At 37.1% G+C, this 72,089-nt stretch overlaps 1 protein-coding gene across 1 annotated transcript; it reads left to right on the forward strand.

Moving 5' to 3' along the window:
- Window positions 1–11,949: 11,949 nt before the first annotated feature.
- On the forward strand, window positions 11,950–49,576 carry st6galnac3 (ST6 (alpha-N-acetyl-neuraminyl-2,3-beta-galactosyl-1,3)-N-acetylgalactosaminide alpha-2,6-sialyltransferase 3). Its single transcript, XM_073849801.1, has 3 exons — window positions 11,950–12,362; window positions 44,578–44,685; window positions 49,387–49,576. The coding sequence occupies exons 1-3, from the start codon at window positions 12,004–12,006 to the stop codon at window positions 49,574–49,576; spliced, it is 657 nt and encodes a 218-aa protein (XP_073705902.1). The 5' UTR covers window positions 11,950–12,003.
- The last annotated feature ends 22,513 nt before the right edge of the window (window positions 49,577–72,089 follow it).

Consider the following 72,089-nt stretch of genomic DNA (forward strand, 5'->3'; position numbering starts at 1 on the left):
ATTCAAACAGCTGATAAATACAGTACATCACAATTCTGCCCTACAAAGCAAAAAGGCAGTAACTACGCCGAGTGCAGAACTGAGAAAAATGACTTTAAAGTTATCCTGTCATTCAGCCTGTTATCCAATGTTAAAACCGTCCCATGAGGATGCCGTGAAATCACACACATTTGAGATAAGATATTTTGTCACATAACAAAGGATGCCTTGAATGTCATGAAAATGGTAATAACTCATTTTTGACCAAAAATGCAGTTACTGCCTTTTTGCTTTGTAGGGCAGAATAATCCAGTCGATCAATTAATGTCTTGTGAAGGAAAAAGCTATGTGTTTGTAAAACAAATCTCTTAAGGCATTTTGAAAACCTATTGCTTCTGGCCAAAATCATCATCATGTACAGTTAAAGTCAAAAGGTTACATCCCCCTTTTAAGAATCTACAAAATGTTAATAATTTTACCAAAATAATCATAGGATCATACAAAATGCTTGTTATTTTTTATTTAGTACTGACCTGAATAAGATATTGCACATAAAAGACGTTTACATATAGTCCACAACAGAAAATAATAGTTGAATTTATAAAAATGACCTTGTTCAAAAGTTTACATACACTTGATTTTAACTACTGTCTTTTTACCTGATTGAACCACAGTTTTTTAGTGATAGTTGTTCATGAGTCCCCAGTTTGTCCTGAACATTTAAATTGCCTGCTGTTCTTCAGAGAAATCCTTCAGGTTCCACAAGTTCTTCGGTTTTTCAGCATTTTGGGCATTTGAACCCTTTCCAACAATGACTGTATGATTGTGAGATCCATCTTTTCACACTGAGGACAACTAAGGGAATCACTTTTGCTTCAGAAGGAAACATGATGCTTTGAAGATCAGGGTAAATTTAACTTATTTTGTCTTCTGGGAAACATGTAGGTAGCTTCTGTAGCTTCTGAAGGGCAGTACTAAATGAAAAAAATATATTTTTCAGCTGTATTCAACTATATGATATAGCTGTCTTCAGTGTGAAGTGATGGATCTCAAAATCATACAGTCATTGTTGGAAAGGGTTCAAATACATAAAAATGCTGAAAAATCGAAGAAGGATTTTTCTTAAGAAAAGTGGGCAGTTTAACTGTTAAGGACAAAAACAAGGGACTCATGAACAACTATTACCACAAAAACACAGCTGTGCATTTTTCAGGTAACAACACAGTATTAAGAATCAGTTGTACAGTGGGTACGGAAAGTATTCAGACCCCCTTAAATGTTTCACTCTTTGTTATATTGCAGCCATTTGCTGAAATCTTTTAATTAATTTTTTTCCTCATTAATGTACACACAGCAACCCATATTGACAGAAAAACACAGAATTGTTGACATTTTTGCAGATTTATTAAAAAAGAAAAACTGAAATATCACATGGTCCTAAGTATGAGCTGTGACACTCATTTATTTATCTCAGGTGCTGTCCATTTAAAAAAATATATTTTTAAATGGTTGTTTTGTAATATTTTTTTTTTTTTTTTTGAAGCAAGACAAAACTATAAAAAGCACATTTTGGCTTTAATTTATGCAGTGGTGAAAAAATTGGCCAAATACATTGGGGAAAAAACACGAAAAATCGTGTTTGGTAACTGGCCTTCGGCCCAGTGCTTAATTTTTTTCGGCCAAGAATTTTCATTTCCGTGCATCCCTAATTCCTAATAACACTCATCTACATTTTGGGTGGCCTGTGGGTGCATACATTTTCAGCAAATTTTCATTTTGGGTAAACTATTCCTGCATTAAACAACATCAAGACAAAGAGTCTTGCATTAAGTTTCTTCCATATGTTGATGACAGTGCATTAATTACCACTCATTACATGTTAAATAAACTGCAACGTACATGTAGTTCATTACTACTTAACACTGTCTCTAAAGTAGAACTGAAAAATCTAGGACAAACATGCTTGTGTCTTTAATCAGTCGTACTATTTTTATAATAAAAGCTCTGCTCTGCTTTGTAACACACTTACTTAGTCATTGCAATTTGCATTTAGTGTCTCTCTCTCTCTCTCTTTATGACCTTGTTTTCAGATGATTTAACATTTCTAGAGGTGCTGAACTCTGCATGGGGCTTTAGATCAAAAGTGTTAATGCATGAAGCCCAGTCATAAAACAGACCCGTGAACCAATAGCATAAACATTATGCATAAACTCTGGTATTCACTTATCAATGTATTTTATTGTAACTGTCAAAAAGCTCCTGTAACAGGCATAATTTCTTTCTGCATTCTTAGGGGAGGCTTTACTGTTGATATTTTATTAGGTGCACATATAATAACCTTATTTTACATGGTAAACCATTGATTAATATATTAGTGTTGCTGTACTCTACTTCCTATTGTAAATGCAAATATATTTTTTAGCAGTGAATTTGAATTCATCCGTTATACATAAAATCACTTTATTTATTTCTCCTGTGTGTTTTTCCATCTGTGCATATATTCTTTGTTATTATGCCTGGATTGGCATATAAAACCCAGGCCCAGTACAGATGCTTTAGAATGGTTTAATGACTACCAACTCAATGACAGTGTGTTCCTGGTCCAACCAACCGATCAATATGTGTAGAACAGTGTGAGTCCAGCAGCAAGTTGATACAGACTGGTTCTTAATAGAAGGACAAGCTAGAGTCTACGGCTTCTCTGAAATGTCTCTCAGTCTCCCCTAAATGATTTCATGCTGGTAGGAGGGATTGGATCCAGGCGTGGTACTGAATGAAAGCGTCAAACCCTTGAATTTTAAGCAGGTAGCTTCTGGTAACTAGTAGAGATAAAATCAAAAGGGGTTTGATGTGGGAACAAGGATTGTGCATCAATCAGGTTTTACACTGTTTATTTAAGCAGTTGATCACTCGATCAATTTAAGGTTTTAAACAGAGGTAGCAAACAGGATGAAGATTTGTAATTCACACTGTAATGAAAGAAATAGGATTAAAATGGAAATAACTGACTTTTGCCTCAGTAAACATCTAATTGCTGGTTATTAACACACTGTAAAAAAATTCTGTAAAATTTACGGCAGAGATTGGCAGCTGTGGTAAATAATATGGTAGCGACATTACAGCTTTAACGGATTTAACTTAAATTTACATTTAAATACCGTAATTTCATTAACTGATATAATATTAATATACTAACCTACTGAAGTACTAAAATCTGTTACCTGATAACCACCAAAAGGAGGGGATGAGAAAGTTTAATGATGAACCAAAGCTCATCACAAGCAGCTTTTAAATACTAATATATATAGAAGGTGTCATTCGCACAAACACAAAACACAATCATGGGTAACAAACATGAAACTGAAATAATGCAATAAATATTAGTTTAACAACATTAAATGTACTATACAACCCTAATGTACATAACTGGTAAGAACCACTTCACGGTAATTCACTGTATATTTTACATTCTTTTTCCATTTAAAAAAAAAACTGTGTATACTGTAAAATTACGTGTAGTGTCCAATACAGTATTTAGTAGGGGAACTTCTCGTTAACCAATTAATAGGTTTTTACTATAGCATTTTTAAGTTTAGGTATGAGGTTGGGTTAAGGTATCTAAAATATGCTCATGCAGAATAAGGCATTAATATGCGCTTTATAAAAACTAGTTAGAACTGGGCTGTAAACTTACCATTTATTTATACCATTTATTTATTTATTACTTACTTAGGGGTTCAAGCGTGAGGCACTGAAACTCTATTGTATTTGTAAGGATTTGTACCATTAGGGGCCAAGCACTGAAGGTGCGGTGGCACCTATTGTATCCGTTGGCGTTCTTATTCTTCTTCTTCCGTTTCTTCCGCCATTCATCTATGGCAGCCCATAGAACCGCTTGCGGAAAAGTTGTATAATTTGGTAGAGGACAGTCTGAAATGTCACCATAGCCAATTTGGAGTCTCTAACTCAAACTTTCTAGCGCCACCACTTGTCCAAAGTTTCACTTTCTTTTTGCTAATAACTTTTGAACCAAATTCTTCAAAAAAATGAATCAAAATTCTTTTTTTCTCTGAATCTTTGGGTCATGCCCATGGAGTCGAATGAACACCTAAATTCAAAAATCGTAAGGTTTAGTTTTTTTTCTATAATTAATTGTTTGTAAAACCTACTTTTTTGAACTCGTCCTAGACGGTTTGTCTGATTTTAACCAAAATTGGCTCAGATCATCTTCAGACCATGTTGGCAAAAAGTTATGGAATTCGAGTTGATTGGACAAACCGTTCTCGAATAACGCGCAAATTAATTCTACAAAAAGCGTGCAAAAATGGATGTGAGGCCATATCTCCGCAATGCTTTGGAGTTTTGAGACCAAACTTGGTGTGTGTTATAACCAGCAAGACCTGAGGCTACCTGCAGTGTTTCATCACAGTGCCACTTAGTGGTCAGGAGATATGAAAATTGGCTATTTTTATAACTTCTCAGTGGTTTTGCCAAAAACTGGTCTCGTTAGATTCGGAGGAGCATGCCGAGTCGAACCATATCCAATTTTCCATTGTCAGCCATTTTGAATTTTGTTAAAAATGCTATATTTTACGAACGCATTAACGTATCATTACGAAGCTTGGTATGTATCTTCGTCACCATGCCCTGACAGCACTCAAAAAGTTTGGTGGCAGCACCACCTTGTGGTCAAAAGTTATAAGGAAATTTAGAAAAATGCTAATAACTTCTAAGAAAAATCTCAAATCTCAAAATATTCCTTGGGTCAGGCCGAGAACATTGATACCAATTATGCCAAAATTGGCCGAACTTCCTGTTCGCCATTTTGATTATTGTAGAAAACCTACTTTTTCGAACTCTTCCTAGACCGTTGGTCTGATTTTCCCCAAATTTGACTCAGATCATCTGCAGACCATGCTGACAAAAAGTTATGGATTTCATGTTGATATTTGAAACTGTTTTCATTTAACGCATCAACGAATTTGCTGAAAAGATGCCAAAGCGCATCTGAAGCTGTTTCTCTGCAAAGCTTTGAGATATTTGCACCAAATTTTGTATGTGGCATTGTCACCTCACAGTGATTACATCACATCAATTTGGTAACAGCGCCACCTATTGGTCAAGAGTAATAAACCATTCATTAACCATTAATTATGAAATTTTCAAAAATGCTAATAACTTTAGATTGCATTAGCCTATTGTAATGAATCTGGTCTTCCTTGTGTCATGCCGACAACATAGGCTGTGTCTCATTTAGAAGGCTGCGCCCTCCGGAGGTCGAATCCTCTGGAGGTTGCATCCTCTGTAGGATGTGTAAACGAAGTGTCCTCAACTTAGAAACAAACGAGATGGCCTTTGTAGGACGGGCGGAAAAGGAAACAGGATTTATCACGTTGCTATGCCAACACATTTAGAGCATTGTTACGCTCTCACATTACTTAAATTAAGGAACAAAGTTCATCTGTTAAGATAAATTAAGAACAAAGTTTATCCGTTTTTACTGATTTAAATTCTAAACACCACATCTTTGCTTGTGTGTATACATCTGCCAGTGACGGCATTTTTCAAAAATAACGACAGTTGTTTGCAACGCAAAGAATTGTGGGTTATCTGTAGTGGCAAAGGATACACCTCATGCATCCTTCGAATTTCTGTGAAAGAAGGGCGCATTCGAAGGCCGCATTTGAAGTGTCCTACTTGCTTTTCTGAAATGAGACAGCCTCGATGACGTATGCAGCCTTCGAATGCGACCTCCGGAGGGCGCAGCCTTCTAAATGAGACACAGCTATAGATACCAATTATGCCACAGTTGGCCAAACTTCCTGTCCGCCATTTTGATTTATGTTGAAAACCTACTTTTTTGATAGGAGAGCTCGACAAAATCCGCCACATACCGCTCCAAACTCCGACCGCCCTGCCGCAGCCTCCACAGGTCTGCCTCAGTCCGATTAATTTTTTTGGGTCCGTCGTTCTGTCACAGTCAGGCGGGTTGAGGAGTGGAGATGGATGAGGAGAACCGGAGTAAATTAATATATATATAAGTTTATTAAATGAAAACACTGAAAATGATAACAAACAAACAAAAACCGGGAGCAAGAAATGAGCACATGTAACATTAACGACGGACACTGGGGTGTGATCAAACAGACACTAATATACAAAGAAAACAAGGCGTGGCTACAAACGAGATAACAGGATAACGAGGGGGAAATACAAATATGGGCATGGATGGAACCAAAAACACTAAACCAAAAGGGGGAGCAAATGGGACAAACCAAAAGTACTGGAAACAGAGGTGGAAAAAACACTAGGAAAACAGAACAGGACAGGACAAAATACTGACAGAAACTGTTTTCGTACAGCGCCTCTACAAATATTTGGCTTGATGCCAATAAGATTCTGAGGCTTTATCTCTGCAAAGCTTTGACATAATGACACCAAACTTTGAGTGTGCCTTTGTCACCTCACACTAAACACACCACACTGATTTGATAACAGCGCCACCTGTTGATCAAAAGTGATAAGCCATTAAATCATATTACTAGGCGTTCTACATAATTTTTCTGTCATTTTGACTAAAAGCATCTTAAAATGGCTTCCTTTTACTCATTGTTGCAGTTGGTCTGCTGTTCCTGCCATCCTTAGCTCCTCATTTTCAGTTTTGAGTGCTTGGCCCTGTAATTGCTGCTTGCAGTTATATTTATTATTATTATTCTGCCCTAAAATCAACCCGGACAGACCAAACTGTAAGGCTTAAAGACTTTACATTTGGCCAGATGGTACAGCTCAATTTGGGGAGACACTTGCAAAGACTTGCTACAATGTTCAAAATGTAAAATCGCTCATAACTCTCAGACTCTCAGGTATTTTCCATTTCCACCATTTAGAATTTTTCTGCAAAAACTTTGGTGAACTAGTCCTAGGTTTTCCACCCAGTTGGAACCGAAAAGTTCTTTGAAGTCTAAATAGCAAGAACTATCCACTATCAAAACAAAGTTTAAGTTCCATAGTTGGTCGCAACAGGAAGCCAAAATCTTCAAAGTAAGTGGGGCCACTTTTACTAAAACTCTTGAATGGAATTGTCAGAAACTCAAAACACATATGAATGATCTCAATCCGAGGTTACAGAAAAATAAATAGAAGGTCTGACCATTTGGTGGCACTGTAACAGGAAAAAAATCATGAAAATGGCTGTAATAATGCAACCGTTAGTCCAATTGACTTGAAATTTGGCATGCAGTGTCTTTATCCAAGGTGCTACCCATATCTGTGAGGGTATTGGTGTATCTCAAAAAACATATCTGTCATTGGCCAATTAATTTTGATCTTCCAATAGACAAGGTTAATGGAGGCCAAACAGAATGAGGTCTGTGAGAAATTTTAAAGAAATCGGTCACCGGGTGGTGATATCGTGTTTTGCACCTTGTATGTTATATGATTCTTCACACATACAGACAACATTCTTCTCATTTTCTTCTCAGATTTCCTCAGTCTGTACAAATTTTGCTACTAGAACAACTGCTGTCAATCAAATCGTTCATCAAATATTTGACATGTAAAAAAAGCTGTTTTTTTTTTAACTCGTTCTAGACCGTTCTTACGATTTTCACCAAAATTAATACTGACAATCTTCAGATGGTCTTAACAAAATGCGATCAAGAGCTTTTTGATACATCCAAATGTGTGAATAACGCACAAATTAATTTGACAAAGAGCTCGCCAAAGTGGACATGAGGCCCATGATAGCACACATACATCTCGGAGACATCTATTTGACGTCTGCATTTACATCTGCAAGACGTAGTTTGCTCATCTGCAATATGTCTATTGGACGTTTCCTATCATATGTCAAATAGACGTCTATTAGATGTCTTTAAGATGTTTATGAATTGCACAGCAGATGCTTTCCAGATCAAGAGATCTTTAACAGACATCTTGCAGACGTACGTGTGATGTGTGATGTACGTTTTTGACAACCATGTCCTGAGAGTACCTGCACAGTACCACCAGTTGTTCAGGAAATATGGAAAATGCCAAATGGATTTAAGGCTCTATTTCTGCAATTTTTTGGCATATTGGCACCAAACTATGTGTGTGTCATCATCACCCCTAGTTATTTACAGACCAAGTTAAGAGAAAGACTGATCTTAAAATTTAAACAGCAACAACAGAGACAATAACTAATTTAAAACACATGAGGCGAGAAACAAAACAAAATAAGAAAATATGGTTTGGATATAGTGAGGTATGTGTATACCAAAAAGAGGAGGGGACCGCACACTGAACCCTGAGGCACCCTGGTGGTTAGTTGATGTGATTTAGACACTCTTACAAGAAACCTTGGCTATACTCATGAGACAGACTTCAAGGTAGCTCTTGTCTTCCTTTTACCCTACAGACCTGAAGTTGAAGTGGTTTCTGATCATGACTGGCTTTTCTAAGTAGGGGTCATGCTTTTAAATCTATATACATTTGGTTTGAAAAAAAATGGTAAGAAAACACGTTGAATACTAAATTTATTGGAAAGTAGTTTGCTAAATTTTACTTTAATTTGCTTAATTAAATTAGTCAGAGTAGTATTTAGCCAAGCTTTTGCCTTTCTTTAAATAGCTTCTTTAAAATGCATCTTTTTTAGTTTCCATAAATTTATTTCGTCTGCTGATACACATAATCTCATTTCCACTTTTGGAAGCCAAATATCTATCATTTGCCAAGCCGTAAGTGTGTCTGAAGCTTACTGCTGTTGTTTTTCCACCATGTCACAGTCACAGTGATTCAGTGGTTGTCTTATCACTTCTTTGTTCCCAAGAGAATAATGCGACTAATGTAACATTTAAAGAGGCGTAACTCAAATTACTTCCTAATTGTAACTGATCTGTTGGTCAGTCATAAGCTATTGATCGGCCCCTGCCACCATTATCCTGTCTTGAGCAATAGTAATTTGTGCTCAGATTTGCAGATCAGCCAAGCAGGGCAAACATGCTCTAATTTGTTAGGCCAATCTCATGGCACTCAGCATCCCTTTGGTATTCTAGGCAGATAAATAGAAAGACCAGGGTGATAGATTTAATGCCATGGTGTTGATGATTAGTCATTACACTGCTGGTTAGAAGGGGTAAGTATTTAAGGGTCCTGTCAAAGCAGCATTTCACACTCTGCATGCTCACATTTTTAGTATATTTGTCAAGCAGACTAAGCAGACTACTAAAGTGTTTTTCAAACTTTTCAGGCCAAGTGCCACCTTTAATCAAATCAGAGCAAATCAAAACTAAAATTTAATTTGTAGCTGTCCCATCATATCACTTGCTATGATTTTCCAATAAGAGTTTTGTTCACAAAATTTAGGAGTATACACAGGACCACCTGACTATTTGAAATTGAGCTCAGTTTAAGAAGTGCTTTGATAAAGCTTCATATTTCTTTCCACCATAAAAGTGAATTCTCATCTGGTGGGTGAGAATATAACAGTAACACACTTGGCTGCACCTGAAAGCACACAGCATCACCTCTCATCACCTCAGTGTCACATATCCACAAAGACACTCAATGGATGTAGTTGTAAGACCACGGTTTAGATGAACGATGCAGTGGGAAAGTATGTTTTATTGTTGCCTATGCCAGAAACAGTCACAAAGCAACATAAAAGTGCAACTGGGAAGTAAACTCACAAATACGGTATACTTGACTTTTTTATGCATTATTGATATAGATGTGTTTTGATATTTTAATATGTGTGTGTATATACGATATGTATCCATTACATTTTTCAAAAATTAAAGAAAGTTTTTGCAGCCTTTCTATATATAATAATATATAATAATTAAAATATTAAAATTAAACATTGTTCCGAAGGCTGATTACCGAACACGGTTTTTCGTGTTTTTTCCCCCATGTATTTTGCCAATTTTTTTCACTATTGCATAATTATATATATATATATATACTGTATATATTACAAAACAACAATTTAAAACTATGTACTTAACACTAAACATTTTTAACATTCTAGTAGACATTATAGCCTACCAACAAAGCACAATTTAACTTAAAATTAATAAGTTAGTAAAATAATATTCTTTGGCCATTTTTAAGAGCCCCTTCTTGAATCAGGCATGTGTTGTATAATGTACAAATAAATGCAGCCTTGCTGAGCAAAGGATAATAATACATAAAGCAGCAAGTAGCAATTACGGGGCCAAGCACCAAGCACAAGGGAAGCATCAGAACAAGCGCAGGAATGAGTAATTGAAGCCATTTTCAGGTGATTTTAGTCAAAATTGGTGAAAAAACAAACAACCACAGGGAATACAATATACTCAGTTATCACTTTTGACCACAAGGTGGCATTGTCTCAAAACTCTTTTGAATGCTTTCAGGTAATAGTCTCGATGGTTTTTCGTAATGGTACACCAATGGTGTCTAAGATATTGGCAAATGTTTTTTAAGCGCTAAAATGCAACATTGCACAAACCATAAGGCAATGTTTGGTTCCTGTGGCATATTTGGTATTGCTGGACTTGGCAAGGATTCATGAGTCTAAAAAGGTGACTCCCGTGAAAATAAATCGACCACACCCAAAGTTATAACTAAGCATGTGAATTTTACCACTAGGCCCAAAACTTCCCAGGCTCCTTCAGGGCATTATGCTGATAACCCATACATTGTTTTGTAACGATATGTCACTGCGTTCGTAAAATATAGCATTTTACTACAAAATTCAAAATGGCGGATGCCCAAAATGGCTGACATGGGAAAATTGGGTATCATTCGAGTTATAAGCAAAAATAGCCATTTTCCATATCTCCTGACCACTAGGTGGCACTGCGCTGAAACACTGCAGGTAGCCTCAGGTCATGCTTGTTATAACACACACCAAGTTCTCAATACGCCTAACTGTTGCCGAGACATAGCCTCATATCCATTTTTGCGTGCTTTTCGTAGAATTTGAAAAAGTAGGTTTTACAAACTATTAAATATAGAAAAAAACTAAATCTTACGATTTTTGAATTGTGGACTTCATTCGACTCGGCATGACCCATGGATTCATAGAAAAAAAGATGATTTTGTGCCTTACGGTTCAAAAGCTATTAGCATAAAGAAAGTGAAACATTGGACAAGTGGTGGCGCTAGAGAGTTTGAGTTAGAGACTCCAAACTTACTATGGTTAATGTTGAGACTGTCCTCTATCAGTGGGCCAAATTTTACAACTTTCCCGCAAGCGGTTCTATGAGCTGCCATAGACTCAAAAGCGGAAGAAATGGAAGAATAAGAATGGCAAGGGATACAATAGGTGCCATCGCACCTTCGGTGCTTGGCCCCTAATAAATGTATTAATAGAGCTGTTGTAATGATTATTATCATTATTTTTTATTATCATTACTTTTTTATTTTATTTTACAGAACAACAGTAAAATTACAATGCTAACAATGCTAAATTACAATGCCACAAGAAGACTACTAAGAAGACTCAGTACTACTTTTTTCTGACAACAGCAGATTCTCATTACGCTGTTTCAGCGCAGATTTTCCTTGTGCTTTGGACTTCGAACCCTGGCTAACGAGCTTGTGCAGCGCTGTCAGAATAAATACAATTTGTGCGTGTATTAGACAACATAACGTTCTGTAGATTATTTACTAATAGTTTAAGGCCATTTTGCGATTTCAGTCATCATACAGTAACCAGCAACAACCACCCCTTTCTCTTCTCATCGAAGACATACAATGCGGTTCTAAACAGTCTGTTGCTGTTGGTCCTTGTATTGATTTTTGCGTCTTTCTCTGACAGTTTTAAATGCTTCCACACTGCCGACATGTTTGCTGCATTAGTGCGTGCCTCTATTTGATCGCGTCATGTCATTGTTCAGTATAATTCATTCAGCCTTTTCGCCGAACACTTTCTGTTTCTGAACATTTGGTGCATCTCTAAAATGAACCTCTGATGCTAATTCTCCAATTTTCTCTTCTCTCCTTTAGCCGTTGAAGCTGCATTGTGAGGTTTGCAGTATAGTGTCCAGCTCTGGCCAGATGCTGGGGCGTGAAGCTGGAGCTGAGATTGACCAGTCCTCCTGCATATGGAGAATGAACAACGCACCCACACGCGGCTTTGAGAGGGACGTGGGCCGCAGGACAGACCTGAGAGTGGTGTCTCACACTAGTGTTCCTCTGCTAATTCAAAAACCCCAGAACTTTTTTGGCCAAGGGAACGAGACCGTCTATGTGGTGTGGGGACCCTTGCGCAACATGAGGCAGGATGGCAAGGGCATTGTGTACAACATGCTGCGGCAAGCGGTGGAAAACTACCCACATGCGCGCATCTACGTCACCACAGAAGACCGCATGAATTACTGCGACACTGTTTTCAAGAAGGAGACGGGCAAAGACAGGTGAGAGCGCTGTAACCACCGTCACCTGTTTGTGATGCACTGTGCGTATGACGGCAGTAGTAAATCTGGCCTAGATTCTAAACATTAAACATCTTTAGTTGTAACTGTACAGTAGAACTTTAACTCACAGGTTCCAAGAAGTGGCTTGTATCTGTGGGTTGTGCGCCATTCAGAACTTAATTGAGAATGCCTCCATTTTATTTTTAATTGAAATTTAATTGAGGTATGGATAATTGATATTCAGATGAATAATTAATGGAAGTAAAATTGAATTTAACTGAATTTAACTAAATTAAAATTCAAGGACCTTCATTTTTTTGGATGTAGCACTCCTTTTTTACATTGTACATGAAAAGACCTTAATATTCCTCATCTATGATGAACATATTTTTCATTTTTATATTAAAATTTAGTTTTATGGGGTAACGCCCATAAAATATAATTATTATAATAATGTATGGCGCCTGGAATTGGAAATGGAAGAATTTTGTATCATTATTTACATAAAAAAACTGCTTAAGTGCATAATAATATTTATAAAGCTTTTATTCAAGTCAAGTTCATGGGATGAAACTGACATGTGGAAATATCAACCTCCCGCTCTCTCTGTTGAAACCAACACAAAAGTGACTTAAACTGCAATTCATCGACTGGCCGCTAGAGACTGGCTGCAAAAGGGAGTCAATACCATGTTAAAATGCCCAACTTTACAGCAGAAAAAAATATGTTTACAGCCTGGTACAAAAAGTGGTTTTGGTCTATATAGCCAATTTCACCCTTCATGTCAACTGTGAGGGGGGTGAATTTTTTTTGTAACTCATCCGTTTAAGTTATACTAAGCCCTAAATTTCTGCATAATTGAGGGCGTGGCCACTTGAGTGACAGAGGGATTGCCGCTGCTGTCACCACTGTCGCGCTAGGCGGGCGTGGTTTCAGCAACCAGCTCCACCCATGTCCCGCCTCTTTGCCCATTTTCAAATTATCCGGGAGTGACGCACGATGACGCGATTCCAAGATAGCGACAGCCGAATTCCGCCTACTATGAGCTTCAGAATTGCTCTTCAGAAACCTACGGGTGACGTCACGGACACTACATCCATATTTTTTTTTACAGTCTATGGGAAATATGCAGGAAAAAACAAACACAAAACTATATTAAGTCAGTATATTAAGTTCCTTAAAATCAGTTAAAATCAATTTTTATGTTAGCTTGTAAAATATCATATGGTGCAACTGCTCAAAGAAGTATCTTTATCTATTAAGAAAAGTTGATGTTGCTTATTGAGAGAAAAATCATGAAGTAGGACAGTAAATTTATTAAGTCTCTTAAAATTGGATTTTAATTTTTTTTTTAGGTTGTAAAACATAATATGGTGAAACTGCACAAACAAGTAATTATATTTACTAATTAATAAAATATGATGTTGGTTATCGCTTATTAATATTTGAAATAGTTTTGTCAACTGAGGTAATGTGGTGTAACCAACTTGTGGAAACAGGTAATATTAATACAATAATATTAATAAGTCTCTTGAAATCAACTTTTTTATCTTAGGTTGTAAAATGTCTTATGGTGAAACTGCTTAAAGAAGTAAATATATTTATCACTTAATAAAAAGTGATATTAATCATTACTTATTAATATTTTAGAAAAAAAAAGTCCACCAATGTCATGTGGTGCAACTAACTTGCAGAAACCTGGATTAAAAAAATCAGGAGACAGGGAAGTATATTAAGTCTCTTAAAATTAGATTTTCATTTTAGGTTGTAAAATATCACATGGTGCAACTGCCCAAACAAGTAATTATATTTACTATTTAATAAAAGGTGATGTTGGTTATTGCTTATTATTATTTGAAGAAGTTAGGTCCACCAAGGTCATGTGGTGCAACCAACTTGTGAAAACAGGAAATTATGTTAATTAATAAGTGTCTTGAAATCAATTTTATATGTTAGGTTGTAAAATGTCATATGATGCAACTGCTCAAACAAGTAATTATATTTATTATATTTATTAATAAAAGGCCATAGTCAATGGTTGCATCACATGACATTTTTTCATTAAATTAAAACTTTTGTTGAAAAAGTTTCAAAACCGTTATGCGTGTTTTTGAATAGTTAAAATCATTCATAAATATTGTTTGAAACTTTTTAAAAAGTTTTTATAGGCCTTTCTGGCAGACATAGATAAATTGATTGAGATTATGCTCCAACGTGAATCCTAGAATGACAGTTGTACTTTCCATCATGTTTCATCGCATTCATCTGAAGACAACATGTTCTTTTCCTCTTTAGATGTTAAGTACAAATAGCTGTAGCCTTCTTAAAAATGGCACTTCGGTAACTCAATGTTCTCAGGAAGGCAAAGTAGGTAAAATCTTCCTTGTGTTGTTGTCAACATCCCAGCGGTACCAAAGGTGAGATGTCGTCAGAAGAAATCAATGGACTCTCAAGGTTATTTGAGTTCTGAAGTGCACTCGCTGTGTGCTAATGAGTCTGGCACACTGTGCGCTCATAGCGCAGGAATTAATCAGCTGTTGATATTACTCATTACAGTCATCAGACCATAACATAACACCCTCATGAATGTTTCATTTGAAGTTGAGCGCTCACAAAGTCAGCAGGTTCACTGTTACTCTCTAAAAAGTCTCCAAAAAATCTCTATTTCATGGAGAGGCTTAGATTACATTTGATCAGTCTGACTGAAATGCTGCGATAGTTCTGCCTTTCAAGAGTAATCCCCACATGATAGCCCTAATGCTGTTGTGTTATAGCACAGATAAGAGATATTCCTAAGGAGGGCTGGAGAGGATTATCCTTTATCCTACATCAATTCCGTTAGAGGAAAAGCAAGCAGATAGTGATGTCTCTAACAGTGTGCTGCAGTTTGTATATCCGGTAGGTGAGATGCGGCCATTTACCGCATAGAGAAGAGTCGCTTATAGTGTGACTGAATGCATGGCCATGAGCAGATGTGTGTGTAATGTCAGTAATAAATCAGCCTTAATAGAGCAGATCGGCATGTCAGGAAACAGTTGGCAGCAAAGCCTTTGTTTTGAATCACATTTTCCGAGTAGCTTCACTTACAGACAACACCTGCGATCGGACAGTGTAGTTGAAAAGCACCAAATTCTCGCTAATACAGCCTAAAATCCCAGAAAACTGTGGGATTTTTTAAAAAGAGCTTAAATGCATGTGAATGCAGTGATCTCAGAAATAACAGATGATACATAAGAAATCTTAAAAATAAAATATTTAGTTATTTCTCCTGTGGAAATCAGATCATTTGACCTTTTTTATGACAAAACAAGGTTATAATTCAAATTACACCACATTACATTTTTAGAGAGAGTTTTAGTATTTAATGGTATAAATGTTTTTAATTGTGTGAAACCAACACGAATACAAAGTGTGTAGTTATACTGTAGGCATATCTTTCCAATAAGCTTATTGTAGGTTGGAAGTAAAAGATTTTCCAATTTCTGTTTAATTGCATAACTGAATGTGGTCGAAAAAGTTTTTGCTTTTTCTTTATCTTGGACACACTTATTATTCTCTCTCGTTATTTGATGATGATGTTGGAAAGACTTAAAAAGTGACATCTAGCAGTGGCAAAACTGCTGATTTTCTCTTGCATTAGATGTTTCAGTCGTTCAAATGCATGTGTGCATTATTATTTATCTCTATGTATTATTTGAGTTTCAGTTTTCACATTGTTCACACCTAAATCCAGTTTTGAATACCTGTCAGATACTGAAAGAATCCCAAGAGTACATCAGAACATCCATTTCTGTCTCATTAGTCCAGTGTGATCCATCAATCAGAGGTCAACAGTGTGAACCAGCAGGGGAAGCGAATGAAAGACACTCCATTATTCTGAGTGTCAGACATCCACCCATCTGATTGTTAGCGGCAATGACATTTCAGATATGTGTGATGACAGCTCTAATGTAGCACATGATGAATGAAAGCTTAAGGATTCCAGGAGAATGATTGTGCTCCGTTTGAGCAATTGTGTTCTCTCCTGATACTGTACTGTTAAGTGAAAGCAATCTGAGGCTGATTGTCAGTTCTAACAGTAGACGTTACAAAAATCCCTGTTTAATCAGGCTTAAGAGAGGAAGTAAACAACAAGTTCTATATCGCATTTGAAATAACACACCACTTACACTAAACCTAACCAAAAGCAAACGTAAAGTAACAAAGCATTAGCTGATACAACTATGCCATTTTCGCTTGCTTCTATAAGTCTTTGAGCTCTTTATTCACGATTTGTGTTTCACAGGACTGTACCCAAGCGCTCCGAATAAAAGTTATTGGTGTTTTACTATCACTAGTGTTAATTTCAGTTGGATTGTATAGGAACATTTTTGGGAATGCAAAATTGTAGGAAGAGGCACGTCTTTTCAATAAGCCTACTGTAGATTGGAAATAAAGGTGGGTAAAAAAAAAAAAGGACAAATTATGTGAAAATTTGTGATTTTCTGATTAATTCAACTGATATATGGCCAATGGACAATATATATTAAATTATTGGCATCAGCTGATAAGTTTTTATAGTTGGCTGATGTGTCCAAAGTAGGACTTTTATTTTGACAGTGCTGAAAACACCAGTGCTAGTTCTCTGTCTTCATTGGTTTACTGTCTCAGTTGATCAGATTTGACTAATATATTATTGGATAGAACTATTAAACAAAGTAAACATTATATAAAAAACTGTTATTAGCAACAGAAAGTCAAACATTATAATTCTTTCTCATCTACTGTCAGCATTTAACAAATTGCATTTGTATCACTAAAAGTCTTTAAATATAATAAATACCAGTGCATTTCTAGACTGCATAAAACCAAATGCTCATATCTATATTTCTTTTTTCTGAAAAGTACTATAAGATTACAGATTCAAGAAGCTGCCATCTAAACTTTGAATCCATTTAATAGATAGGCCTATATATACAATATATACTATATATTTACAATTCGAACCTTTTGTTGTGTGCTCGTCATTTTACCGAGGACTGCTTCTCTAATCTTGGCGAGTTCAACTCTGGATTCGCTAAACGCTTAACCATGAAAGAAAAGTCCGTACCTTCTTTATTTGGACCAACAAGCGTTTCCGAACCACAACCTGTAAGTACAATTGATACGTTATATGTACATTTTCAACTGAGTGCTTAAAATATAAATTTTTTTGTGCTAATATGTGATACCTAGTGCAGCTTTAGGTTTCCAGGTAATCCACGATATTACAGTCTTACTGAAATAGTTCTGATAATTCGCTGTGAACTCACTATTTTCTAAGAATGTGTTGATTAATGTAGACTGTCGTTGTAATTACTTCGTTAAATAATAAAGAATGTAGACATATTTTGGTTTACAAACAGTATTATTTCATCAGTTAGTCATTTTAGCACTCAGCTAACATATCCACCATAATTGTTTCGTGAAGTGTTTCGTTTTTCTTTCACACATTGTATACTGAAAGACCAATCAGAGCATAGAAGGGAGGGGTTTACAGACCTTACGTTCAGATCTGCTTCAAACGAATCATTTCAAAATCATTGCAGAATGATTCTAATATTAAACGTATATTCTGAGAAAATTACAATGTTTTCTGACTTTAGATGCATTTAAATCTGCTGTAGGGGACTCCAACACAATATTAGGACACTTTAAAATACCATATGACCTGCTTTAAATTAAATATTGTGATATATCACCATTAGCCACCCTGCTATTGCATGCTGTATTCTTTCCGTATATTTAGCTATTTATAGTTACCTTTGTGTGCACAGTGATTCTTGTGTCAGGTCTACTGAAAACTAGTCAGGTGATGAGTGTCATGACAACAGCAAGTGACTCTAATGCATTTCATTAGCATAGAACCAAAAACTTTAAGGTTAAAACTTTAACATTATGCTTTTGCAGCCTTGCGAGAACTGATATATTTCCTTTGGGAAATGCAAATTCATCTTTGTTTAAAATGTCCTTTGAAGTCAGGGTTTCAGGGAGTCAGGGAGTACAGTTACTGTATAAAGAAAATGCTGTGCAGTAAACAAAGATTGAGCATTTCTGACTTGGTGCTACATAATTATACTAGGCATGTGTTTTGGTGTATCCCTGTGAGCAGGACACTGTTCTCTTTTTGAGACAGGGCATATCGGACGAGTTTAATTAGCATCATTGCGCAGAGTGGAATGAGACAAGCATCTGTACTGCAGGAACTACACAGTCCTCTGACTCACTAATCCATGCAATTAAATATTCACTTTCTCAAATCATGGTCTGATTGATTAAGAGCTTGCTCTTTTTGAGCTGTATATGGATTAGCTGGTGAATTTCAGATTCTTAATTAGCTTAGAGTTAGTAGAGAAATTGCTCATTTTTCAAGTACGATTTAGTCTTTGCATGCATATTTTTGAGTAAATTTCAGTGGATTTAATTAAAATCTGCTGAAGTCAATGATATAATTAAGTGCATTAATAAATGTAAAACATTTGAATTTATGGTAACACTGTACATTATGGTTCATTAGTTAACCACATTAGTTAACATGGACTAATAATGAACAATACTTCTACAGCATTTATTAATCTTATTTTATGTTAAGTTCAGCATTTACTAATTCATTATTAAAGAGTAGGCCAATTCAAAAGAAATGTGAAAGCAAGTTTGTTTTGCTTTAATTTGCCAAAAGATGATGATGTGAAGAATCAGTGGGTTTTTTTCTTGATACCACAGCAATACAATTCAAACCTTTTGCTGTGTGCTTATCATTATTATTATTACCGAGGACTGTTTCTCTAATCTTGGCTTTTATCTTCTTTGGCTTCTAATCTTCTTTATTTGGACTAACAATTGTCTCCAAAGCACAACCTGTAAGTACGATTGATATGTTATGTGTACATTTTTAAGTGAGTCCTCAAAATATCAGGTTTTTTTTGTGATAATATGTGATGTATACCTGGTGCAGCTTTAGGTTTAAAGTTTTAGGTTTAAACATAATTACTAGCTTCATTTTGTTCAATTAACTTAATAGATGGTGAATCACTGAAATACATTACTACAACAAAATAATATATGGTTTGCTAAGTTAACCCATTTGTGCCCAAATTTTTCTAAATGGTTTCATGCATATAGTTGTGTTAATAGTGTCCTATGTTATTTTTCCAAGGTTTTTGTTATATACTATAGTTGCCGGTGGGCAAATATGTTGTATGCACCCCTTCAGTGTCAAATTTGAATAGGAAGAGAACATTTGGCATCTAACTCAAAATAACTGTTTTCAACATCCTGCTGAAAAAGAAAACAGCTAAAACAAGCCTAAACTGGTTGGCTGGTCTTAGCAGGTTTAAGCTGTAAGTAGTTGGTATTTAGCTTGTCTTCCAGCCTGGCTAGGGTGGTCAGGCTGGTTTAAGATGGTTGTTCCAGCTGGTCTCCAAGCCAGACCAGCTAAGGAAGTGGCCAAAACCCATCTAAAACCAGCCTGCTGACCAACTAAAACCAGGCTGGATTACCATCTAAAACCAGCCTTAATTGATTTGCTGGTTTTAGATGGTTTAAAATGGAAGTAGCTGGTTTTAGCTGGTTGTTCCAGTTGGTCTCCCAGCCTGACCAGCTAAGAAAGTGTCAAAAACCCCTCTAAAACCAGCCTGATGACCAGCTACGACCAGCTAAAACCAAGGTGGATTATAAACTAAATCCAGCCTAAGATGGTTGGCTGGTCTTAACTGGTTTAAGCTGGAAGTAACTGGTTTTATCTGGTCTCCCAGCCTGACCAGCTAAGATCAGCCTGACCATCTTAGAAAGTGGCCAAATCTCCTCTAAAACCAGCCTGCTGACCAGCTAAGACCAAGCTGGCCAACAGTATAAGCTAAAACCAGCCTAAGATGGTTGGCTGGTCTTAACTGGTTTAAGCTGGAAGTAGCTGGTTTCCCAGCCTGACCAGCTAAGATCAGCCTGACTAGCTAAGAAAGTGGCCAAAACTCCTCTAAAACCAGCCTGCTGACCAGCTATAACCAGCTAAGACCAAGGTGGATTATCAGCTAAAACCATCCTAAGATGGTTGGCTGGTCTTAGCTGGTTTAAGATGGAAGTAGCTGGTTTCAGCTGGTCTCCCAGTCTGTCTTTAGCTGGCTGTTCCAGCTGGTCTCCCAGCCTGACCAGCTAAAAAAGTGGCTAAAATCCCTCTAAAACCAGCCTGCTAACCAGCTATGACCAGCTAAAACCAGACTAGATGGTCAGATGAAACCAGCCAACCAGCTTACGATGATATTAGCTGTTTTTGTTCAGCAGGGAAGTTCAATCTTTATTCATTAACAAATGTATTATGTATAAAAGTTGAAGTACATTCGATGGAAACACAAAAAAGCTGCCTCTAGTTTATAATCTCTTGAATATAAAAACACAGCAGACAACAAATCCATTTGTCTTAAAGTGGTGGAACATAGTGCAATACAAATTGCAGCCATTGTGTTGCCACAACAGGGCATTTTGTATCAAAAAGTTCAATGAAAATAAATAAATAAAAAAACATATATATACTGTATATGGTGCTTGCCCTGACAAAACTTGGTACATGAGGTTAGCATGATTAGCATGTTGCTAGCATGATGCTAACATGTTTCTAACAAGAACAAGACGACTATAAACTGCGACAACTATAGTTTCCAGTAGGTTTATCATTAATTACTAGATTATTTATTGCATTAATGTGGATCCTTTAAATTTTTAATAAATTGTAAATAACTGCTAATATGCCCTTACTATATGTTAAGTTAATCAGTAGCTAGTGTGTTCATACTTAACTAATGCATAATTCTTGACCCTACCAAGCAGGGTACTAAATCTTTTCTGCAGTATGTGTATGCTTCCTAGCTTTCTATTTCTTTTATCCTTTTTTTATGTTATTCTGACCTTTCTCCCTCTGCTTTCATTATCCTTTATTTCTCCCCTCATTCTTGCCTCCTCAACCTTTCCATGTCCCCTCACAGGCTGTGTGTTAACTTTTGTGCAATCTCTGTACCTGAACAGCACCTGCAGTGCATTAGGCTAGGCAGGATCTTCCAGACTGAGTTCTTTTATCTTAAATGTCGCACATTTACCGGTTTGCTGTCATGCTGTGTGTGGGGGTGGCCTGGTAAACTATGTGCAGATAACAGCCGACAGCCCTCCTAAATCACACTGTCACATTACCTTGTTGCCATGATAGTCCTGTTGACCTCTGTGTTGACACACACACAGGGTGCTAAGTCACTGCAGATATTACCGATAATCTGAGACTCCATTTTGTGGGTTGTTCACTTTTCTTGTCCACCATTTTACCTGTTACATGTTTATAATCACTTTATTACAACCTTATTATACCGTGATATTTAGTTGTAATTTTTGAGTGTATCTTGTTTGAGTTATTATCTTAAGTCCGTTACAGTGTACTAAACAGTTGTTCTAGCGTCAATAAGCAACAATTTTAGCAATGAGACAAACACTTTTAACAATACTACCACAAGCCGACTATTAACAATAATATTCTCCCGTTAATAATTGAGGTACAACATTAAACAAGCAAAAATCAATATAGCATCAAAACTGTTCCATGCATTGTGTATTTCAGCTAAATTAACTTTCTGTTATTTTTGTAACTAATGATACGTGACCACTGGTTGCTTTATGTTGCATCATTCACTTTAAATTTTAAAACCATGCCCTTCCTGCTGTCAATGAAACTCTTTTTATATTGGATATATGTTGATGTGTGTGCATGTGTACATTTTCCAAAGTGTGGAGGGAAGATTAACATATTGATTATGTTTCAGATATGGTACTGTTGTCCATCAATTTACATTGTAATGATGCTTCCAAACTCATACTGTTGTGAATTGGTCTGTTTTAAACTGAAAGACGGAAAACAGATGTTTTCTCATGCTGAGAGACAAGGAGATGTATGTATGCGAGAAAATGTCATAGAAGGTGTTAAAAGAAATGACACACCGGATAAGAATTGCTCCTTTTTTTCTCTGCTTTTATTTGAGCTCCTTAAGATGAGGCATGTTACACCAGAACATTCTCCTGCTGTTTACTGATGCTGTCATAGACTATTTTTGCGGAATGACAGCATTTAATGAATTTAATTCATTTAATGAATTTTTAAGTCGCAAATAAATCCATACACTTTTGGTTTTAACATTAGTATTGTGTGATAACCATTTTATAAAAGCAATAAGGTACTCGAGGCATGCTGTATTGTGAATAAGTCATGGCCTTTATTGCTTACAGATGCTAATTTGATAATAGTTAGCACATTTAGGATTTCATAGTTAGCTAATTTAAAGAAATGAAACCATATTGTAAAATGTTATTTTATTAAAATTGTAAGTTTATTTAGCACATTTCATTCACAGTGTAATTCAGATGCATAAGGAATAAACATAACAAAAGCAAAGAATAGAAATAGATCAAAAAAATTTTAAATGAAAGAATAAAGAATAAAAAAGAAAGATACATAAGATACAGTTTTACCACTTCTAGGAGATCTACTTATAAACAGTTAAACACACTTTTGAAAAAAGATGTGGGGAGTATGTCAAGGGAACTGGTTGATGTTTATAGATGCTGGTGACTTTACCATCAGTTACCTCAAAATCAGACATAGTGACTAATTTCTCAATTTGTTGTGCCTAAGCCTGTCTGACATCAGCGTAGCACAAGGACATGCTGATCGCCTTTCAGGTATTATTGATCTTCTCAGAAAAAAGGAAGCAAACTGATTGCATTTGCTTTTGGAGAGTAGTTCACTAGGAATGTGACTTGGGGGGTTGTTAGTCTATAGTCTACAGTAGAAAAAATAGTGCAGATGCTGTTTAAGTATCTGTTTATAATGTTGAAAGCACATTGAAAGCATGAAGGTTGTCTTTTTAGAAATTAATAGAGAACTAGTTTTGTTTTCTACCACATGGGCTCAGCTTTTCCGTATTTTCTTTTCATACTTAAGTAGAACTGCTGTTGTGCTTCTTTCACCAGAGCAATGTCATTACTAATATTTTTAACTTTTGAGTCGAAAAACTCTAGGAGAAGATCAACAGTCTGCAGATATGCTTGGTGTCATTTATGATTTTTATTTTTTATTTTTTTTTTGACAGAGACAGCTCTAGCTTCAGTGGCAGGAGAGATCAATATATTAAATAAAATACAGAAATTATCTGTTAGTGCTACATTCTGAAAAACAGTGGATGAAATGTTTAGATCCTTACTGATCAATAAATCTAGAGTGTATCTAGATCTTTTCCTGTATTGGATTCAGCATTATAAATGTGAATGTTAGAATCATCAGCATAGCAAAACAGTCAAACTCAGAGGAGATTGCTGCAGGTCTGTAAAATCATCAGTAAAGACTGAAGAATATTTGGAAGACCTGTAATTAATGTGTTGAGCACCTTTTAATGCTATACTCAAATATTCAAAGCACAAGTAATCACCAAATGACACTTGCTTGCAGTGATAGACATCTTTAAATAGAGCAGCTACTTGTATGCCTCCACCTCTTCTAACAGCTCTTCAGACACTTATACAAGTAAAGTTAGCAGGGTTTCATTGCGGACTCTTGCACTGCAACTGTCATCTCGATAAGTTTAATTTAGAAACATAAAATCTATGTTGTTTGTGTTGACGTCATTGGCTAGAAGTGATTTATTTTTAAGTGAGCGGATGTTTCAAACTGCTAACTTAACAGTATATGTATTTAATAGGCAGCGATTTGAGAACACCGTAGACCAGAGTTCTCCAACCCTGATCCTGAAGAGATACTGTTTCTTCATATGTCAGCTTCAACTTCAATCAAACACATCTGAACCAGCTAATCATACTTTATTGCTTACTTAACAGATGTGGATTTTAGCGGAAGTAAATGTAACATTAAAGGGGTCATGACATGGATTTTGTAATTATTTTAATATGTTCTCGAGGTTTACTTAAAATGTTAATAAAGTTTTTGCACAAAAAACAAATATGTGGAAAAATTATTATTTTCAGGCTTCTCAGAAATCATCCACTGTTATGATTAGCTAACGTCATTGCATAGGGAACCGTATCAATGCCCCCGTGAGTGTTTTGACAACATAATTTTAAAAAGACGGTCATTTCCATACAAAGCATTGTGAAATCATTAACACTTTTGTTTTTGCCCCCATTTTTCATGAGCTGAATTCTATCTAAGACTAAGACTTTTTCTATGTACACAAAAGGCCTATTTCTCTCAAATATTGTTCACAAATCTGTCTAAATCAGTGAGCACTTCTCCTTTGCCGAGATAATCCATCCACCTCACAGGTGTGGCATATTAAGATGCTGATTAGACAGCATGATTATTGCACGGGTGTGCCTTAGGCTGGCCACAATAAAAGGCCACTCTAAAATGTGCAGTTTTATCACACAGCACAATGCCAGATGTTGCAAGTTTTGAAGGAGCATGCAATTGGCATGCGGACTGCAGGAATGTCCACCAGAGCTGTTGCCCGTGTATTGAATGTTCATTTCTCTACCATAAGCCGTCTCCAAAGGCATTTCAGAGAATTTGCCAGTACATCCAAACAGCCTCACAACCGCAGACTACGTGTAACCACACCAGCCCAGTCTTCACCTCCAAGATCGTCTGAGACCAGCCACCCGGACAGCTGCTGCAACAATCGGTTTGCATAACCAAAGAATTTCTGCACAAACTGTCAGAAACCATTTTAGGGAAGCTCATCTGCATGCTCGTTGTCCTCACCGGGGTCTCGACCTGACTGCAGTTCGTCAACATAACCGACTTGAGTGGGCAAATGCTAACATTCAGTGGCATCTGGCACTTTGGAAAGGTGTTCATCCTCTTCACGGATGAATCCCGGTTTTCGCTGTACAGGGCAGATGTCAGACAGCATTTATGGCGTTGTGTGGGTGAGCGGTTTGCTGATGTCGATGTTGTGGATCGAGCACAGGTGCATTTTATTAATGGCATTTTGAATTGTCCATTGTCCACGACCTTCACCTCATGTTGCAGCATGATAATGCACAGCCCCATGTTGCAAGGATCTGTACACAATTCCTGGAAGCTGAAAACATCCCAGTTCCTGCATGGCCAGCATACTCACTGGACATGGCACCCATTAAGCATGTTTGGGATGCTCTGGATCGGCGTTTACAACAATGTGTTCCAGTTCCTGCCAATATCCAGCAACTTCACAGAGCCATTCAAGAGCAGTGGACCAACATTCCACAGGCCACAATCAACAACCTGATCAAATCTATGCGAAGGAGATGTGTTGCACTGCGTGAGGCAAATCGTGGTCACACCAGATACTAACTGGTTTTCAGACCCCCGCTTTTTGCATGACGCAACACTTGCATTCAGCTGAAAGCCAGTGGGGGTAAGAAGATGATTATTCATTGATGCCTTGCTCTGGAGGCAGTGTTTATGCAAATGTTTGTGCCTGGGTGATGTCACCTTGCACCTCAGATCCAAACAACTCTTTTAGGAGCTTGATTAAATAAATGCTCTGTTTATAATGAGAAGGACGTTTTAAACTGTGAAACTTGCAGGCTGTTTTAATGATATAAAGACCTCTTATATGCCAAAAGACCAAGGCAAAATTGATTTCTCATATCATGACCCATAAGATAAATAATAAATAAATGATTAATAAATTAATTTATAAATGCAATCAAACACACCTGAAGCAGCTATTTAAGGTGTTTGGGGTTACTTGATTACAGACCGGTATGTTGGAACTGAAGTTTGGGATGGAGATTCCTGCCTTATGGTGCGTTCACACTGCACACTTTGTCTGCGCCAGGCAACGCTCCCAACACATCTAATTTGATGCATGTACGTTGAAGCTTGCAACGCTTGCTTTTTGGTGCGTTCACACCGCACACGTCAGGCAACGCTCCCAACGCATCTAGTTTCCCCTGAATAAACAATGGCAAACTAGTAGGGACTGGACATTTTGGAATCTTCTCATGACCTTGTTTCGCTAGCTAACGAAATGGGAAATAATTACGTTGAGAAAAGATTTGATAACTTACCCGACATCCCGATTTCTTCAGCAATCTTCATCCAAGCAAGTTCCTTTACATTCCTGTCTTTATACAACAACGAGGATGGATCATACAATTCTCTGCGATTGCAGACGGCTACAATGAGCTTGTCTTCCATTGTTGAAAATGATTTTTTTTCTGCTCCCGCTTCATTCAAGATACATGTGGTGACGTCTCTACAGTGAGATGCTCTGATTGGTTGACGCACTGTGTCAAGTTCGTCAAAAGTTCAGCTAGCTGAACTTCTGCATTGCTTGCGTTTGCTGCGTTGACGCTTGAAACACAGGCAACGCTTGAAAAGTTGACAGATCCAACGCACACAACGCACCGCAGAGCCTCTGACGGACCTCTGACGGACTCAACCATAGACTTTACATGTAATCTTGCCGCAACTGACGCTGACGTTTGGGGCGGTGTGAACGCACCATTGGACTTTCTATCAGATAACAGAACAGATATAGAGAAAGCTATAGGTGCACTGGGTTCCTGCTTGTTCTGTGAACCTTTTATAAAGTTGCTGCTATCATAGAGCCCAAACAGGGAGGGGTGGAGCGAGCCAGACCCACAGGCTTTGGTAGTTGTGGAGCTCACCACTTTTAGTTTGATATTTGGAGGCTTGTAGCAAGAGTGAGAGAACTTGGTTCCAGCATATACCAGTTATTCTGTTTTCTCTGAGGAACCCTGAAGTGGAGAGTGGATGCTGGAGAGAGGGATAACATGTCTGGTATGAGGGACTGTGGCTCTGGTTTCATCTGAGGCTGAAAGATGTTATCCTGGTTCCCCTGGCTTTTTTCCAATAGGTCATCTTTGGGTGCCAAATCTTGGAGCAGTTCTAGTTCGTAATAGACTCTCTGGAGTAAACTGTGGGCAAGGCTCAGCTGGTATTGTGTCCGTGAGCAGTAGTTCTTGTGGCCGCTTGCTGTTATCATCGTCCTTGTAGGATATGTCAATCGCATGTCCATTCAAGTCCTGTGGTCATTCAGACACTCACCAGCAGTGTGTGAGCCATTATCTTTGAGTACAGTGACGCAAACGGATGATAGAGGGAGATGTAGATATTCAGTCCTTTAGCATTTTTGCACCAAGTGGAGGTCATCTGATGTAAACGGTTGTCTTTGACATGTATTTAAAAAAGTAACCCTGAAAATATATTAGTTACTCTTTTTGGGAGTAGTTCACTGATGAACGACTTAATTTTTAGTCTTCCAAGTGGTTCAGAGAGTTCATTGAAATCCCTCAAAGAGTTCTACTGGCTCTTTCTGAATATCATTTTGTTCCCACATGAATAATAACCTGCTTTGCAGTTTTGTGCTTTTTTCAGAATGTTCTGAAGTTTCTTGTTTACATCAGAAACTCTTTCTTGAGAAAAGCAGTTCTACTAATGCTCCTGATTATAGAGTCACCTACTACCTAATATCAGGTACTGGAGTGCTGGACTTGTCTTTGCTCTGAAGTAACTGGCCTGCTAGCTGCAATATTAACTTAAACTGACTGATGCAGTCTTTGTCTGATCATGTTTGGGGATTTTTGACCTGCATAGGCCTACAGGGGTGGTAGGATACCCATGTTGGCAAGTTGGGTTAAAGCTGTATGTGGGGTAGAAGTTGCTAGTGCAATAATATGTGATACTTTTGACAGTCTGATGTCTTGACTGCCATTGGGTTGAGCGCAATGCACAGTATATCCTGTCAAGGAATACTACTAGATTCGCAGGACTCACTGGCTGTATGCTGAGGTGGTCCATGATGAAGCTTTCCTGTGTGCTCTGGCAGTTCTGGCAGGCCCGCAAGTAACTTTGTTAAGTACTGCAATCTTTTATAGAAGTCTGTGGCAGTTTGTGCAGCAAGTAGATTCTGAACCGGATGGAGGCATTTCGTCTAAATATATAGGCAGCTGTGTTGTCTTGTCTCAGGAATAAGGCCAATACAGAAGTGTAATATATGACATATATTGTTCAAGCTTAAGGAACTGGATGAAATATTCTGAAAGATATCTTAATGATGCAGTCTGGAATTAAACCACACTACGTCAGTTCATCTGGCCAGAATAGAACTGGCCCACTGGCTGAGCCTGGTTTCTCCCAAGATTTGTTTCTCCATTTCTGTCACCAGTTGCGTTTGGGTTCCTTGCAACTGTCACCCTTTTGTTTGCTTAGTTAGTTTGTTTGCTACACAGACATTATTGGATGAAAACTGAACTGAGCAGGATGATGATTTCACTGTTCTAAACTGCTTTAAAGATGAATAAAACTCATTCCTTAATTGATGAAATTGACACAGTTATTGAACCAAACTGAATCAACAATTAATGGATTTTAACTGAATAATAGCTGTTTACTATTGTCTTTTGAGCTGATTTACAGCAGAATTTAATTCTGTTCTGCATCATAGTAACCATATATGTCAAAAATATATTTTATTTTTTATGCAACTTTATTAAAACAAAAAGTTATGTATGTTTATATATGTTTTTGTAATAAATGTTTAAAATACATGGAGCTGATAGCCTCAAGACCAGCGCTCTGACGTGTTGTGCTTCGGTTGACCTAAATTCGAATCCCATCAGGTGACCTTTTCCGGTCCCATCCCCCTCTCACCACCATTTTGCTTCCTGTCCATACTGTCCTATTGCAACAACAAAAAAACGATTATTTTTACTGATATAATAACAACATGTATTGACAGGTTTTATTATGCTTTTTGCAACAGTAGATTTTATATATCTATTACATTTGCATATGGAAGCCATGGGAGGCTGGTTAAGGAAAAAGGTTAAGGTTTGTGTTAATGCTAAGCTTAGTCGTTTGAGCACTTTGCAGATTTTATGTAGTTAAAAGAATATAGGAGATGAAATACAAAAGCAGTGAGAAAGAGTGTCCAAACTGTAGCTACACATTGCAATGTACACTTACCAAATTAATACAAAATTGATTTGCAGTCAAAAAAGCCTTCATTTTGGCTGATCCCATTTAAAATGTTAAAGTCTGAACTGCCAATTTTATACCATAATTTAACAGGCAGGTTGAAATGTTGCATTTAATTGCCTTGACTTGTCTCTTATGGTTCTCATCAACAGTTGTCAAGTAGTCACAGTTCTGCCTCGGGAAAGCGTTGGTCGGCGTCCTCTCAATGTCTAATTTAATCAGACCCTTTCACCCGCTATATTAATGAGTGCACCTGCACATCATGCAATATAATGTGACAGTATAATGTCATTAGAGATAATTAGATCTGCTGACTGTTTGGTTGGAAATAATCAGACTAAAGTGTGTTCAAACACACTGAGTGGACTTTTAAACATAGCTCTCATGAACAAGTTGCCAAGATATAGCTCTAAAAAACAAAAGCATATCTGAATCACTAGACACCATGTTGCCATGGTCAATTCTGCTCTCTTTTATTAACTAACAATCTTAGTTCCTAATGACTCAAAGTTTACTTTGTAGTAGTTTAATTGAAGCTGAAAGCTCGGAGGCATTTAAAAAGAATTGTACCTAATAAAACCTCAATCCTTTCTGGCTTTGCTTCACTTATTTACTTGCGGAGGATGGGAATAAAATCCAGCTGGGTAGCATTCAGAAATGCGCTGCAGGCTTCATTCTTTGTATATCGTTTAATACATCTGAGATAATAAGCCGTATACAGTTCCATCATTTTAATTGCGATAATTCCTCTCTGTTTAATTTGATTCAAAAAGCTTCAAAAAGATTTTTGATTAGTAAATCTTGATTGAGTTTTTTAAGATGATTGAATCCCGTATTCATTAGAAAAAGAGCACATATAGCATTGTAAAGCAGTGATTCATTAGCAATAAAGATTTTTTTTTTTTATGTATTTTTTTAATCATGTGAGCAAATACCTTTTATATTTCTTGAGAGCAATCTATAGCATGAGCTTAATTCTTAAAATTCTTATGCTTTTTTACAAAGTCCAAAGTCCAAAGGGAGATATTTTGAATATCTCAAGAAATTCGAATCGTTGGCGGCTGGGGGATTCGCCTAACTTTAGCGATGTAGCATAGACAGCCACTTCTGGGATGCTTCGGCGAGACGCAAAAATAAATTATACAAGTCGTTTATTTAGTTTAAAAATCTTTAGTAAGCACACAGTATTGATACAAATAATTTAGCTAAAATTATGTTGTTGTTTTTTAAATAATGTCTGAGTTAATACTTGTTTAAAACAGTCACTTTAGCAAAGTACTTTTTTCTGCTTATTTTGATAAAAAAAATTAATGTTCAATAAATATACTGTCATTAAAATATGTTAAAAACAAACATACATTTTATTTATTTAAACACAAATTCATTGAAACAAATTCATTTTAAAATGTAAAGATTGTGCATTTTATGGAGATCCCATAGTTATTTAATATAGATTTACAGTAGTAAAAACAACAACAAAAAAATATTATATGATATGCTTAATAACATGTTTTTAAATATGATGGTTTCATTCTAAACATGGTGATTATCTTTAACATAATATATGATTTTTACCATCTGAATCTAACAATGTCATGTCAACAAATAGAAAAGTCAGCCTTCTATTATTTATCATGTTAATTATTGTGCCTTTTAGCCCCAACAGCAGAGGTGATTTTTACCCCAAATACCATTCTTTTACATATTCTTTCGTTATTTAAAAATTGTTGCTTTAATTATCTTAAACAAAACTGAAAATCATTTAGAAGACCTTTGTCTCAGGATATATTTGAGAATTTTAGCAATTCTCATTTGCTACTTAAATCTATACATTTTTTTTAACATCAAATGGCACGAGGATATTAAGATATTCTAAACATTAACATTTACACTCACTTTTACAATGGCAATTTGTGTATACAACCCTACAATGATAAAAATCCACCCAGTGGTATTTTTTAATCTTAATCCCCCCCCCCCCCCCCTAGTAATATTCCCTTTTTAAAATTAGGTCATTCTCAGCTTCTTGTCGGTGTGACAACACACAGACAGAGGCCGCTCCCACGATAGTAGATTGACATGAGCGCCTTACCTTAGACCCGCCCTCACCGCGCTGAAACAGTCCGACTCCAATTGCCATTGTGTCGACTCAGGTGCAGGGGAAGACAAGAATATCTCAGATTGAGGTGTTGTCTTGTTGGATATAATAATGAACATAGCAGTCGTCATTTACTCCCGACATCTGAGCCGCTAAAGATGCAGAGGATTAACGTTACTTTCGTTTTTGAAAGGAAAGCGCCGATCCCGATCTACATATACGTCTATGTTCGTGCGAATCATACGTGATGCAGCTTAACCCACAGCAGGAGTGAGTATAATGGTTTTTTATGCATCTTTGCAAATGGCCTTTATTAATAATGTGTTGGTTAGAAGTTGCGGCTAAAGTAAACACTCATCATCCCACGGCAGAGAGAGGCGGGGCGAGCAGAGCTCATTAGCATTTAAAGGAACATGCAATAGAATAGCTCGCTCTAAAACTGGCGGATTTTCAAAAGAGTGTTTTTTACACTACCATTGAGAAATTTTAACCAAAGTATGTTATAGACTTCTCATTAAGACCCTAAAGAATCATATCAACTTGTGGAAAATGGGCATCCAATGATACCCTTTAATATCAGTTCTTTTTATTGCTAAATATGCATGTAAATGTTAATTTATCATTTTCCTTTGGCTCCAAAATAGACTAAAATCAGTGCACAGTGTTCATACAGGGCTACCTTAGTACTGACCAGTCGAGTAGTACTCACCAATGTAGTTTTGTATATCCCTGTTAGAGATAACAGTTCCACAAATGTAAAAAAAAAAAGTAAAAGGCAATAATGAGTAATTGACACATCCTGACTTATCCGAAGCGTGGTGTTAATTAAATGTTAAAATGTATAGGAAAGATAATATGCTGTTAATATGCCACACTGCACCTTGGTTTCAAAATACCTTCAAAAGTCTGAAATCTACCATGTCAACAGCATTGACCCCTATTTCAATTCTAATCCCTTATTTCATATCGGAGGCACAAAGGTATTCATTTTGATTAGTTCTTCAGCTTGCTGTTTTCATTCTGAATGCTCGCCGAAGATTTTTGAGATGTGCTTATCTTTTCATTTATTTGTTATTTTGCTCGGCTGCACAAAGTCGCTCTGCATAATTTTAATAAATATATTCTATATTGACTCCCCTAGCACCTATACGACGTATTACGACATGCTTATGGTATTAGGAAATCCATTTCCTCTTTTTTAGCCGCCACTGTAATTTCAGCTCTTTGTAGAATTTGGCTGAATGTCAGCAAAATAGCAGAAATGACCTCCCATTATCCAGAGAGTGCTTCCTTGAGGCACCGCCGTTTGTGTATTCTTGGGTAAGTTCTGTTGAATCAACCGTGTGTCGGGATGGATGGCTTTATAGTCCATGAATTCAACCGCTGCCGGAAAACTGTATGAATAGGGTGAGGGAATAAAAGTCCTAATGCATGCAAAAGGCCTCATCATTCATCGACTATTATCACCGATCCTGAAGCCTTTGAAAGAGACATTACCCAGATGGGATGTGAGCAGAATTCAAATCTCACAATTGTTCATTATTTTGCACACTCATATTCCTCCCTGCAGCAAATGCAGCTACGCCCAGATTAGATTTGTAGTTCAACAAAGTCAATTTAGCCCTTGAAGATTGATTTTAGATCTAAAAATGTCAATTCTGGCTGCCTCGGTAAAGTTTCTTTTTTGTTTTGATGTGCAAATGATAGGAAGAAGACATTTAGCTTATGTCGAACATATACGGGACAGATGCCTGCTGTGTGACAGATTCCATCTAAAACTGTTTTAAACAGCATTTTACTACTTTTCTACTTTGGAAGACCTAAAAGGGTGACCTGCTATATGACCTGAAATATGCATTCATAAAAATGTAACACGTGCAATTTTAACTGTTACGCATCAGCTACTCACAAGCAAAATTATTGAACTAAAGTGTAATTTTGTCTTGTTTATTCAAGTGCAGATAAATTAATAATTAGAAAGAAATGAACCAGAATAGCAAAACAAAAGTTATTCAATAAATTCATAAAAACACACATCATGCGAGTTTGTAATATCAATCGTTAATCACTTTGAATCTTTTTACCATATTAAACTGTAAATTAGGATAAGTGGATGATGATTTGTGCCTATTTCAGTTTTTTTTTTAAATAATAATAAGGAAGGATCTTTGACATGTATTGACTGTAGCATGCCTGAATGCAAAAATCTGCACGTTAATGAAATTAATCTGCTTAACTTCACAGTAAATCAAATCCAGAAATATTTCTCCCTACTTTACATGCACAAGCCATCCTCAGATGAGCTGCGACTGACATTAAAGACATTAGATCTATTTCCAACCATGAAAGATGGTAAAATCATGCAATGCTGTTTCTCTGAGCTGATAGAGATCAGAGCATAAGGCTTTAGCTTGTCATAGATTAATGAATATTTCTGCAGATGAAATCTGTTCAGTAAGCAGTCCAAAGTGGAAAAAGTGAGTATCGTGATAAATTAGTTCATGCACTGACTCGTCATATTAAACATTTCCGAAATTCTCCTTTCTATGTACAGAAGCAAGTCAAGACTGTGAATGTAGTAGTATTTGAGTTTACCTTATCTGTGCATGTATTTCTTTTGAGGTTGTTCATTCACCGCTGATTCTGAGACATTATGACTCATAAAGAGTTCTAGCTACTAAAACTTTATGCAGCACTATTTACAGAATGCACAAACAAAACTTATGTCTGCCTGGATTTCCTTTGAGAATTTGTTGAGGGTTCAAAATATCCAGGAATATGCCGTTGCATGAAGCATGATGTTTTGATGAATGTATCTCTTGCATGAAAGCATCCCTCATGGCTAACTTAACTGTTTTTGCAAAGTGGGCCAAGACATCCATCAAGATTTACTCAAGCGGCTGAGTATGTGCCATTGTCTCAAAATGACAGAGGCTTGACCTATGAATATTAATTAAGCTTAATATTTAGATTTATTGTTTAAAGATCTGGGCCCGTATTCACAAAACATCTTAAGGCTAAAAGTAGCTCATAACTTGCCGATTTAGGAGAAACTCTTAGTGGTAAGATAAAATGTTTTGTGAATACGGGCCCAGGTCTGTAGTGAAGTATTTGCTCATTCACAATATATTAATACCATTACAATTATTAAAGGCATAGTTTTTCTAAATTCTTCCTTCTGCTGTACACAAAAGAAGATATTGTGACGAATGATGGTAACCAGTTTGCAGTAGCCATTGACTTCCATAGCATGGAAAAAAGTACTATAGAAGTCAATGGCAACTCTTTTACCAACATTCTTCAAAATAGTGTTCAGCAGAAGAAAGAAATTCATACAGATTTAGGAAAACATCAGGTTGAGTAAATTTCAACTATCCCTTTGAAATGCACACATATTTTTGGATTCAAGGGAGGAATCATTTTTGTTGACCAATACCCAACTTGACATCTTATTTGATCCACATTTATTTGTAGGCGAATGCAGAGATGCATTAATTATAGAGCATGACCGGTTGAACAAGTGGTACATATGGGTGCAGGGTTTTAACCTGCCCTGATATCATTTTTTATTTTAATAAATCTGTAGCTCTACATCACAGCATGTATTCTTGATTTCACTTTAAAGCACACAAACAAGCAATAGAGAAGCGGAGAGCGTGTCTGAGAGCTGTGCACGGCAGAGAACACTGCCGCTTTCCGTCACGGATGACAACCGCAACGACCACTCAGCAAAACATAAAACTCTACACATTCCAGCACCAGATTGCCTCTCAAAACACACCCTGACAAAATGAAACCCCTGCTAAGCAATTGGAGATGCTTCCTTTGATGATGTATACAGTCAGCCGTGGCAAAAAGTCTCTCCTGTCGTGATCGTAAATGACAACTATGTCTGTGTAGTGGTTATTTTGATAATATGTTTGATTTTTGCTTTTATGTTGTTCTGATGCTTCTTTCTGCTTTATCTATGCTAAAATAATCAATTCATTACCCTTACCCTTTAAGAAAGTTTTTTCCACAGTTTGATTGATTTCATGCAAATTAAATTAGTTTCTTTTTTAGAAATAGTTTACTATTATTAATTACTCACCCTCATGTTGTTTCAAACCCATGAGACCTTTGTTCATCTTCAGAACACAAATTAAGAAATTTTTTGCAACTTACACATTCAAGGCCCCGAAAGATAGTAAGGACACAAATAGTCCAAGTGGTGATATGGAAGCCCAGGTGTCTATGACAGTGGCCTTCAGCTCATCTGCATTTTTTTGGTCTCTTGTTTCTCATTTGACAATCTATGGGGTTCAGGTCTGGTGAATTTGCTGGTCAGTCAAGCACACCAACACAATGGTCATTTAACCAACTTTTGGTGCTTTTGGCAGTGTGGGCAGGTGCCAAATCCTGCTGGAAAATGAAATCAGCAGCTTCAAACTTAACACTGGATTTCAAGCAACTTGAGCTTTTCCACCCTTCTTCCAGACTGTAGGACCTTGGTTTCCAAATGAAATACAAAACTTCTCTCATCTGAAAAGAGGACTTTGGACCACTAGGTAACAGTCCATTTCTTCTTCTCCTTAGCCCAGGTAAGACGCCTCTGATGTTGTCTGTGGTTCAGGAGTGGCTTAACAAGAGGAATTCGACAACTGTAGCTAAATTCCTTGACACTTCTGTGTGTGGTAGCTCTTAATGCCATGACCTCAGCCTCAGTCCATTCCTTGTGAAGTTCACCCACATTCTTGAATCGATTTTGGTTAAGGCTGCGGTTTGCTCTTAAGGCTGCGGTTCTCTCGGTTGGTTGTGCATCTTTTTCTTCCACACTTTTTCCTTCCACTCAACTTTCTGTCGACATGCTTGGATACAGCACTCTGTGAACAGCCAGCTTCTTTGGCAATGAATGTTTGTGGCTTACCCTCCTTGTGAAGGGTGTCAATGATTGTCTTCTGGACAACTGTCAGATCAGCAGTCTTCCCCATGATTGTGTAGCCTAGTGAACCAAACTGAGAGACCATTTTGAAGGCTCAGGAAACCTTTGCAGTTCTTAATATTCTAATTTGTTGAGATAGTAAATTGGTGGGTTTTTGTTAAATGTGAGCCAAATCATCACAATTAAAAGAACCAAAGACTTAAACTACTTCAGTCTGTGTGCACTGAATTTATTTAATACATTTCACAATTTGAGTTGAATTACTAAAATAAATGAACTTTTCCACAGCGTTCTAATTTATTGAGATGCACCTAGTAGATGAAGCAATGAGACCACCTGCTGGCAGCTTTTTTACAAATACTTTCACATTTCAATATGCATTTAATAAAAAATACTAATTTATTATCATTATTTATGCAATTAAAACATTTCTTTCTAAAGCTACTTTTTGTGATGTCTATTCAATGCTTTTCTCATTTACCACAATAATAACTTTAACTCATCTTATGGAAGGCCATTAATTTGTGATTCATTTTCAATTAGTTGGATTAATTAATCAGCACATCAAGTACTTAATTAGCTTAAAAATTGAATTCACTTGACAGCCTTACTGAAAACAGGTACAGCTGCATTAGCTGCTGCTAGATAAATTGAAGTTGTGCTGACCAGGTAAAACCACTTAAGAACAGGAGCTGGTGCACTTACTAAAGGCCTATCATTTACTAGCAACCCGCTGACAGCCTCAGGGTTATTAATAGATCTTGCCGAAATGAAAGTAAACACAGCCTTAGCTTGGAGGAACTGTCTGTCTTCTTTAATGTGTCAGGTAATAATGGCCGTACTTAGTTCCCTCACAAAGATAAATTGGCGCAGCCAAAGAGCGCTAGGCAACTCTACCATTGTCCTCTGGCTAAATGAAAAACTCATCCCAAGGGAAGAAATTGTTTAAAACATCTTAGGGAAGCACTGTTCAGCTGTATTAGTCAGCAGAACCGCACCATTAAAAATGAGCTGTTAAGATAAATCAATTAGGTAAAGAATAGCAGTGCTTCTCCATTTCCGCAAGGTTGGTAAGCAGTTCTATCACACTAGTGGCATTGTATAATGTTGGCTGAGTCTTGTGACTATATATTTCAAATTGTTTGTTTGAAAGTTTATTCCCATGTCTTGCCCCATAAGCTGTACTTTCAATGTAAGTGCATTACTGGTAAACATTTAAGGTTCAAGGTTCAAAGTTTATCAGTACAAAGGGCAATTGTTGGTGCAGCATAACATTTGTAAAAAATAAAAAAAATCATACAAAACACACAGAAGAAATACAAATAAACATTCTAACATCTTACAAATTTAAAAGCCTTATAGCCATGGGAATAAAATAATGTCCTTCCAACACAGAAAGAAAATATTTTTTTAAAAGGACACAGTAAAAAACAAAGTATACATTTACTTGGAACACACAAGAAGATATTTTCAAAAATGTTATAGTGTTAATACAATCAGTGGGATCCAGTGTTTTTTTCTCCTCCCATTGAATTTCACTAAAACATTCTTGAAAATATCTTAGTTGTGTTTTACAGAAGAAAGAAGGTCACACCGTTTGAGAACAACACAATGGTGAGTAAACAATGACAGAATTTACATTTTTGGGTGAACTATCCTTCATGTTCAAGGGAAAATAGCTGAAAAGCTTTGAAACAAGATGTGTTTACTCAAGAAGCGTCTCTTGAAATTCAAGTTTATTTTGTCTTACTGTGCTGGCAGACTTGTTTGAAGTAAGATACTAAGACAAAATACACTTATATACCAGGGGCATACAGTACAGCTGTGAATGCTCTGCATACCCAAGTTGTTTAAAAGAATGGTTTCAGGAACTGGCTAATTAATATTAACGCTGCTTTAAAATCCCTTGTCGTTTGATATGTAACATAAAGCTTACATAATAAATTGAAGGGAATATGTACAGTCAAACTTTTACTAGTGGGTGCAAGACACTATAGTTCATTAATGTAAGCGAGGATAGCAAAATAAATTGTGATATTTTATACCCAAATATTCTTTATACAGTGGACTATCAGTAAAACCAAAATTTTTTCAGACACTTTGACCTAACAATATTTTGCTTAAGTGTTTTTTTTCTTTAATTGCTAATGTGACCTTTTTACATCACAGACTAAATAAAGTATTGATTGTTGTCTGATTTTTGGTTGATAGAAAGGTATATAATGGATTACAATCACAGTTATTTGACATTATCAAGATGAATTTGTTCTGACACAGTTTCAGTCTTGAGTTGTCATATTTTATTACCATTTTCTAGACTATAGTGAATAAACTGTGATAATGTGAGAAATGTTGAAGGTGTCTCGTAACTCTATATTTTCATATTTTCTCAAGCAAAGCTAATTTTGAAAGTCCATTGATAATTTATCATCATATTTATTTATTTATTTTTTTGGAATAATTTGCTCAAGTGTTTTGTAAAAAGTCAAATGTTTTGGGATTTTTTTTATTGTTCCATTTGTTGCTTGACAAATGTTGCATATGTGACGTAAATATAAAGAGTATGTGTGTAAGCATAGCCAGGAATAGTCATTAGGAATACGTAGTACTGACTTTGACTGTCAAGCTCCAAAGAGTACCATTCATTTTTTATTTGCATAAAGTAGCATGACGTGTGCACTGCATTTTAAGTCTTCTGCAGTCATATGATAACATCGTGTGAGAAACAACATTCAATGTAAATCTCTATTAACTTGAAATCATTTATTCTTCATTTAGTATATTCGCATTGGAGCCTTATGAAATGTGTGCTTTGGTGAAGGATATTTAGTGAAAAGCAACTTAAAAGGATAGTTCATCCAAAAATGAAATTTACTGTTAATATGCTAGCCTTTCAAGATAAAGGTGACTTTTTTTCTTCAGTAGAAAAATACTAAAGCTAAAGCCTTGGATCTCGGTGATTCATAATATGTAAGTCAGAAGCTACTGGCACTTGAGTGTCAAAAAAAAAAAAAAAATGAATACCTGTTGCTACTGACGGTATATAGGTTTGTTTACAATCATGTGCTTCTAATGACGCTCGAAATGCAGCTGAGGACAGGAAGTGATTTTTCTCTATAGAAATCACTTGCAGAAACTCAAAATGTTTTAAGTTGTTTATGGAAATCGGTCAAACCGAGAAATTTTTATTTCGTATTGTGTACGAAAAAACAAGAAATTGACTGAAAAACACATGGAAAAGTGTATAATGCTTGTGTGTGAGAATGGTATAATAATTAAACGCTTTGACGTAATTACTTAGTTCTGAAAAAATAACGCAATTTAAATATTTTAACGCAGTTAACGCGCTGACCCTGCCCCCAGTCATTATTTATTTAAGAAGAGGAAAAGGTCATGTGTGACAAAGTTAGGACACCCTATGAGTCAATTGCCTGTAGATCCACTTTTAGCAGCAATAACTTAAAGTATTCATTTTCTGTGTGACTTTATCAGTCTCTAACATTGTTCTGGAGGAATTTTGGACCACTCTTCTTTTCAACGTTGCTCCAGTTTATTGAGATTTGTGAGCATTTGCTTATGCACAGCTCTCACCACAGCATTTGAGTATGAGCTCTGGACTTTAACTGGGCTATTGCAACACCTTAATTCTTTTCTTTTTAGCCATTCTGTTGTAGATTTGCTGGTGTGCTTGGGATCATTGTCCTGTTGCATAGCCCAGCTAGCTGTCGGACAGATGCCCCCACATTTGACTGTATACTTTGATATACAGAGGAGCTCATTGCGACTCAATGACTGTGAGGTGCCCAGGTCCTGTGGCTACAAAACAAGCCCAAAATTGTCAGCCCTCCTCCAGCATGCTTGTCTTTTGGTATGAGGTGTTTGTGCTGATATGCTCTTTAGGTTTCACCAAACTTGGCGCTGTGCATTATAGCCAAACATCTCCCCTTCGGTCTTGTCTGTTCAAAGGACATTATTCTAGAAGACTTGTTTTGTTCAGATGCAACTTTGCAGACCTAAACTGTGCTGCCATGTTGTTGTTTTTTTAGATAGAAGAGGCTTTCTTTTGCCAAGCTTTCTAAACACGTTCTAAACACCATTTTGCCCCATATTTTCCTAATGGTATTGTCATCAACATCATTTAACATTTTAACTGAGGCCTGTAGAGTCTGAGGTATAGTTCTTGGGTCTTGCCTGCCATTTCTCTGAGCATTACACGGTCTGATCTTGGGGTGAATTTTCTGGGAAATTCACTCCTGGAAGGAGAGGTGTCTGTTTTAAATGTCTTTTACTTGTAAATAAATTTCAAATTGTTTGGAAATGGCCGTATTACTTTTCTCAGATTGATTGCAGCAACAATTGCTTCTCTAAGATGATTGCTGATGTCTTACCTCCTTGGCATTGTGTTAATAATAGAAGGTTCCAAACCAGCAAACTGCCAAAGCTTATGCTTTTATAGAGGCGCTCAGACTTGCTGATGATCAGTTAACCCCTTAGCGTTAATAATAGGGGTTAATAGGGATAAGAAGTCTTTGAAGTCGACATTTACGCTTTGTGAAAACAGCTAAAATAATAGATAAATGCATACTCCGAAAGCGCTCCACAACACGTGTGAGTATACCATCTTGATGTTTAAAACTGAACAGGAGAATGCACGTTTTAAACAGCTTGTTGTAATTGTCGTTCTAATCTAATGCACTGCTGCGATGTAACGCACACACATAGGCTACATACAGTAGCTCGCTCGTACATCAAGTGCAGATCGTGCGCACACAATCATTCAAAAGCGCGGTGGGGAAATGAACTGTCAGCACTGTTCCATGATTTCTGGCTAATATAGCTTAGAAACTGAAAAGTTCTAGCATATATTTCTTAGTAATTAAAACCCACAGCTTTATTATTAGGCTAGTAGAGAGACGCTGCCAGGTAGAATTAATTCACACACGCAATCGCTCTCTCACTAATGACTTTATATAAATGTAATCTTTACAGTGCTACTTTATCTGCTGATTTAGAACGAGCAGAAATCTGTGAGAAATATAACGACCCAAAGACAAAATAACTGATTAGTTACTGATTAAACTGATTAGCAAAGTATTATAGGAACAATAGCCATGTAGGCAGCGCTGTGTCATAGCTGTGCACAAGGTGTTTGAGTCTCAGCTCAAGGTTTAAGTGTTTTTGTTCATTAATGACGTCATAAGCGACTAGTCGACGTCGACTCGACTTTTATCACGTAAATGTCGACTTTAAAAAATCTGAAGTCATTCAACCCCTAGTTAATAATATGTTTATATTGTGTTATATTTTAAACAAAATGATGTGTTTTGCTCAATTTTGCAGAGAACATATTACCTTTACAGCCATAGCAGAATTGTTGTGCATCTTCGAGCAACACAGTGTTTAGTTTCTGAATGAATACGCATTTTGAATGATATGTTTCAAAACAGTCAATCCACAGTAAAATGCACACAGCCTGCATAAAGTAGCTGTGCCTTTTCACGAGGCGCTGTGACTTCCGTAAAAATGTGACGTCCGATCTACTCAGTCACCGCCTTCAGTCACCACCCTGAGCACCAACCACCGTCCCACCCTTCTTTTGTCAAACCCAAAGACAACATTGCGTCCATTCCATTGCTGAACAACAACGCAAAAACAAGTCGAGAAAGCGCTGTTCATTCGATAGATGTCAGGAAACTACATCATTACACAGGCTTCCGAACAACATTAATACAAGAGACTAGGGATGCACCGATACGAATCGGCCGATCATGCTTGCGCGTTTTGTCAGTAAAGCCGGTTCTGTAATCAGCGGTAAATGCCATCAGGTGCGTGATTTCACGTTGAGCCGTATATACTACACACAGCCGTTGTTTACCGACGAGCTGCGCAAATCAATGTTCATTATCAGTGTGAATGTGCGCAGCTCTTCAGTGAACAACGGCTGTGTGTAGTATATACGGCTCAACGTGAAATCACGCACCTGATGGCATTTACCGCTGATTACAGAACCAGCTTTACTGACAAAACGCGCAAGTGATCGGCCGATACGGATCGGTGCATCCCTACAAGAGACCATTGGCACATTAGCTTTAGCCTCTTTCACACAGCGATTCCGGAAAATACACGGATAATGTGTCCCATGATTTGTTCTGGAATTGTTTGATTTGGTTCATTCACAAAGTAATTTTCCGGAATCTGTGCGTGCTTTATACACAACCCGTAAAGATCCCGTAAAGACATGTAATGCGACGCCTATGTTGCACTAAACTGAAAGTGCAGAACGATAGTCAGTTTTCACATATTTTTCCGTTGTGAAGAGTCGAACGATAACGTGCATCATCACTACAGCACAGCCTTTATGGCATTGGTTCTGGCTTTTGTTCACACAGCGCTCGTTGCGGGACTGATCCCAGCAACGTTACTAGGTTCCAACCCGGGATCGTTCCCGGAACTTTCGGGCAATTTTCCAGAATCAACGCACAGTGTGAAAGAGGCTTTACTAAAGCAATATTTACATAGCTTACTGCAATCGTAGCTTACAAAAAACATTAATTACTATTCTGAAACATCCCGTTGAGAATCACAAGCCACAGCAGGCTACAGCATACATGACACTAGTTACCTGTGGTTGGCCTGGCCGTGCGTCACTAAGAAAAAAAACGGGCCAATCAGAAGAGAGGCTCATGAATATTAATTAATCAAATTAATCAAATAATTATATTGTAATATTTATTTCCAAAGCTACAATTCGTAATCTCTACTTGATACTTTCTCATTTAACATAAAGATAGCTTTAAATCATCTTTTGTGGGTATTTTCACTGTCAAACTTATGTTGCGATTAATTAGATTAATCAATCGATACGTTGTGTAATTAATGAGATAAAAAATTGTAATCGACTGACACCCCTAATTTATGTCTTTATTAATATCCTAACATATTATTATATCATTTCTTAACCATTTGCACATGCAATCATTATCCGACTCTCCTCCTGACCACAGACGGAAGTTTACAAGCCACTTTTTCCTGCACTTTTCAGTCAATTTCTTGCCTTTCCCCTTATAAACAGCACATTTTTAAACATGATAAAAGCTCCTTGTGGTTTCTCAGTTTGACCGATTTGAGCATCCATAAACAACGGAAAACATAGGAGAAAAATTACTTCCTGCCCTCCAGCTGCATTTCAACTAAAAGTCTTCTTTACTGTTCTACTGAAAGAAAAAAAAAGTCACCTACATCAATGGATGGTCTGAGCGTGAGTAAATGAACAGCAAATTTTCATTTTTTTATGTATTACTTTAAATTTCAGTCTTTTCAGCACACAAAGCTATTCTATGACCAGTTCCAAACACATGGAATATAGCACAGAGGTTGTATGAACAATTTTTGGAGTTTGCTCGAGGCTTTTGAGAGCTACATGAACATTATTTTTAAATTCGTCTTTTGTTTTTCACAGGAAAAAAATAACAGCAAATAGGTTTGGAGCAAATAGTTCCTGAATTTTCATTTTTATCTGAACTATACCTTTCCAGCTAACAAAGAAGCTGTCATTAAGGGATGTTGTGTTCAGCTGAACAATGTCTCAGAAACTGTATGAATGGCAATTTAAAGCTGCAGAGAGCAGAGGAGGGTTGATGGCTGGAAATTAATGCCTGTACTTTGAAAGCAGGTCTGCTTTTTCTGATGAAACCGGTGTTCTTTACAAAGCGCCTGGGAAATGGATTTTTCCACAGGTGCCAATAGCTTCTCTAAATGGCCACGTGCTCTAATATGTCTTGATGATTGACCATTTTCCTGAGCCCTGCGGGGGAGAGTTTCACAGGCAGAGTTGAACGGAATATAAGCATCAGGACTGTGTGATGGAGTCTGTGGACGTGCTTTTGTACAAAGCATGGGAGTACATGTGCGCTTAAAGTGTGATGGGACTTTATTTACTTTATTTACCCTATTTCATCTGATTCTGAACATCAATTTCACAAAATAATTATATCCTACATTTAAAGGGAGATGCTTCTGTTCTGTATACAGCAGCTTCTTTTTTGTTAGTCTTGGTCACCCTCAGTTTATGTTCTACACACAGGGGCTTCATTTGTTCTTTTGAAAGTGATATTACAGTATTTTTGGGAGGTGTATTGTAGATAATTTGAATATAGATCCCTTAAATGCATGTTGAAATGACATGATGATTTTATGTTGGCAGGATTCAATCGGGGTCATATCTCAGCACCGGCTGGTTCACACTCATTCTGGCTATGGACATGTGCAAGGAGATCCGAGTCTACGGCATGATCAATGACACGTACTGCAAGTAAGACTGACATGCAATCTATCACTTGACAATGGGCTTTAAAGAAGCTTCACCTGTTTCCAGAGTGAAATAGGACAGCAGAGCGGATACAAGAGCAGTGCTGTGGATTTCATTTAAACACTAGGGAAAGTCCACCCTGCCATAATACAGACATACACACAAATATCTTTGCTTCAGAATTCTTCACTAGTTATCATTTTAGACCATGTAATGTTGCAGTATGTTTGTAGCATACCATGAACACCAAAGAAAGATCTCAACACAATTGTACATAATGTAAAATAACACTATGATTTGCTGTATGATAGGATAAGCGTTATATTTAGTTCCATTCAGTGATATTTCTTTTATATTTGGTTCATTAATTTGAAGGTGCACTCAGTTGCTTCATCTCATTTTGAAGGCTGCGTCCTCCGGAGGTTGCATTTGTTGGTTGTGTACAGTGTCATTGAAGCTGGCTCATTTTAGAAAAGTAACCATTACGTATGTTTTTCTGACCAATATGTAATATGTAACTTATATTGACACCTAGTGGTGTGGAGGTAGCATCCAAAAACAAAGCAACTGTTTTCAGTTACCTTGTTGTCATTGTAGAAATACTCTACAGCCATGTTGAATGCTTGAATCTGAACCAGTGTTTATTACTGTCCACCACTGTCCATGATCACTTGCTAGTGGTCATATTAGATGCATAAAAATAATTGTTAATTTGGATCATTTCTCTAGTTATTTTACCTCCGTATTAACACACACCTTCCAGCCAAAAGTCAAATATTCAGACAGGCCATGGTATAAAATCAATTTATTCCAAAAAAATGTAATTAAAATTATTAAGATTAATGAATATTAAAGATTCATTTATATAGAAGTATATAATAAAGCGACAAGTATTTAGCTGATGATATCTGAAACCCTCTTTTCAATAGTATTATTGTTTTATTTACTAGCCTTTTACTTTACTTTAAAGGGATAGTTTACCCAGAAATAAAAATTACCCCATAATTTACTCGCCCTCATTCTGGGTGTATATGACTTTTTTTCTTTTTAGACGAGTACAATCGTCTTAAAAACTGTTGTATTAAAAACTGTCCTGGCTATTCCAAGTGTTAGAATGGCAATGAATGGGTGTTTAGATTCTCAAGCAAAATAAAGTGTATCCACCCATCATAAAAGGTACTCAACACAGCTCCAGGGGGTTAATAAAGCCCTTCTGAAGTTAATCAATGTGTTTGTGTGAAAAAAATATCCATGTTTTTCTTTTTACTTTCTAAATCATAATATGTAGTTTACGAAGCAGTAGTAGTTTACGCTAACTGTTACACATGCGTTCATGAGAGAGTGGCATTCCAGTGAATGATGAAGAACGTAGTCGTATTGTAAGCTTCGGTGAGAAAATAATAGTCTCGCGATAACCAAGTTCCCTGTTGAAAAAAACAGCATATGCTGGTTAGGTAGGTTTTGATGCTGGGATGCTGGTTTTAGCTGGTTTATACTGGTCCTTTGCCTATGTTCTATATCATCAGATGGAATGCCACTCTCTTGTGAACGTGTACGACAGTTAGTGAAAGCTAGAGATTATGGTTTATAATGTTATAAATGTGGATTTTTCTTACACAAATGCATCAATTCACTTCAGAAGGCCTTTATTAACCCTCCAGAGCCATATGGAATACTTTTTACAGTGAGGAAAAAAATGTGATCCCCATCTGATTTTGTAAGTTTGTCCACTGACAAAGAAATGATCCATCTATAATTTTATTAGAAGGTTTATTTTAACAGTAAGAGACAGAATAACAACAACAACAAATCCAGAAAAACGCATTTTTAAAAAGTTATAAATGGATTTGCATTTTAAATATAGTGAAATAAGCATTTGTTCCCCTATCAATCAGCACGATTTCAGGCACCCAGATATCTTTTATAAAGGTAACAAGCTAAGATTAGGAGCACTCTCCTAAAGGGAGTGCTCCTAATCTCAGTTTGCTACCTGTATAAGAGACACCTGTCCACAGAAGCAAGCAATCAATCAATCAGATTCCAAACTCGCCACTATGGCCAAGACCAAAGAGCTGTCCAAGGATGTCAGGAACAAGATTGTAGACCTATGCAAACCTGGAATGGGCTACAAGACCATCTGCAAGCAGCTTGGTGAGAAGGTGACAACAGTTGGTGCGATTTATTCGCAAATGGAAGAAACACAAAATATCTGTCAATCTCCCTCGGTCTGGGGCTCCATCCAAGATCTCACCTTGTGGAGTTATAATGATCATGAAAACGGTGAGGAATGGATCTTGTCAGTGATCTCAATGCAGCTGGGACCATAGTCACCAAGAAAACAATTGGTAACACACTAGGCCTGCTCGAGAAAGCACATGTACAGGCCCATCTGAAGTTTGCCAGTGAACATTTGAATGATTCAGAGGAGAACTGGGTGAAAGATGAGTCAGATGAGACCAATATCAAGCTCTTCGGCATCAACTTTAGAAGGAATGCTGCCTATGACCCCAAGAACACCATCCCCACCATCAAACATGGAGGTGGAAACATTATGCTTTGGGGTGTTTTTCTGCTAAGGGGACAGGACAACTGCACCGCATCAAAGGGGCGATGGACGGAGCCATGTATTATGAAATCTTGGGTGAGAACCATTGAAAATAGGTCGTGGATGACCCAAAACACATGGCCAAGGCAACAAAGGAGTGGCTGAAGAAGAAGCACATTAAGGTACTGGAGTGGCCGAGCCAGTCTCCGGACGTTAATCCCATAGGACAGCGGTTCTCAATTCCAGTCCTCGCGCCCCCCCGCTCTGCATATTTTGCATGTCTCGCTTAGTTAACACACCTGATTCAGATAACGAGCTCGTTAGAAGTGAGGTCCGTGCAGGATGTGTTCCGATTGACATTGCCTGCACAGTGTTCATTGCTCCCTGCTCCCTAAGCGGGGGAAATCTGTTTACTATACCTCGAAACATTCATTCACATATTTGCGCTACGCCACCGCATGCAGCGTCTTCACACACAGATGAAACTTACTAGAGAAGTGTGACATAAGTGCATCTGTAAATAAATGCATTTTAAATTTACGTCTCGCACGCTTTAATGACCTTCAAATGGAACACATACGCTCGCTTTGAACTAATGAATAATGGCGGAATATCCTGTGATGTCCACTTCGAAGGGCAGTAACGTTGGAATAGAACAAACGTCGGAAGCGATACGTGAAACACACAAAATGTGCAGAGCGGGGGGGCGCGAGGACTGGAATTGAGAACCGCTGCCATAGGACATCTGTGGAGGGAGCTGAAGGTTTGAGTTGCCAAACATCAACCTCGAAATCTTAATGACTTGGAGAGGATCTGAAAAGAGGAGTGGGACAAAATGCCTTCTGAGATGTGTGCAAACCTGGTGGCCAACTACAAGAAACGTCTGACCTCTGTGATTGCCAACAAGGGTTTTGCCACCATGTACTAAGTCATGTTTTGCATTAAAATGCAAATCAATTTATAACTTTTTTGAAATGCGCTTTTCTGATTTTTTGTTGTTGTTAATTCTGTCACTGTTCAAATAAACCTACCATTAAAATTATAGACTGATAATTTCTTTGTCAGTGGTCAAACATACAAAATCAGCAGGGGACTGTATGATGGATGGTTACACTTTATTTTGCTTCAAAGTCTCAACCACAATTCACTGTCATTATAAAGCATGGAAGAGCCATGATATTTTTTTTTTAATATAACCCAGACTGTATTCGTCTAAGGGGAAAGTCATACACACCTACGATGGCTTGAGGGTGAGAAAAACAAGTGGTAATTAAAATTTTTGGTTGAACTATCCCTTTACAAAATCTTTTGGGCTCTTTTCATCATTACTGCAATAAATTGTTGCCAAAATGCCAAAATATGCAGTCCTGTTTTCCAACACGCTGTTATGCATGTCTCTTGACACTGTGCTTCAATAGTTTACTGGCAGCATATAGGCCCCTTTACCATGAATCTCACACTATGATTCCATTTTAATGATAGTGTCCTTAACAACCTCACACCCCCTGTTACAAATAGACATAAGCAAAAGCACGCAATGATGTGATTAGCGTGTTTGTAAAGTAGCTATTATAGTCTGTTTTCCCAGCCATTTATTCATTCCGCTCTCCCTTTCAAAACAATGAGCAATTTTCATTTCACAGCAACTCCCAGTCACCTGTAAAAACTGGCAAATGAGAAAACAGTGGCTACAACAAAGTCATTTTGATGAAAGGCAGTTCAGCTGGGAAGTATCTATTTTAGCATAATGTGCTGAGCTGTTGTTGCAATTGACCTCGCTGGATCTCTTGTAATTAATATTCAACAGGTGCTGCTGGGAGAGAAAAATTGAATCTATTTGTGAGGGGGAAAAAATGCCTTCTGAGCTGCCATTTCTCCACGGGAATTCTCCTTATGGACTCAGAGCACTCAGCCTTTGAATAAAAAGTAGCAATGGGTTAAAGCTTCAACAACATCAAAACTGCTACAGGCTTCCTGGTCATTATTGTGCACAATTCATCAGTGCATCACCAAGAAAAACATCCTTGTTTTCCTATTTTCACTCAAAAATATGTGATGCGGAAATGAAATAGATTGCAAATGCCTTTTAAAATATACTGAAAATAGCACTTTATTGTGATGGAATAACAAAGTAACATTTATTTATTTTTAAATCTTAGATCCGAAGGCTACAGGAAGGTGCCGTACCACTACTACGAAACAGGAAGTCGTGACGAATGTGCCGAATACCTCTTGCATGAGAGCGCCCCTTACGGCGGCCACCGGTTCATCACAGAAAAGGCTGTTTTTGCAAAGTGGGCTAAGACGCACCCCATCAAGTTTTTCAGTCCAGAGTGGCAGCTGTCATGACCAAGACTCCCATTTGTTCGGAATATTCCCTGATACTACAGCTCTATTAGCTTGTATCCCCTCCATCGTAAAGTAATGTTCACAAAACTTGCCATGCAATGGCTAAACGAATCATTCCGATTGCGATTTCAAATGGCAGTTGTCTGAGTGAAGTATCCCATTGTGACCATGAGGAGAGGTTTCTATTGAACCTCGTCTTGATCCTAGTGTGATCAAATAGTGGATTTTGCATGTTCTCATTTTATACTCATCTGCACAATCAGTAGTGTATGTTTTTCAGAGCACACATATTGCAGAAAAGACCTACAAAGAACTGGACATCCTTGCTGTTAGCTTTCATCACCTTAAATGGGCTCACTTTAGGGCTGGCCGATATACCAAATATGTGACCCTGGACCACAAAACCAGTCTTAAGTCGCTGGGGTATATTTGTAGCAATAGCCAAAAATACATTGTATGGGTCAAAATTATTGATTTTTCTTTTATGTCAAAAATCATTAGGAAATTAAGTAAAGATCATGTTACATTAAGATTTTTTGTAAAATTCCTACTGTAAACCTATCAAAATGTAATTTTTGATTAGTAATATGCATTGTTAAGAACTTAATTTGGAGAACTTTAAAGGTGATTTTCTCAGTATTTAGATTTTTTTGCACCCTTAGATTCCAGATTTTCAAATAGATGTATCTCGGCCAAATATTGTCCTATCCTAACAAACTATACATCAATAGAAAGCTTATTTATTGAGCTTTCATATGATGTATATATCTCCGTTTTGTAAAATTTAACCTTATGACTGGTTTTGTGGTCCAGGGTCACATATAATAGGTAAATAGGTTATGGGATTGCATTTTTGCATTTAAAAACATGAGATGCAAAGAAAGTGGAATGCAAAAAAAATTAGTTAAAAAAGTTTAAAGATTCATTTTTTACAAGTTGAGCGCCCCATTTTTAGACTGCTTTGTCACATTCAGTGTTTCCTTTTTTTTTTCAGTTATAACAAATAATTTCATCCATTTTAGCCTGTTAGAGTGAACATAAATAATGCAAAGAAGTAAAGTACAGGATTTTTTTTTACCTTACATAAACCCAAGGAAGAATGCTATTTGATTATTATAATAATTTATCTGAACCAGTATACTTACATATATTTTTTTCATAAACAACCAGTTCAATTCAAATGATAATTTGATGATAAGTTTTTCACCGTATTTACCTGAGCCAATATGTAAATTCTATACAAACAAATCATATTGAATCCACTGATTTACAAAAATTAATTGAACTTACAAACTCTAATGAAGACTTTAGTAATGCTACTAAATCAAATAAAACATTTCTGTTCAAACACTCTCATAGTCAAATTTGACACGGTCTTTAGGAAACCTAATAGCCAAATTAAAATCACATTAAATGTGATGATTCACAGTGCTGCTTGTTTTTATATTGCCTGCATCATAATCATGGAAATTTGATATATCGTCCAGCCCTAGTTTCATATATTATTATTTGTTTTGTTCTTTTTTTATTATTATGGTTGTTTTCAGATCTTCACTGTAAAACGTTTTACAGTAATACAAAACCTCAAAAAATCATTAGCCCAAAATCCTAGAAAAATACACGACTGACATGGCTTTGGAAACATGTAACATTCAAAAAACATCCTTTGAACTGTTTAATAGGTCATTCAGGAACTTATTATTCCCCATTTTATTCCCAGAACAAAAGAATACATGAGTAGAATCCAGGCGTTTGTTGATCTGAGACTCTAAAATACAAAGTGATATTCCGTTATTACGTGCCATGACAAGAAAGCAGCATTGCTTATGTTATCTAGGTCTGCTGTCAACAAAAGACATGAGGAACGATTCAGAATGAGTGAATTCGGATGTCAAGACTGTGCCTGTATGAAGTGTAGCATATATTGACTACCTTCCCTTCATTTTTATGCCTTATTTGCTGATTTAAAAATGACACTCCTGTCCACCTGTCGGTATTCCCATGAGATGAAGCTACACCATCTCTGTTGTCAGATCAGCAGGTTAATTTGATCAGCTGCTGTAGCTAAGTGTCGTAGCGTCATATAAACCAGCAGACAATGCAGCGCCCTTGGGGCTCCCCTTCTGCTTTGAGACGTCCACTGCGCTTGACGTCATTTTTTTTTTCCATAAAACACAGCGTGCATTCTTTTTGCATGTATATCAAGAACATTTATCATCGCTGATACTGTAAGTAACACATTTTCGTATCAGCTTGTGATTCTAACATCATCTGGCAGCTCAGCCCGGACAGCCTTTCTCTTCTAATGCACCACTCTGTGCATGTTTGACCAGCACTGCGACATCGTGTGAGCACCGTCACAGTTTATTCCCTGGAGAAAAAGATGGACTGGATGCACTGGCTGTGTGAAGAGAGAATTATATACGGCATGAGAATATGAGACCGATACACGGAACGGAAGGCAGGCGCCAGTGCTGGAGCACTTTGATGAGATACTGCTCACTCCACTGGCCAACCTGTTCATTAAAACAATTGATGTCAGCTCAATTTCTCAGAGTGCTGACCCAGGATCGTCATTTCCTGGCCTCTTGTATTGATTTTGTTCACCATGTGACATCAAACAGAGCTGGTCAAGAAATGGCACTTTCACTCTTCAATGTATTTTTGACTTTAGCTTCTGTTGTTCAAGCCTCAGTCATGTTCTCACGATATACACTTAATGACCAAAAGTATGTGGACAATGCAAAAAACCCTTTTGTTTAGCAGTATTTTTGTCTTGTTTTCCCTTAAAAAAATCTTTTTTTTTTTGCACGTTTTTCTTACCCCTAAATGTGGTTATACACTGTAAAAGGTTTTCACTAGTTTCAACTTAAGTTTAGCAGCTGCCATAAAATTTTAAGTTAACTCAACTTAAAAGTACAAGTCATTTCAACTAACAAGTTAAATCAACTTAAAAAAAAAAGTAAAAGTCATTTTAACTAATTTTATTGTAATGAGTTAAAATGACTTGTAGTTTTAAGTTGATTTAACTTAAAATTTTAGGGCAGCTGGTGAATTTTGTTCTAAAGTAATCAGATCACATCTTGAAAACGGGTTGTTCAAAAGCAAAAAAAAAAAAAAAAAAGGATTCTGAATTTAGATAAGATCACAAAATCCAATCTTGGTTTTGATCTGGATTAAATCTTTAATTTGTTTTGTTCAAAATGTTTTAGTAAGATTTGGATACTTTTAATCCCCCCCCCCCCCCCAAAAAAAAATGGATTATTCTGATCCCAGCAGAAGGGCAGATTACATGAACAAAAATGTAATAATACTTTAAAACTGGTCGAAAAAAATGCAACATTTTAACACCGCAGTTATTTTTTATCATCAATTGTCCACTTTATTTTTTACGTATTTCATGGGCTATTTTTAGCTGTACAAAACAGCTCGTTTTGCTGCTTGATATTGCAAATTGGTGTGTCTTACCATATTATTTTAATGCATTATTTTAATAATAAGTACACTGGCTTGTAGTGCAAACAGCTTTACTATTTACTGCACATTGTTACTCTTCTTATTATTTTCCTATAGTGGCTAATGAACCGGCGTTATAAGAATAAGGTGGATAAAAGATCACAAAAGTTTTGTGCAAATCTGTAATGAAACGCAGCTAATTATGCTAAAAATTCTGTTTTACATCACAGAAATAAATTGCATTTTAAAATATTTAAAAATAGAAAAGAGTTTTTTTTTTTTTTCTTAATTGTAAAATTATATATACAAAAAATCCTATTTTAAAAAATCTTACCAACCCCAAACTGTCGAACTATAATGTATTTCATGGATGTACAGATATTTTTAATAGAAAACAAGACAAAAATACTGATTTGGAAAATTTGTTTGCAGTACACTTGTTTGCAGTGCTTGTTTTAAAGCCATTGGCATTAATCTGGAAGCGGTTCTTCCTTTGCTGCTATAACAGCTTCCACTCTAGGAAGGCTTTCCACCAGATGTTGGAATATAGATGAAGGGATTTGCTTCTATTCAGACACAGGAGCATCTGTGAGGTCAGGTGCTGATGGTGGGTGATGGGGTCTGGCTCACTCAGCTTTCCAAATTAATTCCAGAGGTTGTTCAGTGGGATTCGTGTCACGCTTTATAAAGGCCACTCAAGTTTTTCCATCAACCTTTCTTTGTAAACAGCGACTGTAATAGAAAAGATCCACGTTTGAGGATGTTGTATTCTATGGTTGTATTCTTAATTTTATAAACTTCTTGATAACAAGTGTAGCTGTAATAGCAGCACTTGTTAAGTGGAAGTGGGTGTCTACATGCTTGTGGCCATGTTGTGTATATTGTGTATGTATGTTATCTCAATCTCATGATCTGCCTGATGCGGTCAATGCCTTTCCACAGATCTGCAGCAGCTTTAGTGCTTCAGCACAAGCATGTGAATGTTGACTTGTCACCAGATGCCCGACTCAGAATTCAGCACATTTTGTGTTCATTTCGTTTGTGAAAAACACAATACTGGCTTTTGCATTGAGCTTGTCTTCTTAGGTTGTTTCTTTATCAAATGTTGATCTGTAAGTGCTTTTCTTGAGCCTTTTAAAAGGGTGCAAGCTTGAGGTGTACACTTTATCACTTTTCTTTGCAGCATAAAGTGTCCTTTTTAGTTGCTTTTATATTTTATTCTAGTTATTGTATTTTTGCTGCATGTCTTTTTCTTTTCTTTTTTATTCTTTTTTTTTTTTTTTTTGCTTATGTCCTCACACAATTAAGGTTTTGGCCATTCGCTGCAATCAGAACTGTCTTTTTTTTTGTTTCAGGTGATGATTTGCTGAGTGTTTCCCTCCATTGTTAGCGCAATTTTACTAAGAGTCAAATATACAGTGCTTTCCAAAAGTAACAATCCCGCTCACAAGGACACAATTGCCTTACAATTGGCCTCTAACTGTGACTCATTGAAATAACTTCCACATTTTCTGAGAAAAAAAAAATTAAAAGAAGGGATCGTCATCCAGATTGGTATTCTGATGAACAATAAAGACAAAAATAGTAAACCGCTATCCAATTAAGTGAGAATGCATAAATGAGAAGGTTGTACATATCACAATAGCGCATGCTATTACTTTAGCTTTTGATTTTTACAGTAGTGTAAACTCGCTATAATGTTAGGTCTACTTTTTGTGTGCTATGTGGTCACAGACAAATTTTTGTGCTATTTGAATCTCTAGATTTTGCTCTTTTTTATATATAAATTAGATCTGTTAGGTAAAAATTGTAAGATCACTTAATACTTAATTATTAGACTGCAAAAAACTTCATTCCATTAAAATTTTAAACTTTAAGGGGAGACACTGCAGGCAAAAGCACTGTTTTTTCATGCACCTGTCAAGTTTGAGATTTTAGGCTTTTTGGTGTTTCATAAAGTGTTATTTCAGACTAGTGTAAAGAAAACACCCAAAAGGCACTGTTAAGTGTTTCTTTTATAGCGCTTTATCTATTTGTGTCAATAGATTTCAATTACAATCCATATTTTTAAAGGCTGTTTTCTCAAAATTAGGTTTTTCTCCTACACTGAGCCATAAATCTCCACTTCAGTAGCACTTACACACACCAAACTTTACATTTGTATTCCTGCCTATATTCTGAAGGCTTTTACAATGGGATTTGTTCATTTATAATTTGCTTGATTTTCAACAACATTTTCTTTCCCCAAAAAATGTTTTTTTTTTTTTTTTTTTTTTTTCTCGGAATTATGGAGTGACAATATGAGATACGCAAAATAAAAGAGTAAAAACATTTACTCTAATATGTCAGCAAATTAGCGCATATTTCATTAAATAATGGCTCATTTGCATGTTTAAACCTAACATTTTAGAAAACTTGCAATACAAAAAATGTTTGCTATTATCAATGTAATCAACTAACTGGGTAAATAAGGTGATAACTAACTCACTATTATTTTTTACCCTATTCACCTGCAGTGTCTCGCCTTAAAGTTTAATTGCCTTCAGTTTTTAAGTAAAATCAAAGTAGTGCCAAAGTCACAACCTGCAGTGAAAAGTACAGTTCATTACGCTTTGAGTTGAATTAATGATGAAGAAAATCACTTCTAATCAACTAAAATCAAAATAACAATATATTGTAATGAAGTAGTACAAAAAAGAAAAAACAAAACAAAACAAAAAAGCATAACCATGTCCAAGATTGAATATGGGAAAAGATTTAAAACCAAATCTAATACCCATATCTAAAATAAAGCCCTCACGCTTACAGCGAAGTAAAGTCATGATAGCATCCTGTTGTGAGGCTGCTTTTCAAAAGCAAGGACTTGGCATCTTGTTAAAAAACGAAGGAAGAATGGATAATTCTAGAATATCTTTTAGCTTGAAAATGATCCCACGCATATGCCCGGTTTAACAATGGAGTGCATGGCCTAAGAGGTGGATTTCCTACAATGGCACCCTCAAAGCCGTGATCTCAGTCCAATTGCGAATCTCTGGCGCAATTTGAAAATCATCAGTGCGCGAGAGTCACTGACTAACCTGAAATATCAATCTGCCTGGGGAAAATGGGACAAAATTACACCTTAATACAGCTGTGAAAAGCTGGTACATACCACAAAAGGCATTTGTAAAGCTAGCTTTGCAGCTGTCATTGCTTTAATGTTTGCTTTATAATATACTCAAATGTGTAAAATGCTTTTTCATTAAAAAAGTAAAACACAATTTCGTTCAAATTGGATTCATACCTCAGTATAATGAAAGAACTATTTAAGGGTCTGAAAACCTTTGTAAAGCACTGTATCATCCTGTGTTGTGATCTTGAGCATGTTATGAAACTTGCCTTGAACAGTGTTGTTCTGTAAAAATGGGTCTTGTTATGTTAACCATTTTGTGATGTGTAAAAGATGTCTGTTCTTCATTGCAAAAGTGATGGGTTTAAACGGTTTGGGCATAGTCTTCTGATATAATGTAATTATGTTATGTTTATTTAGTTTATTTACAGGTCAGACTACTGTATTTTAAGTGTGTAATTATCAGCAGTGCACAATCAAATAGGGAGCAGGTCGTTTGTCTCACAAACCTTTTGATTCATTTTCATTGACTGATAAAACAGCTTTCACTAGGAATTGTACAGTAATTACTGTCTTGCCATGTCCTGTTCCTTCTCTTCATGCTGTCAGAGGATGTGTGAATATTATCATAATATTAGAGGGGATTGATTCTGACTTATTTTAAAATCTTGGTTGGAAAAGAGGCGCATAAAGATTAGTATCCTTTTGTGTTCTTCTGAAAAAGTAGCAAGAGTTTAGGAATGACATGGAGAAATAATTACAGATTTTTAATTTGAGTGTAAGCCATTTCTTTAAAAAAAAAATATGTGTTGTACAATATATACACTACTGGTCAATTGTTTGGAATAATTATGATTTTTAATGTTTTTGGAAGATGCTCAAAAAAGCTCTATTTTTTATGTATTTATTTAAAAAGTAATATACATTTAAAATGGAATTTATTGCTGATAGCAAAGCTGAATTCCTGGCAACCATTACTTTAGTCTTCAGTGTCACACGATCTTTCAGAAATCATTCTAATATGCTTTTTTGGTGCTCAATCATTGTCAATTGTTCTTGGTGCTCAATTATTAATAATGGTTCTCATTACATTACTATATGTTGATTGATATTTTTCTGGGAACCATTATCCATTCTTCTTCAAGGAATAGAAAGCTCAAATTAACAGCATTTATGTGAAAAATAAATATTTAGTAACAATTTAATACATCTTTGCTGTATAAAAGCATTCAGTTCTTAAAAAAATGTATGGTAGGTTGAAAGGTATAGTGTATCAAAAATATTAAGCATCAAAAACTATTTTTACATTGATAATAATAAAATATGTTCCTTGAGTTACAAATCAGCATATTAGAATGATTTCTAAATGACCATGTGATACTGACGACTGACAGTTTGGCCATGACAGGAATAAATGACAAATAATAAATATAGTAAACTAGAAAGCCATTATTTTAAATTGCAATCATAGTTCATAATATTTTGTTTTTAGTGGATTCGTAATCTAACAAATGCAGCTTTGGTGAGCATATGTGACCCTGGACCACAAGATCACATTTTCTTTTATGCCAAAACTCATTAGGCAATTAAGTAAAGATCATGTTCCATGAAGATATTTTGTACATCTCCTACCATAAATGTATCAAAACTTATTTTTTGATTAGTAATATGCATTGCTAAGAGCTTCGTTTGGACAACTTTAAAGGAGATTTTTTTTTTTTTTTTTTTTGCACCCTCAGATTCCAGATTTTCAAATAGCCGTATCTCGGCCAAATATTGCCCTATCCTAACAAATCATTGAAAGCTTATTTATTCAACTTTCCTGTGATGAATAAATCTAAATTTCAACAAAAATGTACTCTTAGGGCTGGTTTTGTGGTCCAGGGTCACATATAAGAATTCTTATATATATATTGACCAATAGTCTCTGATTAACTGCAAATTCTAACTGTCCAGGTTGGAAAATGACATAACAGTACAGATTATCAGTTGGTGACATATATTAATGATGCCTTTGTCTTATTGGTTGGTTTGCTGCTTTGTTGTTTCCAGATGTGGCTGCAGTTAATAAGTGGAAGTGACTATGAACGATGCTTACACTCCTCATTAAAATCTAAATGAACTGTGGGACAGTGTAGGGAAATGAGCTTTGATACCCCATCAGCCCCAGCTAGCATGTATCTCCTCCTTTTAACATATCTTTTCACATTTTCTTGTAACGTCTGTAATTCTGAACGTCCTGTAAGACCCCTAGGGCTAAATGCCAGTGGGCAGCACTACATCAGTCATGTTCACTTGACATTCTGTAGTGCGTCTCAAACTTTCTTGAAGCAGTTCAGACAACTCCTCACTTCAGTTTTTAATCAAATGCATAGATTTTCCTGCAAAATAATTTCTCCCAGAATATGCTGATGCCCTTCATTGAACAGATGGCATTGCCATATGTAGTGTGCTCCCACCTAAGCCTCTGCTCACACTATTTCACTGCTGTTCTGTGAAATTACAATGGCTGTAAGAAAAACTATGTGAGAAAACACCTATGGAGTGTCTGACTACATCAGCAGTTCCGCTTCACATTTGTTGCGTTATAAAAAAAAAATTGTAAGCAGCTCTGCTGAAAAAGAAAAGAAAAGAAAAGCTGGTTTGCTAGTCTGCTTCGCTAGTTTTAGAGAGGCATTTGTCTGATTAGAATGGGAGACCAAATGGCTGGCCAAGCTGGAAGACCAGCTTAAACCAGGTAAGACTAGCAAACCATCTTAAATTTGTTTTATAGGAATAATTCAATTATAAATTAGTTCCCAGCTAGGTAACTTCCAATGTGACCAGCGTGATATTACTGCGCCTGCTTCGGCCATATTATGGCAGCAAACTTCCTTGACTATTGTGCCGGAATGGGAGTGTAGTTCCTTACTCTTATCGGCCTAGAAAATCGCAGCTTTACATTTTCCGCCGGTCTTTGTACATGATATAACTACTGAAGAGTCAAGTTTTAAATAGGAAACTAGTTGGTCATTTTTGAACACAATGCTATATTGGTCTCATAGGATTCAATGATCTATGCTAAGCTATGCTAAAAGTGATATTGGCAGAACAGGAGAATGGCTGAATGGATTTCAAAACGGTAAATCTCAACTTATTAACTCATGGGGGAGTTGGAGAATGAGCTTATTTCCAAAAAAAAAGTGGAGTGTTCCTTTAAGCCCCTTTTCGAGCAACATATATTATTATGATAATATATTTATATTATTGAAAATGATATTTTATTTTGCCTACCAATCACAGTGGGGAAATCAGTGGTCCATCACATCCTTGTTATGGAGTTTACATTTTTGCTGTTGTGGAAGCTGATTGTTCTGTGTTGTTTAATATTATCACTTTGTCTTTAACGTCTGTAATTATGTATGCTGCTTTTTTCCTTTCCTGCCCTCCTTATTGTCTATTACACTGCAGTGTTTGTTTTTTAAGAAAAAAAAATGTTACACATTAACAAAATGTTCGCTTTTCAAGCAATGTGATTGTGTCACACTCATTTTTGTACTTGCTGTTTGGCTGTTTGTAATAAATGACAAAATTTAATCTGTGACTTTTGTGCTTGGTAGTCGCATGAATCACATAACATACTACATTCTGAAAATCTTTAATTAATGGGTCATGACTTTTTTCTCGTCTGGGTCTGTTAATTTATTTCAATACATTCAAAAATTTAATTAAATAAAAAAAGGACTTTTAATTAAAATTCATTTGGATGTTTGTGGGAGCCTAAAGTAAAAAAATGTCAGGGTGTTAAATCTAATGAGGAAAAAAAAAAAAAAGCCTTATTAAAAGTATAAGCTTCTTCACTGCTTAAAAATATCTGAAAAACTGTTGTCTGCCACATTAAAGTGATGTGGTATAACATCAAATGTATTTATATATCGCTTTTCATAATATTTATATTATCTTCATGCCTTATAGTCATATTTAGTAGATAAGAGTTACACAGTAATAATACATTTTATAACACTGCAAGCAGTTATGCTATATAGTATATGTACTGTATATAATACATTTTTCGACTATTTTAACAATCACACAGCTGGGATTTGCTATATTGCTAAGTGTACTGTATACAGGTGCATCTCAATAATTAGAATGTTGTGGAAAAGTTCATTTATTTCAGTAATTCAACTCAAATAATAAAAAAAAATGTGAATTGTTGGCCTTCTGGAAAGTATGTTCATTTACTGTATATGTACTCAATACTTGGTAGGGGCTCCTTTTGCTTTAATTACTGCCTCAATCGGTGTGGCATGGAGGTGATCAGTCTGTGGCACTGCTGAGGTGGCATGGAAGCCCAGGTTTCTTTGACAGTGGCCTTCAGCTCATCTGCATTTTTTGGTCTCTTGTTTTTCATTTTCCTCTTGACAATACCCCACAGATTCTCTATGGGGTTGAGGTCTGGTGAGTTTGCTGGCCAGTCAAGCACACCAACACCATGGTCATTTAACCAACTTTTGGTGCTTTAGGCAGTTTGGGCAGGTGCCAAATCCTGCTGGAAAATCAGCATCTTTAAAAAGCTGGTCAGCAGAAGGAAGCATTAAGTGCTCTAAAAATTTCTTGGTAAACGGGTGCAGTGGCCCCAGCCTCAGTCCATTCCTTGTGAAGTTCACCCAAGTTCTTCGATTTTGCTTGACAAGCCTTTCAAGACTGTGGTTCTCTCGGTTGGTTGTGCATCTTTTTCTTCCACACTTTTTCCTTCCACTCAAGTTTCTGTTAACATGCTTGGATACAGCACTCTGTGAACAGCCAGCTTCTTTGGCAATGAATGTTTTTGGTTTACACTCCTTGTGAAGGGTGTCAATGATTGTCTTCTGGACAACTGTCAGATCATCAGTCTTGCCCATAATTGTGTAGCCTAGTAAATCAAACTGATAGACCATTTTGAAGGCTCAGGAAACCTTTGCAGGCGTTTGAGTTGATTAGTTGATTGGCATGTCACCATATTCTAATTTGTTGAGATAGTGAATTGGTGGGTTTTTGTTAAATGTGAGCCAAATCATCACAATTAAAAGAACAGGAGACTTAAACTACTTCAGTCTGTGTGCATTGAATTTATTTAATACACAAGTTTCACAATTTGAGTTGAATTACTGAAATAAATTAACTTTTCCACGACATTCTAATTTATTGAGATGCACCTGTATATTTATATAAATAATGTACTATGTATCCAACATTTAATATATCAATCACTATAAAATCGTTGAATATTTTCTTATGATATGTGAACCTGGACCACAATTAGTAATTTAGTGCATTGCTAAGAACTTCATTTGGACAACTTTAATGGCTATTTTCTCAGTATTTTGAATTTTTTGCACCATCGGATTCCAGAAATAATTGTGCTATCCTAACAAACCTTAAATCAAGATGTCGTATATTGTGTTGCTATTCAGATGATGTATAAATCTCAATTAAAAAAAAAAAAAAAAAAACGCTTATGACTGGTTTTGTGGTGCAGGGTCACATATAACAATCCACAGATTTGCTATATAGTACTGTACATACTGCAGGGGAAAAAAAGAAAGAAAGAAAAAAAAAACATATCAGACAATTTGACCTTTTTATGACAAGGCAAGGTTAGTTTAGGTTGTTAAATGTCATTGTAGTGGAACACCACAAAAATGATATTTATGAATAATGTATGATATTCTGCAGGAGAATGTGATCATACAAGCGTCTGCTGGTGAAATAGTTTTTACCTTGGAAAATATATTAGATATATGATATGCTTACATATACAGTATTCAAGATGTAAGTAAAATATGCTCATACAATTTATTTGATGGTTACACCATGTTGCATTTTTACAATAGTTAAATTGAAATGTCTTACAGGAATGGTGTGAAGGTTTCTTAAACTATATGAAACCGACATGAATACAAAGAGCGCTTTTCTAGAACTTGACATGTCTTTTAGACTGTTGTTTATTGAGGACACTCTTATTTGTCATTGACCGCAATACATAATTAACATTGAACCTTTATACTATAAACAAATTGTTCAAGCAGTCCAAGAAACAATAAATTGGGCCATATTTGAGGACTGTTGTTCGGTCACATTGTGTTGACTTTTAGCTGGCGACTCTCTAAAAAATAATGCTGTGATTCAAGGTTTCCCTGACAGGGGACATGAATCGCATCAGCTGTCTTTTTTCCTGCCACAACCCAATTAACTACTGCTCCCTGCCTGCTGAAACAGATTGCTTCAAAGATATTCTGAAGCAGACGCTGTACAATCACATTCTCCTGCACAATGTTTACAATAAATGAGTTCCTCCCCATTAAAGTTGTTATATCTTTTCATTGACTCCAGCTCCAGATAAAAAGCATTTTTGTTTTCCCATTTAAAGATAGAACCATATGAGCCAAATGGATAAACGATAAGCAGGCTAAAATATAGACTCCCCGAGCCAAAGCCTCCGGGTTTCAGTGCTGCTATGGTGGTCTGTTCGAAGTTGATAAACGGCCTGATTTTTACCTGCAGCTGGGATAGCGAGTCCATACTGCTGGTGGCAATGATGACCACATGGGTTTATGAGAATGTGTGTATTGTAAATATGCCATATTAAGCTTCTGCTCGAGAGTGTCTTTCCAGAGAAAAATGTTTTTTGCTCTGAGGTCGCTCTTTCATAGCTCAGGAGGCTTAATGGAGTTTCTCTCTTTCTCTTATGAAACTTGAGATGAGGCATGTGTGAGATTAATAAAAACCTTTTTCTCATGAGAAATATATTTGTTTATCTGCTTGTATCTAAAATTCCCAGAATCTATTACTAGCAGAGATGGGGAAAGTTACTTTTTAAAGTAATGCATCACAAAATTGCGTTGCTCCCTAAAAAATTCAAGGGATAGTTCACCCAAAAATGAAAATTACTCTATGATATACTCACCCTAAAGTCATGCTAGGCGTATATGACTTTCAGACGTATACAGTCGGAGTAATATTAAAAAATGTCCTGGCTCTTCCCAGCTTTATAATGGCAGTGAATGGGGTTTTGAAAGATTTTGAAGCCTAAACTGCATCCATACATCATAAAAAGTGCTGGAGGTTAATGAACACCTTCTGACGTGAATGCATTTGTGTAAGAAAAATATCCATATTTAGCTTCTGCTAACTGTTGTATCCGTGTACACAAAGGAGTGGCAAGACGTAGGCGTTTGGTGTTGACGTAGGTGTTGACGAATGTGGAAGGAACGTCAAAGCGCAAAAATACAAAATAAGGATTTGTAAAGAAAAATGTCCGAGGATTTCGATATTTTTGCAAACAAAAATCGGTTCTTGTGAGACTATGTCTTCCAATGGAACGCCATCTCGCAAATGTGCAAAATTATTGTTTATAAAGTTTTAAATACGTATATTATTTATTATTTTTTACACAAACACATCAATTAACTTCAGAAGGCCTTTATTAACCCCCCAGAGCCGTGTGGAGTACTTTTATGATAGATGGAAGCAGTTTTTTGGGCTTCAAAATCTTAAACCCCATATATTGCCATTATAAAGCTTGGAAGAGCCAGGACATTTTTCATTATAACTTACTAGATGTTTCCTTTTTCAGTGTGTTTGATTAATATTGGTAGGATCTGGGTTTCACTTTATTTTGATGGTCCCTTTAACACAAACTCAATTCCTGGAGGGTTGCAGCTCTGCAGAGTTTAGATCCAACCAGCTCCAACTCACACTTGCTTGGAAGTTTCTAGTAATCCTGAAGACCTGGATCAGGTGTGTTTGATTAGGGTTGGAGCTAAACTGTGCAGAGCTGTGGCCCTCCAGGAATTGAGTTTGAGACCAGTGCTTTAACACATTCTGTTGGCTGAAAGTAAAATTGCACCATACATTGCCTTACGAAAGTATTTATACCCCTTCATTTTTTCACGTTTTGTTATGTTGCTGCCTTATGTTAAACTGTTTTAAATTACTTTTTTTTTCACATCAATCTACACTCCATGCACCATAATGACAAAGCAAAAACAGAATTGTCACAACTTCATATATGTATTAGAAATAAAATAAAATAAAACTGAAATAAGTACATTGCATAAGTATTCATACCCTTAACTCAGTACTTAGTTGAAGCACCTTTATAGCCTCGAGTCTGTTTGCGCATGATGTGACATTGCACATCTGCATTTGCCAGTTATCTGCCATTCTTCGCCTCACCTCTTCACCTTTCAAGCTCTGTCAGCTTGGATGGAGTCTGGCAGACATTTTCAGGTTTCTCCAGAAATGTTTGATTGGGTTCAAGCCCAGGCTGTGGGTGGGCCACTTAAGGACATTCACACAGTTGTCTATAAACCACTCTTGCTGTGTGCTTAGGCCCATTGTTTTCATTAAGGCTCAATATTTTTGATGCATTGAGCTTTTCTTCTACTCTGATGAGTCCCTCAGTCCCTGCCACTAGAAAACAGCCCCACAGCATGAGATTGCTACCAGCACACTTTACTTTTGAGATGGTACTCTGCAGGTGATGAGCAGTGCATGGTTTTCTTCAAACATGATGCTTGGAATTGAGGTTCATCAGACCACAGAATCTTGTTTCTCACAGTCTGGGGGTCCTTTAGGTGTTTTTTTCCAAGTGTGTTTTCATATGTATTTACTGAGGAGAGGATTGAGTCTTGCCACACCACAATAAAGCCAAGAGCAGTGAAATGTTGCAGTGGTATTTGTCATTCTGTAAGTTTTTCCCATCTGCATATATGATCATGTAGTTCAATTAGAGTGACTATCAGGCTCTTGGTCACCACTCTAGCCAAAGCCCTTCTCCATCAGTTGCTCAGTTTGGCCAGAAGGCCAGCTCTAGAATAAGTTGTGGTTGTTTCAAACTTCTTCTATTAAGGGTAACTGAGACTACATGCTTCTGTGAACCTTCAATGCAGCAGAATTTTTTCAGAACTCTTTCCCAGCTCTACAGGCAGTTTTAGTTTTTTTTTATAAATATACCTCAGGGCTTGGTTTTTGTTCTGATGTGCATTTTCAGTTGTTATACCTTTTATTAAGACGTGTCTGCCTTTCCAAATACCCATTCAATTGAATTTGGCACAGGTTAACTTTACTCGAAGTGTAGTAACATCTACAAGCAATATGAATGTCCCTAAGCTAAATGTCTACCTCAGATAAGGATATGAATACTTATGAAGTAATGGATTTTTTTAGTTATTTATTTTTTAAAGAAATTTGCAAAGATGTTAAAGGGGCCACATGCACTTTTACAAGCTTTTGGAACTGAAATGTGTGTTAGGAGTGTGTGTACACAACCACCCTAGAATGACAAAGATCCACCCAGTAGTTTTCTTTTAATTTGGTAAAATAATTTGCCCCTTCTCATATCGAGCCGTTCTCAGATGCCTGTCGTTGTGGCGTAACACCGACAGAGGCCGCTCCTGCGATAGTTGATAGACAGCAGTGTTTTAGCATAGACCCGCCCTGAGTGAGAAGTAAATTGACAGCCATTGTTTCGACGCTGGAGCAGAGTGTCGCCTAAGCGAGTGTGGAGTACAGTTGATGGGTGTAACAGCAAACACAGCAGTCATTTACTACTGACATCTGAGCCACTGAGAACACAGTGGCTGAATTTTATTTTTGAAGGGAATGTGCCGCCGATCTACCTAAATAGGTTTATGTTTACGCAAATAATTTCTCACCATTATATGAGAAGCTGCTGCTGAAAAATGGATCTATTAACTATTCGTATTCCTGCCTCATCTTCTCCAGAAGAAGTGAGTGTAATTTCTTTTTCTATGAATCTTTGCTAATCGCCTTTTCTAATAATGTGCTAAAGTTAGCACGTTTCATGATGAATGCGGCTAAAGTGTAACTTACATGCTCAGAGAACATGGTTATGTCGTCTTCTCTATGTAAATCCGTCTCAATATAATTCCTAATCGCACGTTTATAATGAACAATGCATTAAGGTGATTGTCTAGTTACAAACTGTGTAAGTTGTTGTAAAACTACATTAAGCTTAGCTTTGTAACGCTAGATGGTTTAAAACGGTGTCTGTTAATGATTATGAAGTCATGTACAATTATTTTAAATCGTTTTGGATCAGTTATAACTGCATTAAGAATGGTAACTTTAACGCAATACATGCAAAATAGAGTATACAGCTCGCAATCAGCGGCGTCGTAGTTGAGTGAAAAGGGGGACTACATTACCCCCCCCCCTTAGGGGGGACCCTTAGCTGAGTCAGTGCACAGGGCCCAGAATTCCCAGTGACGCCCCTGCTCGCAACTGCATATGAGTAAAGACCATAATGCACCTTACTCACATTTATGTATTTCAATATTACGACGGGGTAAGTTATGTTAATCAATCTTCGCGTCATCTTGTTCCAAGTCCGACTCCGGTTCACACTGATATGGTTGCACAGATGTGTTTTCAAAGCCTTCCTCGATCATTATTTTCCCAAATAATACCCTCAACTGTTGTCTAGGCAACACCCCATGTGCGTTGTAATGACATGCCCCACAGAACTGAGGGGCGAGGAGAGCAGAGGTTCATATCATTTAAAGGGCCAGGTACTGATTGTCAGGATATCACCCCAGTCAGCTACACAAGACACACCCTCTGGAGAACCACCCACTCGTTCCAGATCACCTGACTTCTGATTGCACTCACCTGATTCCACTTACCACACCCTTTATATACCCAGCACTTGCATTCACTCATCGTCTGGTCTACAGATCGCACCCATGGTTCCTGCTGGTTCTCCGTAGCTCATGGACTCTGTTTCTCTCATCTGGTTCCGCGGATATTCCCACCTGTACACAAGGACTGTTCAGATAAGATTACGCTTCATCCCAACCAACCATATTGCTGTTTACAACTTACATGCTGTTCAAATAAACTTACCTCTTTTATATTATACTTACCTCCGTCTCTGCCTTCGTCTGTGTGTGACAGAAGACCAGACCGATTAAAGATGAGCACCGAAGAAACCACTGCACCGAACCCCGCACCAAACCTATTCACCGAACTCGTCCATGCTTTCAAGGCGGCGCTTACTCCACCTTCGCCGCCATCTGCCTCAGGAAGTCCCATGGCTGTACCAAACACATTCGCTGGAGAGGCGGCTGAGTGCAGCGGTTTTTTGCTACAAGTCGAACTATACATCCGGATGCAACCACATCAATTCACTACAGAGGATTCCAAGGTAGCCTTTTTGATATCCCTTCTATCTGGTAAAGCTTTACAATGGGCGAAAGCCATATGGAACGCCAATAACCCCATTATTCATTCATATGAACAATTTACCAGTCATTTCTCTGAAGTGTTCAGCACAACCACCAGTGTACTCACCGTTTCTGATCAACTGTTCCGGTTACAACAAGGATCTTCTTCGGTGCAAGAATACACTCTCCACTTCCGGACGCTGGCGGCGGCTAGCGGCTGGAACGAGATCGCCCTGCTGGGTGCCTACAGGCAAGGTCTTCACCCAGACATTCGTGCTGCTATGGCGCTGTATGATGATTCCATCGGTCTGGAGACCTTTCTACAACGAACTAATCGGGTATCCCAGCGACTAGCCGCCTGCCAGCCATCACTAACCGCTCCTCAGCCCGCTTCGGTGGCAGCTTGCACTCCAGTACCAGAACCTATGATCATCGATTCTACCAGATTGTCTCGGCTGGAACGTCAACGCCGCATCACTTCCGGACTTTGTCTGTATTGTGGCAAACCTGGTCATATCCTCCGCAACTGTCCAGTCCGACCCCCACGTCCTGTGGTGAGTACCATACAAACTGATATTGAAACTGCCAAGTTAACGCTGATTCCTGTAACAATTCATACTGCTGAACATTCCTTCTGTCTGTCTGCTCTGATCGACTCAGGCGCCTCCGGAAATTTCATCTCACAAGACTGTCTAGATCGCCTGCAACTACCTCGCCTACGTCATCATCCAGAATATGCTGTAAGGACTATACAGGGAAAACCATTAGGACGTGGGCGGATTCGTCACTCTTCACCTGTAATCACTCTGCAAGTCGGTCTGTTTCACCGCGAAAGGATTAAACTTCTGGTACTGGAGAACTCCACCGTGGATATCATCCTCGGACGTCCCTGGCTCCACTCTCATCATCCTGAACTCCGCTGGGATCCGTGTGACATCATCAGCTGGAGTAAGCATTGTCTTAAGAACTGTATGTCAGAAGAACTGCCATCTACTCCTGTCCCCTTGTCTCTAGCTTCTACTCGTGTCGAGAGTCCGGACGTTACGACCTCGATTGAAATCCCAGCGGAGTACATCGACTTCGAGGATGTTTTCAGTAAGCAAGCTGCCACCCACCTTCCTCCACATCGGCCATGGGACTGTGCTATCGATCTGCTACCTGGTGCTCAACTACCCAAGGGACGGGTATACCCTCTGTCCAACCCGGAGCGCCAGGCGATGGAGGAGTACATCCAGGAGGCTCTCGCACAGGGATTCATTCGACCATCGACCTCACCAGCCGCTTCCAGCTTCTTCTTTGTGGGTAAGAAGGATGGAGGTCTCCGTCCCTGTATTGATTACCGTCAAATTAACTCTCAAATAATTCAACAACCTTACCCACTTCCACTCGTGCCTGCTACCCTCGAAGAACTCCGTGGAGCTCGTATCTTCTCCAAACTGGACCTGCGGAGTGCATACAACCTCGTTCGTATTCGTGAGGGAGACGAGTGGAAGACGGCCTTCATAACACCCAATGGCCACTATGAGTACCTCGTTATGCCCTATGGTTTGTCCATCAGTCCCTCCGTCTTCCAAACGTTTATGAACGAGGTGTTCCGGGAATTTCTACATCAATTTGTAGTTGTCTATATTGATGACATTTTGATTTATTCCCGGAACCAGGCCGAACATCGCCAGCACGTCCGTCAGGTCCTACAAGTCCTACGTCAACACCATCTTTTCCTGAAGTTGGAGAAGTGCGAGTTCCACAAAACTGCTGTGCAGTTCTTGGGCTATAACATCAGCCCCGAGGGTGTGCAGATGGATTGCAATAAGGTTCTCGCCATCCAGAACTGGCCGCAGCCCAGCACCATCAAAGAACTGCAGAAGTTTCTCGGATTCTCCAACTTCTACCGCCGATTCATCAAGGATTACAGTTCCATCACTGCACCCCTGACCTCCCTCCTTCGAGGCCAACCCAAACATCTCGACTGGAACACCTCGGCCCACGAAGCATTCCAGCAACTAAAGAAGATCTTCAGCACTGCTCCTCTCCTACGTCATCCTGATCCTGAGCTTCCATTCGTAGTCGAGGTTGATGCATCTACCATCGGCGTCGGAGCAGTGCTGTCACAAGCGGCTGGTGACTCCAATCTCCTCCATCCCTGTGCCTACTTCTCGAAGAAGTTATCCCCGGCGGAGCAGAATTACGACGTAGGCAACCGCGAGCTGCTAGCCATCAAGCTCGCCTTGGAGGAGTGGCGCCACTGGCTGGAAGGGGCTAAACATCCTTTTATGATCATCACAGACCACAAGAACCTTCAATACCTCCGTGAAGCAAAACGTCTCAACCCAAGACAAGCCAGGTGGGCTCTGTTCTTCACCCGATTCCAGTTCAAAATTACCTATCGACCAGGATCTAAGAACATACAGATCTGGCCATTAAAAATGCGTCTATTTTCACGCGGCAGCCTGCAATTCGGCACGCGTGGGCACGCGTCCTACCGCAGCTGCTTTTTTTGATTTTTTTACAACGTTGTTGCACTTCATATAATATCCACCAGGTGGCGCAAGGAACAACATTCTGTAGCCAAACACCATGGCCAGCTCTAGGGGGCGTTGGTCACAAATACCAGTACAATAGTTCAATGATTCCTCTTTCCTGAAATTATGGTTCAAACCAATAGCAAAAAGATAGCCTATTCATAAGCAGGTGCAGTTGTATTGTTATTTTGTTTTCTTTCTTTGTTTTCTTGACGAACATTTATTAGACTGCATCGGAAATAGAAATGTTAATTTCAGTTATTTTATTTTTCCAACCGACAACTGACGTAAACCGCTAAATTCGTTTTCAGGGATTAATTATACACAAGCAAGAAGCAGCATAAACATCAGAACCTCACGCGCAGAGCTTATGCACAGAGAAAAACCCAATAAACCTATATATAATAATAAATAATATAGGCCCATATAAGAAATATATGTTTTTCTTTTCTGAATGAATAATAATTTAACAAATTAATAAGTAGCAAGCCTGTATGCAGAATTTTAGGCAATTTCTGTGATGCGCCCTTAAACCAGCATCTTGTTTCCATTATTTTTTTTTTTTTTACAAATAGCCTACACATCTGTTTTTTTTTTTTTTTTTTTTTTTTAAATTGTGATTGTACACAAATAACAGAAATATGTAAAATAGCATAGTTTTGAGCAATGCCGTACTCTTGAACGAGTATTGTAAGCTGTATCCACTTTATTAAGGGGAAAAAAACCAAGTGATCCTGACGGCACCGCAGGCAGTTAAATAACTCGACAACTTTCACCTTCACAATAACATACATTATATATTTCAGCGTTTTAAAGCAACATCAAATTAAGATATGCATGTTTAAGAGGTAGTTCGTCTTTTTCTTTTTCTAAGATACACAATTTTAGATACACTGACAATTAATTTGAGTAGAGACAAATAGAAATGGGAAGGATAAATATAAACTACAGTATTTTTGCGATTTTGGTGCTTAGAAATGTATTCTAAGCGGGCAGCGGGCGAATAATATAGTTAATATAGCGGGAGCGGGTGGATGCGGAATAAAACCTCGTCGAATCGGGACTGGAAAAGCACTTTGCACTATCCTATAGGATAGACTATACTTCATCATCAAACATGGGCGTCGGGAGCAAAATAAATGTAAAAATGTAAAAACGGAAAAAAAAATACTTTAGTATATGCCATTTTCTGTAGTCTGGTGCCTTTTATTTAATCTTTTTACACATTGCAAATAGGCCATATTTACAAATATTACAAAAGACGGCTATTGTGCAACATTTTCAGTGGCGCAAGTGATAATACGAGTAAACACATCGTTTTTGACGCGGGAGACCCGAGTTCGCGTCCGCCTTTTGGTGAAATCATTTTCGAAATCGTCTCCCTTTTCACTTATATCATATCGGAAAGGCATTTGTTTATTTGTAAATTAATGAAATAATTGAAAAGTTGAAATAAAGTATCAACTAGGGTTAACTTAGGTCACCTAACTTAAGTGTATCTGAGCACTATACTGTACTTTTAGGAGTGTTAATAATTAATTTTATTATTATTATTATTATTATTATTATTATTATTATTATTGTCTTTAGATTTGTTCTTACATTTTTGATGCTGTACATTAAGATGGCGCACTTGCAGTTTTTTTTTTTTTTTTTTTTCTTAAAAACTAATTGAAGTGAAAGGGAAGAAACCCATGTAGATTTGGCCTAATGTCCATGTAAATACTATAGCCTAGTATTATATCCTAATATAGAAAATAATTTAGACAAATAAACAGAAGGCTCACTTTTCAAAACAATAAAGCTTATATGACTGACACGAATACAGTTGTTAAGTATCAAAAGTGCTCCAGTGAGTTATGCAATTTTTCTCCACCTTTTTTCTTTTTCTTTTTTTTTAAAGTGGAAAAGTAGTTCTTCTATTTCGAAGAAGTTCGTTAAGCCTGGAACTAGGCTTAAGTCTGTTCTGGGAAACCAAAGGGAAGTGTTTTTTTTTTTTTTTTCAGTTTTTTTTTCAGTTTTCTGAAAAGTAGCCGTTAATGAGGCATCAGCGTTAAGCGGCATGCAGTATAAAGAGCGAAATGTTTATGAATGGCAGAGTGGGGGTGGGGTGGGGTGTTGAATGCTGTCTGTTGCCTTGTTGTAATCAACATTTGGAGACTATTTTGGGGGTGCTGGGGGCGGATTCCGACTGCATTCAGTTGCATTTCGAATTC

The sequence above is a fragment of the Garra rufa genome, chromosome 10 (genome assembly GCF_049309525.1).
Source record: "Garra rufa chromosome 10, GarRuf1.0, whole genome shotgun sequence".
NCBI classification, from domain to species: Eukaryota; Metazoa; Chordata; class Actinopteri; order Cypriniformes; family Cyprinidae; genus Garra; species Garra rufa.

Excerpts from the sequence above, each read along its gene's own strand:
- st6galnac3 (XM_073849801.1), top strand. The coding sequence starts at position 12,004 with ATGCTGGGGCGTGAAGCTGGAGCTGAGATTGACCAGTCCTCCTGCATA. Across the intron at positions 12,363-44,577 it reads AAGGAGACGGGCAAAGACAG|GATTCAATCGGGGTCATATC; the intron begins GTGAGAGCGCTG and ends TTATGTTGGCAG. Across the intron at positions 44,686-49,386 it reads ATCAATGACACGTACTGCAA|ATCCGAAGGCTACAGGAAGG; the intron begins GTAAGACTGACA and ends TTTAAATCTTAG.